The 72,089-nt window shown below is 44.8% G+C and overlaps 1 pseudogene; it reads left to right on the forward strand.

Moving 5' to 3' along the window:
- The first annotated feature begins 15,405 nt into the window (after positions 1-15,405).
- LOC137364428 (histone H2A-like) lies at positions 15,406-44,682 on the forward strand (annotated as a pseudogene).
- The last annotated feature ends 27,407 nt before the right edge of the window (positions 44,683-72,089 follow it).

Below are 72,089 nucleotides of genomic sequence, written 5' to 3' on the forward strand. Positions count from 1 at the left end.
GCGTCAAGTGTCTCATAGAATTGATCCTTGACATCTGGGGTGGAGGTGAGTGTCGGGACATAGATGCACATGAGATGAACTGGGCCCGCGCTTGTTGACAAGTGAAGAGTATGAAGTCTCTCTGAGCCTACTGTGGGTGGTTCACTCATCACAAGTAGCGTGTTTTTTACTGTGAAACCCACTCCATGCTCACGAGTTGCCTCTTGGGCTATCCCCTGCCAGAAGAAGGTGTCGTGTTTCTCTTTGAGGGATCCACTTTGAACGAGTCTATTTTCTTGCAGCACAGCAATGTCCACATTGAGCCTTGTGAGTTCTTTGTCGATCACAGCTGTCTTGTGTGTGTCATCAACCTGCAGAAGGTTGTCAGTAAGGCCAGGACACATGGTCCTCACATTCCAGCTTGTGATGCGAAGGACTGGTGTCTTCTTTGTTAAGTTTGTCTTGCCTGGTGCATAGATTATCGAACCGCCTGTTGAGAGATGACTCTCTGAGCTCCAAGCACCCATTGAAGCAAGTAGGTCGTGGCAGGACAGCAGTTAACTGAGTGGGTGGTCGCTATCCAATGAGACATGATGATCTCTCCCTCTGTCAGAAGTAACCCCTGGTGCTCATACTCTACACCAATTGAGTGAGAGCTTACAATCAGTAACTGTTTCTTCCCGTGTTGTGCTAATGTTTAAGCACAAAGCTGGAGTGTCCTCTCCAGGGCACATGCCTGGGCAAATAGTATGGAGACACTGAGCATCAGGACACCCTCTCAGCATTGCTAGTATTGTCCAAAGGAAAGGACAAAAACAGTACTGTTTGGTATTGCTCTGCTGTAGGAGTTGCTGGAAAACTACCTGATAAGTAACAGGTAACCGCCTATGGGACTCCACTCCGGATTTACTGTCCAGGTTTACTCCCTCAGCCTTCTTCTCTCTCAAGACATCCACAGGGAAGTGAGACTTTTTGCCCATAGCTGGGGCTCTGTTTCTTGGAATCAGGATGGAACCACACACCAGTGGGCCTGCATGACATGCACAAAGATATCACACACTGCCCCAACCCTGTGACAGCTCAGAGAGATACCCTGATGATAATACACCCCACAGGAACATCACAAACAGCCCCCTCCCAAGGACAGCACAGGGTCAGACACTGCACACACTGCAACAACAGTGACATTACTGTATTAGTTCCTCCATTCTGAAAAACAAGCATTCATCCTACTGTATGCTTTCTGTCCCTCAGCCAATTTTGTGTCTATGCTGCCACTGCCCCTTTAATCCCATCTGCTCCAATTTTGTTAACAAGTCTATTTTATGGTACTTTTTCAAACACAATTTTGAAGTCCAGACACACACCATCAACCTCACTTCCCTGGTCAACTCTCTGTGAAACTTTATCAAAGAAATTAATTAATTATTTCAGACACAATATTCTGTTAACCAATCTGTACTGGCTGTCATTTATTAGCCCATGTTCTACCAAGTGACAGTTATTTTTCTCCTGGATATTTGTCTCCAAAAGTTTCCCCACCACCGACATTAGACTAACTGGTCTGTAGTTCCTGGGTTTATCTCTCATTTTAAACAGGGCTGTAAAATTAGCAATCCTTGCAGACTTATCTTTTAATTCTGGAAAGTCTATTGTGGACAATCTCTTTGGGAATGACTTTAACCAATTAAAGCAACAGGAAACTTGATTAATAAGTCCAGAACTTTTATTGAGAGGAAAATAGTGCTTAATAATTGAAAGCAAAATTATCTCGAACAAACTTGGACTATATAACTTTACAGCTCTCGCAGGTGTGTGGACAGATCGAGCTTGGTCTCAGAGTGTCACGGTCCTCTTTGTCCAGCCTGGATCCCTCATCAGGTGGAGAACTTGGTTGATGATCTGAGCCTTTACCCCTGAGGTCTTCCAGTGTTCCTGCACACTGAAACCTTACAAGCTCCCTACTTTTAACCCCTGGATGGCCATCACACCACCTTGTAAAATAAGGTCCGAGCTGTTGCTAGGTACATTTAATAAGTTCTTAATGATGTCTTCCACGAACAGTCACCTGTCCTCAGAATCTCAGACATGAGCACAATGGAGTGGTTTCACACTGTCTCCCAATCTGATCTGAAACAAGTTTCCTATTCATTAAATCGAGACTGTTGAAGGTCACGATGTACCATACCATGGGTTTTATCAGGTGTCCTAGAAAGGTCCATTGTTTGAATACGTTTCGCTGAAACTGCCCTTTCCCACACAGACACAGAAACTCACAGTAATTAGATTGAACTAACTTTAAATGAAAACCCATTCTCTCTAAAATGATTATTGATTCATTATTTATAACTCAATCAAGGTTCATTACCTTTACAATCATCTGTTTCATGATGGGTAGCTACTCATTAATTATACAGGATATAAACGTTAGTACTGAACACAAAATGGCTCCTTCGGTCATGTGTTAATTATAAAATGGCTTCCTTGACCTTATTAGTTATTACAACAGATACATTATAAAAATGGTTAAGTTAAACTGAGATCGAACTACCTAAGCTTACCTGCATCCTCCAGTCCTCTGGCATCATTCCCATATTCAAGGAGGATTGAAAGATTGTGGTTCAAGTCTCCACTATTTCCACCCTTAATTCCCTCAGCAACCCAGGATGCAGCCCATCCAGACCGAGTGACTTTTCTACTATGAGCACTGCCAACCTTGTAAGTATCTCCTCTTTATCTATTTTCATCCCCTCCAATTTCTCCACATCCTCCTCCTTTACTGTGACATTTGCACAATCTGCTTGTTTTGTGACAGATGCAATGTACTTAATTAGTGCCTCAGGCACGCTCTCTGCCTCCACAGGATCTCTTAATTGACCCACCCTTTCATTGACTGTCCATATGTTGGTAAAAGACTTCAGTGTTCCCAGTTATGTGACCTGCTAATCTTTTCTCACACACTCTCTTGCTGATCTAATTTCCCTTTTCAGAGTTCTTTGTACTTTCTGTATTCTGCTTGTTTCTCTACTGCATATGAATCCTCACAAGATTTCTATATTAATGGTTTACGAACTATTTTGTTGAAGGATTGAGTTTTGTGCATTTCTCCCTCGCTCCCCTCATGGTCAGGCAGAAAGTTTAACTGCTGTGTTTTCAAACAGCAACAGCTTTATTTGAAAAGCCATTGTGACAGGATTCCGGGTTTTAATCCAGTCACAAATCTTGTTCTGATGTCTTGTGGCTCCAGCTGTCACATGACCTGTCAGAGGATGACCTCATAATTGACGCAGTCATGGAGCTGTGGGTTGATGTTTAAATTGTTTCAAAATAATTTTCCAGAAGGGCAATCAAAATGAATCGATATATAAAAGGTAGATTTTGTGAATTTGTGCTCCCAGTGGAAATTCCTGCAGAGTCTGCTGGTTTTCATATCCCCAATTCCCCACAGGAAGCTCTGTGCTCAGAGTCTGTATTCATTACATCAACATTATACAGAATCATTTCATGGCAGACCCCAGTGTGAATTGTTGACAGGTGGGTAAGTTTTAACTTTCAAAGTAACACAGAAGCAAAATACTGCAGTTACTGGAAATCTGAAATAAAAACAGAAAATGCTGGAAATACTCAGCAGGTCTGACAGCATCTGTGGAGAGAGAAACAGAGTTAACGTTTCTGGTCTGTGACCTTTCATCAGAACTGGGTTGAAATTGTCTGAGGGACTGAGATTGTGGAATCAATTTCAGAGTCAAAGACATTGTACTTGGTAAGGATAGGAAGATGGAGATTATTAAGTATAGTGCAAGAATATAGGTGCCTTTACATTATTTGAATCAACATTGATTTAACATTTGTGCTCACGAATCCTATCTTTTGATCAAAATGACACTGGTAACAATGGAAAAAGCAACACATGCATTTCACGACCACAGGACTTTGTAAAGCCTTTTACAGCCAATGAAGGACTTTCCAAGTGTAGTCACTGTACAGTACAATACAATACCCTACAATAAGGATATTTCACATTCGAGTCACACAAGTCCCATGCAATGACCATCTCAAACAAGAGAGAACCGAACCATCTCCCCTTGACGTTCAACAGCATTACGTTTGCTGAATCCCCCACTATCAACATCCTGGGGGTTACCATTGACCAGAAAATGAACTGCAGTAGCCATATAAATATCATGGCTACAAGAACAGGTCAGAGACGAGGAATCCTGCGGCGAGTAACTCACCTCCTGACTCCCCAAAGCCTGGCCACTATCTATAAGGCACAAGTCAGGAGTATGATGGAATACTCTCCACTTGCCTGGATAGTTTCAGCTCCAACAACACTTCAGAAGCTCAACGCCATCTAGGACAAAGCAGCCCACTTGATTGGCACCTCATTCACAATATTCACTCTCTCCATCACCGATGCACTGTGGCAGCAGTGTGCACCATCCACAAGATGCACTGCAGCAAGCCTCCTTCGACAGCACCTTCCAAACCCGTGACTTCTACTACCTATAAGGACAAGGGCAGCAGATGCATGGGAACACCACCACCTGCAAGTTCCCCTCTAAGCCAGACAACATCCTGAATTGGAAATATATCACTGTTCCCTCACTGTTGCTGGAACTCCCTTCCGAACAGCATCACATCGACTGCATTGGTTCAAGAAGGCAGCTCACCACCACCTTCTCCAGGGAATTAGGGATGGGCAATAAATGCAATAAATAAAAATAAAATAAATAAAAAAGACAATATCCTGTAATCCCCAAAAGTAGAAAATACATATGAAAATGAAAATATAATAAAGCACAGTCAGCATGGATTTCACAAAGAAAGTCTTGATTAATCTTATCTTTGAAGAATCAACAGCAAGAGTAATACAGCAGATGTAGAAGAGTTTAAGTTAACAAAGCCTCATCCTTTTATGTGCTCAAACCAACAAATTGTGGGTTAACAAACAAGCACACTAACTGACAGAGCTGGGTGATGTTCTTTCTAGATTACCCTAAAGCAGGGTGTTAATGAGTTAAATCTTCAAGTTGCTGCAACCATTGTGCACTATCAGTTTTACTGTTACAAATGAAGGGTCGAACATTCATTGTGAATCTATCGAAACAGTCTGGTCCTTCACACTGCAGACGCATCCATGTCATCACGAACCAACTCTCCTACAATTGATGCAGTTATTTGACTTTTCGCCATTAGCTCCATGGAAATAATTTTCAAAGCTTTAAATTCTAAGAAGTTTTGTTAATATTCAGCCCTTGAGAAGAAACCATTGCCTGGCCACAGTGGAGAAAGCATTGAATATAAAACAGTAGACTACCAGGTAACACAGAGAAAGCTTATCAGCTGATCTATAATTGCTTAGTTTTCTTACTTTTGCTCTTGCTATTTGGTTTTTCATCATTTTCAGCTCCTGACTGTGGATATTATTGTGATTAAATGTGAAAAGATGCACTGTGTCTCAGCCCCGGTATATTGGCTCTTTCTCTATACAGTGCTGTATACACTCAGATACAGACAGTGTCTCTCCCTCCCTCAACTTTCCAGCCCTGACGGTGCAGAAAGTGCTGCTCAAAGTTACACATTCTGACTGTTTGCAGTTGATTAGTGAGAGATTATTAACGTATCCTTCTGCAGCGCTGCCTCGGTTAATAACAGCAGATCGAAGTCACATTTCAGATACAGACACAGACGCATCAATTATTCACTCTTTCCCAGAGTGAGTGAGGCCGGGACAAGCAGCAACATTCCAGCCCCACACTCTGCAATTACCCAGCACCAGCGGAAAGCAGTGAATACAGATTCAATCAGTGGGTTAATGTCCATTACCGGGATGCAAGATTCCACAGCCCAGGACAAACATCCCCAACCACCGAGAACAAGCTCAGGAAAACCCGGGGGAGTTAATATCCCAGTCACTGAGCATTCCAGTAACATTGAACAAGTTCCTGAACTGAGTGAACCTTTCAAAGTACAGAAGTGATGACGAGGTCAAAAAGATCTGAACAGTTGAGGTGACTGAGCGGTTTCAGCTTCTCTGTTCAGGTTGCAGCTTTCACTGGAGGCATGTGTTTAAATCCCACTTCTGACAACTTGATTTTCAGTTACTTTGCAGAGCTTCCTTGAAGGTTTGAGGTAGAGTAAATACTGAGGAACTGTTTCTAACTGCTGAACGGTCAATAACGAAGGTTACAGATTTAAGGTGACTCACAAAACCAGAAGGAACATGAGGAAAAATTCCTTTCTGCAACGTGTGGTTAGGATTTCAGTTATGTGGATAGATTGGAGAAGCTGGGGTTGTTCTCCTTAGAGAGGAGATTTGATAGAGGTGCTCACAATCATGAGGGGCTGTGACAGACCGGATATAGAGAAACTGTTGGTAGAAGGATTGAGACTCAGGTAAAAGCTGTGGCTCAGTTGGTCACACTCACCTCGAAATCACAAGCTTCTGGGTTCAGATTTCATAGCTGACACTCCAGTACAGCACTGAGGGTGTTGAAGGTGCTGCCTGTCAGGTGTGATGTTAAACCAAGACCTGGTCTGCATGTTTGGGTGAATGTAAAAGATCCCATGCTGCAATTTCAAACAAGTGAAGAGCAATTCTCCCTGGTGTTGTGATCAATATTTGGCCCTCAATCAGATCAGTTGGTCATTATCACATTGCTGTTTGTGGGTATTAGCTGCTGCATTTCTGACATTACAACAGTGATTACACTTCAAATGTATTTCATTGTCTGCAAACTGCTTTGATATATCCAGTGGTCTTGAAAGGTGCGATATAAATACAAGTCTTTTCTTTCTTTATCACAACACATCGCTGTGTAAAAAATGCTTCCTCATGTCACCTCTGGTTCTTCTGCCAATCACCTGATATCTGTGTCCTCTGCTTACTGACCCTTTTACCACTGGATACAGTTTCGCCTTATTTAAAATGATTTTGAACAAATGTGTCAAATCTCTTCTGAACTTTCTCTGCTGCAAGGAGAACAACCCCAGCTTCTCCAATCTCTCCACATAACTGAAATCCCTCACCCAGCTACCATTGTGGCAAATCTCTTTTTTATTCTTTCATGGGATGTGGGCATTGCTGGCAAAGCCAGCATTTATTGCCCATCCCTAATTGCCATTGGGAAGGTGGTGGTGAGCCGCCTTTTTGAGCCGTTGCAATACGTACTGTTAGGAAGGGAGTTCCAGGATGTTGATCCAGTGACAGTGAAGGAATCATGATATAGTTCCAAGTCAGGATGGTGTGTAGTTTGGAGGGGAACTTGCAGATGGTGGTGTTGTCATTCATCCAATGTCCATATAGGTGGTCGAGGTCGTGGTGGATGGCGTGCTGATCAAGTGAGCTGTTTTGTCCTGGATGGTGTTGAGCTTCTTTGGTGTTGTTGGAGCTGCACTCATCCAGGCAAGTGAGGAGCCTTTCATCACACTCCTGACTTGTGTCTTGGAGATGGTGGACAGGACGTGAGTGATTCACAGTAGAATTCCCAGCCTCTGACCTGCTCTTGAAGCTATGGTATTTATATGGCTGTTCCAATTCAGTTTCTGTTCATTGGTAACCCCCAGGATGTTGATCGTGAGGGATTCAGCAATGACAATGCCATTGAATGTCAAGGGGAGATAGTTAGATTCTCTCTTGTTGGAGATGATAATTTTGGGAATTGATAGGAAGCTGCTTCATGGTTGGTGGAACAAACGCCCGCCCTTGGGGTGGAGCCAACAGCTGCATCCGTCCAATAACAGACAGAGTGGAAGTACTGTATCATGCCTTGTTAGTTCAGTTGGTAGAGCATGAGACTTTTAATCCCAGGGTCTTCGATTTGAGACCCTTGTTGTGTGGTTGTTCTTCCCTTTTTCAGACTTCGTCAGCAGAAAGTTCAAGGAGTGTGTCTGGTCCATTTCCCACACATCTGCCCTCCCCTCTTCCCATCCCTCCCAGAAACGCCACGGGTTTCCCCTTGTCCTTACTTTCCACCCCACCTGCCTCCACATCCAAAGGATTATCCTCCGCCATTTCCACCACCTCCAGCGTGATGCCACCACCAAATGCATCTTCCCCTCCCCTGTCAGCATTCCGAAAGGTTCGTTCCCTCTGCAACACTCTGGTCCACTCCTCCATTATCCCCAATACCTCGTCCCCTTCCCACGGCACCTTCCCATTCAATCGCAGGAAGTGTAATAGCTTCCCTTTTACCTCCTCTCTCCTCACTATCCAAGGCCCCAAACACCCCTTTCAGGTGAAGCAGCGATTTACATGTACTTCTTTCAATTTAGTGTCCTGTATTATCTGTTCACAATGCGGTCTTCTCTAAATTGGGGAGACCAAACGCAGATTAGCTGACCGCTTTGTAGAATACCTCCACTCAGTCCGAAAGCATGACCCTGAGCTTCTGGTTGCTTGCCATTTCAACTCTTCCCCCTGCTCTCATGTCAACATTTCTGTCTTTGGCCTGCTCCAGTGTTCCAGTGAACATCAACGCAAGCTCGAGGAACAGCACCTAATCTTTCGATTCGTCACTCCACAGCCTTGTGGACTGAACCTTGAGTTCAATAACCTCAGAACATGACTGGTGTCAGGCAAACCCAGCCAACCCACCTGCCAAGACTGAGGCACACATGATTTTGCCACATGAACATTAAAACTTAAAATTGCAAGCGCCTGACTGGAAAGAAATTTGCATAGTAACAAACAGTATTGAAACAAAGGGACGCAGTCTTTTGCTTCCCCAATACACAGCAGAAGTGGTCAGACCAGTTTTAGTCACATGACTAGTTGGCTGTTGGTTTTTTGAACTTGCCACAGATTTGAACTCAGAACAACATGTGCTCCCGGATGGGGCAGACGCTCTCCAGTCCTGCCTGCCTCCATCTCTTTCCCACAGAACTGAACCTTGTGAAAACATGTGAATCTCAAAGAGAGAAAAGTCTCCAACATGTACAAGGTTTAAGTAGAATACTGGGCCCTACGAAATGCAAGAAATACCTACAAAAGTTCCATACCGTGAGCTCGAAGCACATTAACAAGATAATGCCTCAAACTGTTCCACTTTATCTTTTATTTTTTCTGTCCCTAGCTGCATCTGTATATCACGTGTGCATGCTAGCATGGGTGCATCGTATATCTGTCGGCATGAACCGTATTAAAGTTTAAGCAAGTTTAATAAGTTGCACTTTTCTTCTTTAAACCAAAGAAAGCCTGTTTGTGTTCATTTCTTTGCATTATAATTGGAAAGCTGTGAACAAGGATTCACAAAAGGGGGAGCACAAAACACAGTGTGTTTAAAACCATGTGCTTGTTTTTCATGTAGTCAGAGCTGCTCATTATTCTGCTATTAACACTCTCTCTGGACAAATGCTTTGTCTTTGACCACAAGCATTAACGGACTCTTTGCCTTTGTCCCAGGATAACTTTGTTATTTAATCTTTTCTGCACTCTGCCCTATCAAAACCCTTCCCCTTTGTTCTCTCCCACAGGCACCTCTCCTTCACTTGTTTAAAACCTAATTCTTTTCTAACCTTTGGCAGTTCTGATGAAAGGTCACAGACTTGAAACTTTAACTCTGTTTCTCTCTCCACAGATGCTGCCAGACCTGCTGAGTATTTCAAGCACCTTTGTTTTTATTTCAGATTTCCAGCATATGCAGTATTTTGCTTTTACTATATCAGAAAGTCTCTCCTTGATTCAGGACTCTCGCGTCTCTCCAGCGTCTCGCTGCTAAAGATTGAACTTTATCTCATTTCACTCTCAGCTCTGGGTCAGTGTGGATCAGTGGGACTTCTGGCTGTCTCCCGCTTCACATTCCATCAGTGCTGAGAAAACAATGGGAAATATTACTCATGTTGTGTTCTGTAAATTTTGACAAACACTTGAATGTAAATATTGTCTTCCAAAGCAATGAGCGAAGGCTGGTTTTAGTGTGTGGCTGAAATAGATCAGCTGGATTTGTATTGCACTAAAAATCGCAGTTCTTGGTTCAATCCCAGGTTTTGGCACTTTCAACCTCTCCTGTGTCTTTTTCTTTGGCTCCAATTGTCAAGCTGCATGATTTACTCTGAAATTAGCACCAGAGGATCAAGGCACCAGCGAGCATGAGGAGCTGAAATTAGCACAGATCAAATACACTTAATATTTCTGACTGAAGATGGTTGCAAATGCTTCAGTTTTGCCTTTTGCACTGACGTGCTCAGCACCACCATCATTGAGGATGTGGGTGTTTTTGGAGCCTCCTCATCTTGTCAGTTATTAAATTATCCACCACCATTCACGACTGGATGTGGCAGGACTGTGGAGCTGTGATCTGATCCTGAGGGAGATAACCGTGCATGGAGTGGCAGGATGTATGGAGAGTGATCCTGAAGAGGGTGTCCGAGCCTGGAGTGGAAGCTTTCTGTGGAGGTGCAGGAGTAGGCCATTCAGCCCCAGTGTTTTATAAAGGTTTAGTGTAACTTATTTGCTTTTACTATATGCCTCTATGAATATAGCCAAGTGTCCTGTTTGCTTTTAGAAACATTTTCAAACCTTCTCAGATTGGTGCACATTGTCTCATTCTTCCTCCCAAACTTTATCACTTTACACTTCTCTGTGTAAAATTTTATCTGCCATGTGAAAGCCCATTTTGACATTTTTTTTTATCTTCTCCTGAAGTGTGTGACTGTCACTGGCATAAGACGAAATTCTCCAGCATTCTTTGATGCTATCTCCATGGAGAGAGCAATCTTACACGCTAGCTGAAATGTAGGATTTTGCGTGTTTAGTATCTTTTCTCATCCACCAATATAAGCACAAATCTGTCTCGTAATGTACCGTCTAAGAATGTGCCAAAGTTGCAATGTAGTGATAAATTCTTCAGTTCCACAATGTACTCACCAACTATTTCACTACTTTTCTGCTTTCTGGTTCCAAATTTCTAGCTTGCCGGATCTCCAGTGGCTTAGGGTTAAAATGTTCCTCCAACTTGGTGATGATTGTTTTGAATTCACATCTTTTGCCTTGATGGGAGCAGGAAGATTTGTTAGCATGTCATACACTTCCAGGATAATTTACATTCGCAAAATTACTTTCTTGCCCTCAAGAATTGCCTTATTCTAAGTCTCGACCTCTTCACTTTCACCTTCAAGTTTCAAAATGTTATTAGCTCTGAAAAACATGTCCATTCTTTCAATATATAAACTGAATGGTTCTCAAGCCCTCTCATAAGTTCCTCACCTTCCAATGTATCCCATATGTGTGCAGCCATATTGTCCCAAATAAGCAATTTGAATCAGATGCACAGGAAGACCCTGCGGAATCTCATTCAACTGAAGAGACATTCTGTGGCCCAGGCTTCACACAATCCACCTAAAATCTCCACCATCCGAGCAGGTAGGTCACCAGGAGCTAGATGATCCTGTTCACTGCAGTCCCTGCTGCTGTTTGCTGCCTATATTTACAGACTTTTATCTCATCCTCATCACCATTTTCTCGAATATATTCAGGGGGCATCAGCAGAGAAAATGGAGACCAAATGCGACAAGTGCAAAGAAATGTTTATTTGCAATATTACATCATAAACATAATATACAAAAACATCACATGTGTGAAACACGTCCCGATCAAGATGTGTCTGAATAAATGGATCCCCTCACAATAAAAACTGTCACCTTTCAATGTTTAGTGGACGAATGTGAGGGCCAGATGTGTGTGATTCCCACAGTAATGTGTTTGTTCAAAGTTCAGGAAAAGATGGAGATATGAATAATTTACAGGGAAATCCTTGAAGCATATCTCCATGTCTCCCACTCACAAAGATCTGCAACCTTGTGGATTCAGAAAGAACCCAGAGACAGATAGTCCTGCAATAACCTGTAACTCCAGGAAAGGATTTGTTTGAGATTTTGCCCTGTCGCTTAGTTGGTTAAAGCCTCTGTCCAATAAACAGCAGAACCTAACTTCAAACCCCAAAAAAGCCTCACTGCAGTGAAGAAACGGAAAGTTATGATTTAAAGATTACTCTGTCAATCATTCACATCTCTGTCTTCCCCAGAACTTCGAGTTCAAATTTGTTTGTGAAGTTGAGTGACACGTTAAGACAGCACAGTCTTTGTCTTTGTGAAAGAAGTGATTTGGGAATGGCTATTTGAAACTGTCCCTCCTTGCACAGAAATTCAGTGCAAATACTCAAATCACCCACAATTTCCACGAGAGAAATTTGTTCACAATTGCATTTGACGTGAAACCGCCTCAACATTAATCTCACTGAAGCAGAGTCTGACCATGTTGTATGTTTCAGAGTGTTGGTGCCATTATGTGTCGCTTTTAACCGAGACTGGGACACAACGTAAGGTTGATCCAAGGTTGGAATATATTATCATTCAGGAGCAATAAAAATCAAAAGGAACCGAATAAGAAAACCCAGTCTCCAGATTTGAGAATCTGTAGATCCGCTTTGGGAAAGTGAATCAGAGCATAATGAAGGGTGAACTGTCCGACTGCCCAGAAGAGATGAAGACACTACTCAGTCAGCACGTTCCCCTGGGTTATGATGCTGGAACATTCCTCTCACAGAAATGATTCAACCCAATGACAAACATTCTTACAGCTGATAATTTATGCTAATGATTGAAGGACTTTCTCATGTGGTTACCTAGTGGTAAGAAGATATTAAACTTAGTTTCAATCAATCCAGCTGCGATGAACTTTGAATTTTTCTGCCTTTTATAAACATTATTTGAAGGGTCTCAGTGACAATGTTCAGTGTTGATGAGAGTGGGGTCTGGGTGAGCAACTGCTGAGCGTGACAGGGTCAGGACTGGATGCAGGAAGTTCTCTGACAGTCTCTCACTCTCTCTCTCTCTCTGATGGTTTTGAGTTGGTTCACAACTGGCAGCTGTTGGTGTTTCGATAAATGAAGGAAGTTCCCTCTAACCATTTTATTTTGATTCACCGTGGAGGATAAGGATGTAAATGGTTAATGCTGAAGACAGTGGGATCAACCTCTCCCACTGTCAAAGTGATGATGTAACAGTCACATGGGATGAGGTTTGGGAGAAGAGAGAGCAGCACCAAGGATGCTAGCTGAGGAGGGTTGATGAGTGTGTATATAGTATTGCGTAAATTAGAAAAGAGTTCTTAGTTCTTTCAGCAGGAAATGTGTCCAGATAATATCAAGAAACTCACAATTTTATTATTCAGGAGTCGGAACACAGATATTAATTCCAAGTGACCGTTCTGGGTTCATTTAACAAAAAAAGGTAGAGAATAATATTACTCACTGATTGAAATCCCCCAGTGAGGAGACAGTTAAACAGGTGATCTGTTGGGGCATCCTTCGATCCAAAGTTTCGGCAGCATTTAATCTCCCTTTTTGGTGAAATTCTCTGTTATATGCAACTTTCTTTTTATCCAGCTTTGATGGGCAAGTGAAAAAACTGAAAAAACTGAACAGTTCCTTCCTTTCTTTTCTTCCTTCTTCCCTTCTTCCCATCAATTTCTCTTTTCTGTCCCAGATCAATATAATGATGAAAATCCCATATTTAATCTGCTGTTTCTGGTGTTTTATCCATTCCAATCAAAGTCAACGTTCCAATCAAATCTATTTGTTATTCCACAGTGTCTCTCCATGTCTTTTATTCTGTTGTATTCTCTCACAGTCTGTTTGATGATCAATGTTACATCTCACTCTCTGTTCTGGGGAAGATCAGAAGCAGTGATATCTGTTTGCACCACCCACCAAGTCGGCCTGAGGCTGTGCCTCGCCGATCATGTGGGGTTAGGAACATAGGAACATAGGAGCAGGAGTCGGCTATTCAGCCCATTGAGCCTGCCCCACCATTCAATATGATCATGGCTGATCATCCACTTCAATGCCCTTTTCCCCACACTTTCCTCATATTCCCTTTTGTCATTTGTATTTAGAAATCTGTCAATCTCTGCTTCAAACATACTCAACGACTGAGCTTCCACAGCCTTCTGGGGTACAGAATTCCAAAGATTTACAACCCCCCGAGTAAAGAAATGTCTCCTCATCTCTGTCCTAAGGAGCTTCCCCCGTATTTTGAAATTGAACCCCTGGTTCTCGACTCCCCAACCAGGGGAAACATCTTAGCTGCATCTACCCTGACTGTCCTTTAAGTATTTTGTAGGTTTCAATGAGATCACCTCTCATTCTTTGAAACTCTAGAGAATACAGTCCGAGTTTCCCAATCTCTCTTCAAAGAACAGTCCCACCATCCCAGGAACAAGTCTGATGAACCTTCGTTGAACTCCCTCCATGGCAATAATATCCTTCCTAAGGTAAGGAGACCAAAACTGCACACAGTACTCCAAATGCGGTCTAACCAAGGTTCTATACAATTGAAGCAAGAACTCACTACTCCTGTACTCAAATCCTCTTGTGATAAAGGCTAACATACTATTAGCCTTCCTAATTGCTTGCTGCACCTGCATGTTAGCTGTCAGTGACTTATTGACTTGGATACCAGGTCACCCTTATACTCTACACCTCGCCCAATATTGCGGTTAGGCTGACTGGCCTTTAATTAGTTGGTCGATCACTGGCTTCCTTTTTCAAGAATGGTGCAATGTTAGCAATAAAAAGAAAAAGTGCTGGACATACACAGCAGGTCTGGCAGCATCTGTGGAGAGAGAAACAAAGTTAACATTTCAGGTCAGTGACCTTTCATCAGAACAGAAACGTTAACTTTGCTTCTCTCTCCACAGTTGCTGCCAGATCTGCTGTGTATTTCCAATGCAACTAGTTTTTATTTCAGATTTCCAGCATCTGCAGAATTTGGCTTTTATTGCAACGTTACGAGACCTCCCATCCTCTGGCATCACACCTGTATCCAGTGAGAGATTGGAAACTGATGGTCAGACCTTCCACTATTTTCTCCCTGGCTCCTTTCAACAGCCTGTGGTACATTTCATCCGGCCCTGATGATTTATCCACTTTCAAGGATGCTAATCCCATTTATACTTCTTCTTTCCCTCAGTTTATCATGTCCAATACTTCACACTCCTTCTCCTTAATTACAATATCTGCATCACCCCCCTCATTTACGAAGAAAGTAAAATATTCATTAATGAACATACCAACATCTTCCACCCTGACACATAGGTTACATTTTTAGGTCTTTGATGGGCCCTACTCTTTCCTCAGTTGCCTCTGACTGCAATGTATTGATGAAACATCTTTGGATTTGTCTTGATTTTGCTTGTCAATATTCTTTCGTGATCTCTGTTTGTTCTTCATCGCTACTCCCAAATAGCTCTAGTCATGTCAAAACACAACTTATCAGAAGGGGAATTTGAACCCACCTCTGCAGAGAGAATTGTGATCTGAATGAACCGTCTCAGACTGCTCGACCATCCTGACTACCCCATGTGTATGTTTAATGCTGACGAAATTATCCATTCATTGTGAAAGTATTTGTGAGATTGTGGAAATGTTTGGAAGATGAAAGACCAGCGGGAAAGCTCGGTCCAAGGCCAAGTCTCGCTCCTCCCGGGCTGGACTACAGTTCCCGGTGGGCCGTGTTCACAGGCTCCTGACAAAGGGAAACTATGCTGAGCGTGTGGGTGCCGGAGCCCAGGTCTATCTGGCTGCTGTGCTCGAGGATCTGACCGCTGAAATCCTCGAGCTGGCCGGTAACGCGGCCCGGGACAACAAGAAGACCCGCATCATCCCCAGACACCTACAGCTGGCCGTCCTCAATGACGAGGAGCTCAACAAGCTGCTGGGAGGGGTGACCATCGCTCAGGGTAGGGTGCTGCCGAATATCCAGGCCGTGTTGCTGCCCAAGAAAACCAGCGCTCCGGGCACCAAAGCCAAATCAATCTGCCAGGATTTTTTCAAATACTCAAAGGCTCTTTTCAGAGCCACCCACAGTATCTGAAAGGGCTGATTACTGTCTGAAGTCTGCTGTACCCACAGCTCTGTCTATCACTCTTCATCTCGAACAACCAGCGTCATCTTCCATTCCTTTCACCATTATGTGTTTAACTAGCTTCTCCTTATAGTCAGTCCAATATCAATGTACTAATTAAATGATCTGTGTCAGTGCTGGCAATTTCCATAGAATCATAGAGAAATTAGGGCACGGAAGGAGCCCATTCAGCCCATCGCGTTTGCTCTGGCCGAAAAAACTAGCCACCCAATCTATTCCCACCTTCCAGCACCTGATCCGTAGACTTGCAGGTTACAGCGCTTCAGGTGCATGTTCAGGGATTTTTAAATGAGTTGAGGGTTTCTGCCTCCACCACCATTCCTGGCAGCGAATTCCAGACACCCACCACCCTCTGGGTAAAAACATTTCCCCTCATGTCCCCTCTAATCCGTCTCCCAATCACCTTAAATCTGTGCCCCCTGGTAACTGACCTCCCCACCAGGGGAAACAGGTCCTTCCTGTCCACTCTGTCTAGGCGCCTCATAATTTTGTACACCTCATTCAAGTCACCCCTCAGACTCCTCTGTTCTAAGGAAAACAACCCGAGCCGCTCCAATATTTGCTCATAGCTGCAACTTTCAAGCCCTGGCAACGTTCTTGTAAATCTCCTCTGTACTCTCTCCACAGCAATTATGTCCTTTCTGTAATGTATGCAAACTGTACCAGAACTGTATGCAACACTCCAGCTGTGGCCTAACCGCCGTTTTATACAGTTCTAGCACTACATCCCTGCTTTTCTATTCTATACCTTGGCCAATAAAGGAAAGCATTCTCTATGCCTTCTTCACCACTCTATCTACCTGTCCTGCCACTTTCAGGGACCTGTGGACATGTACTCCAAAGTCTCTCACTTCTTTTACCCCTCTCAATATCTTCCCGTTTATTGTGTATTCCCTTGCTTTGTTTGCCCTCCCCAAATGCATTCCCTCACACTTCTCCAGATTGAATTCCATTTGCCACTTTTCCGCCCACTCAACCAATCCATTCATCTCATTCTTAAGTCTACAGCTATCCTCCTCACTATCAATTGAACGGCCAATTTTTGTGTCATCAGCAAATTTCCCAATCATACCTCCCAAATTTAATTCCAAATCATTAATATATACCACAAACAGCAAGGGACCCAACACTGAGCCCTGTGGAATGCCACTGAAAGCTGCTTTCCATTCGCAAAAAACATCCGTCGATAACTATCCTTTGTTTCCTGTCACTGAGTCAATTTTGGATCCAACCTGCCACATTCCCCTGTATTCCATGGGCTTTCATTTTACTGACCAGTCTGCCATGTGGGTCCTTACTAAAATCCATGTAAACCACATCCACCACACTATCCTCATCAATGTTCCTTGTTACTTCCTCAAAAAACTCAATCAAGTTAGCGAGACATGACCTTCCCTTAACAAATCCATGCTGACTATCCCTGATTAATCTGTGCCTTTCTAAGTGGCAGTTTATCTTGTCCCTCAGAATTGATTTTAATAATTTACCCACCACCGAGGTCAGACTGACCGGCCTATAATTATTTGGCCAATCCCTCACATCCTTTTTAAATAATAGTACAACGTTCGCAGACCTCCAATCCTCCGGCACCTCCCCCATATCCAGTGAGGATTTTAAGATGATCCTCAGCGCATCCACTATTTACTCCTTGGCTTCCTTTGATAACCTCAGATGCAAACCATCTGGCCCTGGTGATTTATTCATTTTCAAGGATGTCAGACTCTCGAGTACGTCCACTCTCATTATGCTTATCGTATCTAATATTTCACACTCCTCTTCTTTGTCTGCATCATCCCTCTCCTTTGTGAAGGCAGAGACAAAAACTCATTAAGAACCCCACACACATCTTCTGCATCCACTCATACGTTCCCTTGTACATCTCTGATAGGCCGTACCCTTTCCTTAGTTATCCTCTTGCTCTTAATGTACTGATAGAACATCTTTGGGGTTTCCTTCAAGTAGTTGTATCCAGTCTACATCCACCAAGTCACCTCTCAGTTTTGTTAAATTTGCCTTCCCCCAATTTAGAATTTTTACTTCTGTTGTATCTTTGTCCTTTTACATGATTATGCCAAAACTAATTGCAGTATGGTCACTAGGGGTGGTGGTGGCGTAGTGGTCTTGTCAGTGGACTTGTCAGTGGATTCGTAACCCAGACACCTAGGGTATTGCTCAGGGGACGTGGGTTCAAATCCCACCATTGAAATTTAAATCCAAACAATAAATCTGCAATTAAAAAGCAAGTCTAATGATGGCCATGAAACCATTGTTGATGGTTGTAAAAACCCATCTGGTTCACTAATGCCCTTTAGGGAAGGAGATCTGCTGTTCTTGTCTGGCCTGCATGCGACCCCAGACCCACAGCAATGTGGTTGACTCTTACATGCCCTCTGAAATGGCCGAGCGAGCCACTCAGTTGAAACTAAACACTACGAAGTCCATAAAAAGGAATGAAAGCAGACGGACCACCCGGCGTCGACCGAGGCACCAGAAATGACAATGGCAAACCCAGCGCTGTCGACCCTGCAAAGTCCTCCTTAGTAACATCTGGTGGCTTGTGTTAAGTTGGGAGAGCAACAGCCTGACATAGTCATACTCACAGAATCATACCTAACAGGCAATGTCGCAGACACTGCCGTCACCATCCCTGGGTATGTCCTGTCCCACGGGCAGGACAGACTCACCAGAGGTGTCGGTACAGTAGAGAGGGAATTGCCCTGTAAGTCCTCAACATCGACTCTGGACCCCATGAGGTCTCATGGCATCAGATCAAGCAATGGACAAGGAAGCCTCCTGCTGATTACCACCTACTGCCCTCCCTCAGCTGATGAGTCAGTACTCCTCCATGTTGAACAGCATTTGGAGGAAGCACTGAGGGTGGCAAGAGCACAGAATGTCCTCTTGCTGCGGGATTTCAATGTCCATCACCAAGAGTGGCTCGGGAGCATCTCTACTGGCCGAATCCTGAAGGACATATCTGCTAGTGCTGCTTGATGGCAATGTTGATGACACCTTCCATCACTTTAGGCCCCATCAGTCTACTCTCAATCATAAGTAAAATGATGGAAGGTGCCATCAAGCGGCACTTGCTTAGCAATAACCTGCCTCAGTGACACTCAGTTTGGGTTCTGCCAGGGCCACTCAGCTCCTGGCCTCATGACAGCCTTGGTTCAAACATGGACAAAAGAGGTGAGGTGTGAGTGATTGCCTTTGACATCAAGGCAGTATTTGACCGAGTATGGCATCAAGGAGCCCGAGCAAAACTGAGGTCAATGGGAAAACCCTCCACTGGCTGGAGTCATACCTAGCGCAAAGGAAGATGGTTGTGGTTGTTGGAGGTCAATCATCTGAGCTCCAGGACATCACTGCAGGCGCTCCTCAGGGTAATGTCCTCGGCCCAACCATCTTCAGCTGCTTCATCAATGGCCTTCCTTCAATCATAAGGTCAGAAGTGGGGATGTTCGCTGATGATTGCACAATGTTCAGCACCATTCATGACTCCTCAGATACTGAAGCAGTCCGTGTAGAAATGCAGCAAGACATGGACAATATCCAGGCTTGGGCTGATAAGTGGCAAGTAACATTCGGGCCACACAAGTGCCATGACCATCACCAACAAGAGAGAATCGAACTATCTCCCATTGACATTCAATGGCATTACCATTGCTGAATCCCCCACTATCAACATCCTAGGGGCACCATTGACCAGAAGCTGAACTGGAGTAGCCTTATAAATACCGTGGCTACAGGAGCAGGTCAGAGGCTAGGAATCCTGAGGCGAGTAACTCACCTCCTGACTCCCCAAAGCCTGTCCACCATCTACAAGGCACAAGTCAGGAGTGTGTTGGAATAGTCTCCACTTGCCTGGATCGGTGCAGCTCCAACAACACTCAAGAAGCTCAACACCATCCAGGACAAAGCAGCCCACTTGATTGGCACCCCATCTACAAACATTCACTCCCTCCACCACCAACGCACAGTGGCAGCAGTGTGTACCATCTACAAGATGCACTGCAGCAATGCACCAAGGCTCCTTGAACAGCACCTTCCAAACCTGTGACCTCTACCAACTAGACGTACAAGGGCAGAAAATGCATGGGAACACCACCACCTGCAAGTTCCCCACCAGGACACACACCATCCTGACTTGGAACTATATCGCGGATCCTTCACTGTCACTGGGTCAAAATTCTGGAACTCCATTCTGAATAGCACTGTGGGTGCACCTACCCCAAATGGACTGCAGCGGTTCAAGAAGGCAGCTCACCACCACCTTGCCAAGGGCAATTAGGGATGGGTAATAAATGCTGACCTGGCCAGCGACGCCCAAAATCCCATGAATGAATAAAAAAATGCTATCTCCAAAATGGTCACCCACTGCTACTTGCCCAGCTTCATTACTGAAGACTCGCTCTAGAATTGTGCCCCCTCTCATTGGGCGTGTGACGTGCTGGCTATTACAGTTCTCTTGAATGGATTTCAAGAATGTTGTGCCCTCTGTGCCCTTCACACTGTTTCTATCCCAGTTGATATTGGGATAGTTGAAATCCACAACTATTATTTCCCTATAGTTTTGCACTCAGAAATTTGCCAACATATTTGTTCTTCTATCTCTCTCTCACTATTTGGGGGTCTACAGTACACTCCTAGTAGTGTGGCTGCCCCTTTTTTATTTCTGAGCTCCACCCATATGGCCTCATTTGATGATTCATTTAGCATTTAATCCCTCCTCAAAGCTGCATGCCTTCCTTAACTAATAATGCTACACTCCCACCTTTTTTATCCCTATGCCGCATGAAAACTCTATATCCAGAGATGTTGAGCTGCCATTCTTGCCCTCCTGAAGCCAAGTTTCCCTTATTGCAATGATATTGTGTTACCATGTGTGGGCACAATGGCGCAGTGGTTAGCACCACAGCTCCAGGAACCCGGGTTCGATTCTGGGTACTGCCTGTGTGGAGTTTGCAAGTTCTCCCTGTGGGTTTTCGCCGGGTGCTCTTGTTTCCTCCCACAGCCAAAGACTTGCAGGTTGATAGGTAAATTGGCCATTGTAAATTGCACCTAGGGTAAGTAGGTGGTAGGGAATATGGGATTACTGTAGGGTTAGTATAAATGGGTGGTTGTTGGTCAGCACAGACTCAGTGGGCCAAAGGGCCTGTTTCAGTGCTGTATCTCTAAATAAAAATAAAAAGTGTGATGTTACTTTATCAGCGCAGGCTTGGAGGGGCGAATGGCCTGTTCCTGTGCCGTATTGTTCTATGTGTCTATCTGTGCCCTCAGCTCATCAGCTTTATTCACCATATGAATATACATACAAGTATAAAAATTAGAAGCAGGAGTAGGCCATTCGACCCCTAGACCCTGCTTCCCCATTCAATAAGTTCACGGCTGAACTGATTACTCCACATTCCCGCCTACCCCCGATAACCTTTCACCCCTTTGCTGATCAAGAATCGATGTCCCTCTGCCTTAAAAATATTCAAAGTCTCTGCTTCCACCGCCTATTGAGGAAGAGAGTTCCAAAAACTCACCACCCTCTGAGGGAAAAAAATTCTCCTCATCTCTGTCTTAAATGGGTGACCCCTTATTTTTTAACAGTGACCCCTAATTCCAGATTCTCCCACAAGGGGAAACATCCTTTCCACATCCACCTTGTCAAGACTCCTTAGGATCTGATATGTTTCAATCAAGTTGCCTCTTTAAATAAATAAATATCCTTTAACACTGCCAAATTCCTCTGCTGCACACTTTTTAAACTTTGCTTCTTCTGTCTTTCAGAATCATTCGCTAATTTTCTGCCTCCTGTTCCCTGCCCTGAAATTGCCCTGTCTGAAACTCCCGTCAGGTTCCCATCAAGCTGCCAAATTAGTTTAAACAATCCCCAACAGCACCTGCAAGGATATTCATCCCAGTCCTGTTCAGGTGCAGACCGTTCGACTTATATAGGTCCTACCTTCCCCAGAACTGGTCCCAATGCCCCAGCAATCGGAAGCCCTCCTTCCTGCACCATCTCTCCAGCCATGCATTCATCTGGTGTATTCTCCTATTTCTATACTCACTAGCATGTGGCCTTGGGAGTAATTTGGAGATTACTACCTTTGAGGTCCTGCTTGCTAATCTCTTTCCTAACTCCCTAAACTCAGCCTGAAGGATCTCATCCCTCTTTCTTCCTATATCGTTGGTACCAATGTGGACCACGACCTCTGGCTGTGCATCCTTGCCCTCCAGAATGCTCTGTAGCCAGTGATATCCATGATCCTTGCACCAAGGAGGAAACCTGGTTTGCGAGCACTGAAATACCTATCTGTTCCCCTAACTATACAATCCCCTGCCAGTATTGCTCTCTTGTATGTTCTACTCCCTCCCGGCACAGCTGAGCCACCCATGGAGTTCTGGTCATGACTCTCACTGCACTCTCCAGAGGAACCCTCTCTCCCATCAGTACTCAGAACTGAATACCAGTTAGAAAGTGGGATGCCCTCCAGGGACTCCTGCACTACCTGCCTTGACCTTCTTGTCTGTCTGGCAAACTCCCAATCCCTCTCAGCCTGTGCTCTCTTCAGCGCCGAGGTGACAACCTGCTGAAAAGTCCTATCCACGTAGTTCTCTGCCTTGCGGATGCACAACACTGACTCCAGTTGCTGCTCGAGTTCTGAAACCTGGAGCTCACGCTTCTGCAGCTGGTGACACTTCCTGCAGATGTGTTTGTCAAGGACACATGGTGCATCCATGACTTCCCACATACCACAGGAGGCACATTCCACTTGGCCAAGCTGCCCTGCCATTACTTAGCTTTACAAACTAATTGTTGCTCGTGTAATAAGTGTAATAAGTAGAATTATTTACCAGTTACTCACCAATCAGCTTCTTCCCCTGTACCATGGAGGCTGAAAAGGCAGAAAAGAAAAGAAAGACCAAAGAGCACCTCCTTCCCCTAGTCAGTGAAGTCCCTCACACATCAACTCACAGCTTTACACTCTGTCCAAACAGCACTTTCTAATTAGTAATTATTATATATTACACTAACTAAAACATTAGCAACCTTACCGATTACAAGGTAGCTATTTGAGGGTTTTTAAACAAAGAGCTTTTTCCCCTATCCTGATTTCAGGTCCCACTCTGGACACTTGCTTTTGATTCCAGGACACTGAGGGCAGAGTGCTGCCGAATATCCAGGCCGTGTTGCTGCCCAAGAAATCCAGCGCTCAGGGCACTAAAACCAAGTCAATCTGCCAGGATTTTTATCAAATACCCAAAGGCTCTTTTCAGATCCACCCACAGTATCTGAAAGGGCTGATTATTGTCTGAAGTCTGCTGTACCCACACCTCTGTCTATCCCTCTTCATCTAGAACAACCAGCGTCATCTTCCATTCCTTTCACCATCATGTGTTTAACTCGCTTCTCCTTATAGACAGTCAGATATCAATGTAATAATGAAATGATCTGTGTCAGTGCTGGCCATTTCCCTGTCCTGATTTCAGACCCCACTCTGGACACTTGTTTCCCATTCCAGGACCTTCTTGTATTAATATTCAGCACCACCTGTCAGTCAGAAACTTGTCTCAATGAACCGATCCTTTTACTGAACTTCAAACTGCTGCTGTCTATTTCTCGAGGGAAAGAGCTGCTCACTGTGTAAAGATGTGAGGGGAATGTAACCCGGATGCTGGTGAGAAGGTCCCGTCTTCTCAATCAAAAGCCTTTTATTTTACTATAGTGATTCCCAGATTCCCAGCTGGTCTGTTGAGGATTTTGTTTTCAGAGAAATAACTTGTTAAATACAAATCTGATTCCAGCACATCAGTAACAGGACAGAATGGGAACCTTTTAAAAGGATGAAGCAACTATGTCAGTGGCTTCTCACTGTCCCCCTGAAGCCTGTGTGAAGGGGAATTACCAATAGTCTGCAATTTATTACTTCCACACCGAGTTTGAGTTATTTGTCGTGTGAAAGTTTGCTGAACGGAGTCTTTTACTGTCAGTTACGGATAAGAAGTTGACAAAAATTGGCAAAATAAAGCTGTTCATAAAATAGCACCAGCAATTTGAGTCGGTAAAAGCAAAATTGTGTTTTAAAAGTTTATTTAAACCGCTACGGGAAAATAGATTTTTATGTACTTTTCCAGTCGATCACTTCTTTTCCAGAGTGAAATTGGCGGCTTTCACAAATTCAAATATTGTGCCAGGTTGAGAGGTTCAACCAATGATTTGCTGTATTTTGTGCTTCGAGGTTCTCCGATTGGATCATTCATTTTATCTAATGGCCGTGTGGCCGAATGGATAAGGCGTTTAACTTCAGTGTATTCCATGAAGTTATCAGAAGATTGCAGGTTTAAGTCCTGTCGCGGTCATTTTGACCCAAAGGGGTTATGCAGGGCTTTGGGGATCGAGTCGGGGACTGAACAGATTGGAAACCCGACATGGACTTAATGGGGCGAATGGCCTCCTCATGTGCTGTAACTGACTTTATGAGAAGAGGGTGAACAATCAGAAGTGGGCTGGGGTTACAGCGGGCTCAAACTGCAGGAATTCCAGGTCCCTGAATGACTGAGCTGAAACTGATCAGATTCACAAACCCTGTCAGTTTCACTGCAGGAAACACCATCTCGGGGGAAATAACATCACAAATAATTCCATTTGACTAATTATTCAATTATAAAACAATGGGCAGATGTGAAGGTGCGATGTTACTTTTCACTGTGAGGGGAGAATCCGCCATCTGGGTCAATCAGCAAATTTATAACATCGTCTGTACGTTTGGAAAAGAAACGATGAAAACTCTCCCCAAAACCCTGGTGCGGTGGAAAGGCTCAATTCAGAGATTGGAATATAACGAGAGCACAACATAAATCATTAACTGATATTTCCGGCATAAAACACACCCCAGCTCCCGTTCCCATGTCACTGCTGTCCCTATGAGGCGGTGGGTGACTCTGAAAAGAGACTTTGTTTTGTGTTTCTGCAGGAAAACCACAAAGATCCTCCCACCAGTGAAACTCATCTTCCCAGAATCTCCATACCAGATTGAAACAGAAAACACAAAGACAGTGAGAAAGTTCCAGAGAGTTACTGAGCAGTAAAACCAGTTATGGGTGGCACAGTGGCGCAGTGGTTAGCACTGCAACCTCACAGCTCCAGTGACCCGGGTTCAATTCTGGGTACTGCCTGTGTGGAGATTGCAAATTCTCCCTGTGTCTGCGTGGGTTTCCTCCGGGTGCTCCGGTTTCCTCCCACCTGCAAAAGACTTGCAGGTTGATAGGTAAATTGGTGATTGTAAATTGCTCCTAGTGTAGGTTGGAGAATAATGGGGATGTGGTAGAGAATATGGGGTTAGTGTAGGGTTAGTATAAATGGGTGGTTGTTGGTCGGCACAGACCCGGTGAGACGAAGGGCCTGTTTCAGTGCTGTATCTCTAAATAAATAATTAAATAAACCAATTCTGGAGAGATGTTGGTGCATCTTTTTCAGAGAAATTGTGGGTGGCTCTTAAAAGAGCCGTTGTGTTTTGAGTGTTTTCACTACATGGTGGAGTTTTACTTGGAGTTGATGTACTTGGTCACTCACTTTGTCCCTTCTCACATTCCGAGCGCTTTGTTGGGTGGAAATATTTAATCAGGCCGTTTCAGCAGCTCAGAGCCGACATTGAGTTGGAAACCAGAAATGGGAGTACGGGACACAGACAAGGAATTTACGCTGAACCTTTATAAATCTCACTGGTTATAGGCCTCAGCTAGAGCATTGTGTCTAATTCCATGCTCCACACTTTAGCAGGAATGTCAAGGCCTTAGAGAGGGTGCAGAGGAGATTTACTAGAATGTATCAGAGATGCAGGAATTCAGCTAATGTGGAAAGAATAGGGGTCTGGGGTGTGTGAAGCTGGGGTCCTTGTTCTTAGAGCAGAGATGTTAATGGGTCAGTTAATAGTTGTGTTCAACATTGTGAAGAGTTTTTATAAGAATAAAGAAGTTTGACTGCAATTAGACAGAGCCTTGGTGAGATCACACCTGGAGCACTGTGTACAGTTTTGGTCCCCTTATCTAAGGAAGGATATACTTGCCTTAAATGAAGTGTATCAAAGTGTCACTCGATTGCTTCCTGGGAAGAGGGGATTGTCATATGAGAAGAGATTGAGTCGACGAGGCCGATATTCCTCAGAATTTAGAAGAGTGAGAGGTAATCTTACTGGCACCTAAACATCTTAAGGGATTTAACAGGGTAAATGCTGGGAGGATGTTTCCTCTGGCTGGGGAATCTAGAACTAGGGATCACAGTCTCAGTATAAATGGCTCCATCATTTAGGACTGAGAAGAGGAGAATTTGTTTTCACTCAAAGCATTGTGAATCTTTGGAATTCTCTACGCACAGTGGTTAACACCGCAGCCTCACAGCTCCAGTGACCTCGGTTCCGTTCTAGGTATTGCCTGTGCGGAGTTTGCAAGTTCTCCCTGTGACCGCGTGGGTTTCCTCCGGGTGCTCCGGTTTCCTCCCACCTGCAAAAGACTTGCAGGTTGATAGGTAAATTGGTGATTGTAAATTGCTCCTAGTGTAGGTCGGAGAATAGTGGGGATGTGGTAGAGAATATGGGGTTAGTGTAGGGTTAGTATAAATGGGTGGTTGTTGGTCGGCACAGACCCGGTGAGACGAAGGGCCTGTTTCAGTGCTGTATCTCTAAATAAATAATTAAATAAACCAATTCTGGAGAGATGTTGGTGCATCTTTTTCAGAGAAATTGTGGGTGGCTCTTAAAAGAGCCGTTGTGTTTTGAGTGTTTTCACTACATGGTGGAGTTTTACTTGGAGTTGATGTACTTGGTCACTCACTTTGTCCCTTCTCACATTCCGAGCGCTTTGTTGGGTGGAAATATTTATTCAGGCAGTTTCAACAGCTCAGAGCCGACATTGAGTTGGAAACCAGAAATGGGAGTACGGGACACAGACAAGGAATTTACGCTGAACCTTTATAAATCTCACTGGTTATAGGCCTCAGCTAGAGCATTGTGTCTAATTCAATGCTCCACACTTTAGCAGGAATGTCAAGGCCTTAGAGAGGGTGCAGAGGAGATTTAGTGGAATGTATCAGAGATGCAGGAATTCAGCTAATGTGGAAAGAATAGGGGTCTGGGGTGTGTGAAGCTGGGGTCCTTGTTCTTAGAGCAGAGATGTTAATGGGTCAGTTAATAGTTGTGTTCAACATTGTGAAGAGTTTTTATAAGAATAAAGAAGTTTGACTGCAATTAGACAGAGCCTTGGTGAGATCACACCTGGAGCACTGTGTACAGTTTTGGTCCCCTTATCTAAGGAAGGATATACTTGCCTTAAAGGAAGTGTATCAAAGTGTCACTCGATTGCTTCCTGGGAAGAGGGGATTGTCCTATGAGAAGAGATTGAGTCGACGAGGCCGATATTCCTCAGAATTTAGAAGAGTGAGAGGTAATCTTACTGGCACCTAAACATCTTAAGGTATTTAACAGGGTAAATGCTGGGAGGATGTTTCCTCTGGCTGGGGAATCTAGAACTAGGGATCACAGTCTCAGTATAAATGGCTCCATCATTTAGGACTGAGAAGAGGAGAATTTGTTTTCACTCAAAGCATTGTGAATCTTTGGAATTCTCTACGCACAGTGGTTAACACCGCAGCCTCACAGCTCCAGTGACCTCGGTTCCGTTCTAGGTATTGCCTGTGCGGAGTTTGCAAGTTCTCCCTGTGACCGCGTGGGTTTCCGCCGGGTGCTCCAGTTTCCTCCCACAGCCAAAGACTTGCAGGTTGATAGGTAAATTGGCCATTGTAAATTGCCCCTAGTGTAGATAGGTGGTAGGAGAATGGTGGGAATAAGGTAGGGAATATGGGATGAATGTAGGATTAGTATAAATGGGTGGTTGTTGGTCGGCACAGACTCGGTGGGCCGAAGGGCCTGTTTCAGTGCTGTATCTCTCTATGACTCTCGAGCTGTGGATGCTCAATCATTGGGTATATCAAAGAGAGAGATCGATAGGTTTTTGGATACTCAGGGAATCAAGGGATCTGTGCTAGTGTGGTAAGATGGAGTTGATGCAGGAGATCAGCTGTGATCTTATTGAATGGCAGAGAAATACTGCTCACACTGGAAACCTGAATAATAACAGAAGATTCTGGAAACACTCAGCAGTTCCAGCAGTATCTGTGGAGAGAGGAAGGTAGGAGCAATGTTTCAGGTCTATAGAAGGGTCACAGAACTGGACCAGTAACCCGAGCTTCTCTTCTCCACAGTTGTTTCCGGACTGACTGAGTGTTTTCAGCATTTTAGGCTTTTTCTTTCTGTATTTCGTCCTTTTCCCATTTGACTATTTGCTGTGAAACTTTCAGCGTTGTGCTCAGTTCTTTGTGTCGTTGTGTTTTCTTTATTTGAAGTAATGTAAATAGTATCCTGAAATGAATTTGCCAAATGGTTGGGCAAATTGTTACAACCAGTTTTTGAGCAAGTTCTCCACATACACGGTGAAGGATTCCTTCACATTTGTGAAGACCATACAGGACTTGCATATCGATAGCAATGCCGTGTCCAGATGTTCATTTGACATTGCTCGCCCATTCACCAATGTACCACTTAAGGAAGCCATAGATATTTGCACTGCAGCGCTATATCATGGCAATCTGGACTCGTCACCATTGTTTATTTATTTATTTAGAGATACAGCACTGAAACAGGCCCTTCGGCCCACAGAGTCTGTGCCGACCATCAGCCACCCATTTATACTAATCCTACACTAATCCCATATTCCTACCACATCCCCACCTGTACCTATATTCCCCTACCACCTACCTATACTAGGGGCAATTTATAATGGCCAATTTACTTACCAACCTGCAAGTCTTTGGTTGTGGGAGGAAACCAGAGCACCTGGCGAAAACCACAGGGTCACAGGGAGAACTTGCAAAGTCCGCACAGGCAGTACCAAGAGTCGAACCCAGGTTGCTGGAGATGTGAGGCTGCAGTGCTAACCACTGCGCCAGTGAATCAGTATTCATTGAACTTATGAACTCGGCAACTTGCACAGTTGAGTTCAGTTTTATTGACACCATGGGATCCCCTCGAGGCCCAGCTCTCACAAACATCTTTGTTGGATTCCATGACAAACCTGTTTTTAAGGGAATGACACCTAACCTCATACCTCTTGCATATTTCCGATATGCAGATGATACGTTTGCTATATTTGAATCCGCAGCTGCATGAAATAATTTCCTTGCACGTCTTCATGGGCTCCATCCAACACTCAAATTCACCTGTGGAATGGAGCAGTCAAATGAGCTCCCTTTCCTTGATGTACTAGTTGAGAATTCTGCTAAGGGGTTTTCTACCACGGTCTGCCACAAACCTACCTTCACTGGTCAATACACGCGTTGGGATTCTTACAGTTCCACGCGCTAGAAGATTGGTCTTATCGGCAACCTCATAAATAGGGCTGAGCCGTTTGCTCACCATGCAAGCTTGATGCTGAAATAGGGCGAATCAAAGAATCCTGCATTACAATGGCTACACTGATCAGATCATTTCTATCTGTATATCGCACAAACTTATAAATGGGCTGAAGGACGTCAGTTTGAGCCCTGAAAAGTGCCCAGTCTCCTCAAATTACCCTGGAAAGGTAATATATCCCCAGTATTTCAGTAACAGGTGAAGCTCGCTGTTTCCTGCTGTTACTATGCAGGAGCAACAAGTGTGGTGTTCGCCACTAACAGGATGCTGCTGTCAAGCAAAAGAGACGTCCTGCCTATCACACAAATAAGTAACGTGATATATGAATTTCAATACCAGTGTGATGCTAGGTTTCTAGACCGTACATCCCAAAACTGGCGGATTGTATCAAATAAAATGTCCCTTCCGCTGTTCGCAATGGGCCCTACCCAACCAACCCGTGCTTGCAAAACTCAAAACACAGTATCCAACATGAGATGTGATTCCACAATAGGACAACATTTGCTAAATAATTCTCAGTGTGCTAAGAATCACACTGACAACCGATTTATGACTGTCAGTACGGCTCACAGTATGGTGCACTGGTGTGTACTGTAAGGTACATATATTAATACACAGGGCCCTGTTCTTTGCAGACAGAAAGAACATGCACACATATTGTGCCAATTTCAGCTAAACAAAATAAGTGACAGCCATTCACTGGCTCATTCCTCAGGGCAATGCCCTGACCAATCAGAGTCAAGCTGCCTGGTTTAAAATTCAAACAAAGCTGGGCAGTTACCATAAACTGGTGCATTCTGAATGGCAATGCCTCGACCAATCAGAGTTTACTTGCCAACCAATCAGCACTCTCTTCTCATCCAGAAGAAAGTTGTTGTTTTCCTTTAAATTGGTATTCTTGTGGATTGCCCTGCTGGGTGCTAGACGAAAACAACTGGCTACCAAAGTTTGGACAACATGTCACTATTTTCACGAAATGAATACTTTTATTTTCAATATAAAAATATAAAGCAAATTGAGTGTAACATTTACAGACAAATTCTATTACCTCACATTGCCTGATTCTTTCACACTGACAGACTATGTGAACTACTGCCCCGATTTTGCAGTTCTCACTTCCAGTTAGCAAATGTCAGCAATCTGTGATACAGTGCAGTTTACAGACCAGACCATCAATCACAACATGCAATAATTGTTCAGCTTCTGTTGGACTGGTGGGATTTAGAAATGCCAGGAATTGAGATGAGCTGTTATTGTATTTAATTATTTGTTTCATGGGATGTGGACGTCGCCAGCCAGGCCAACATTTATTGTCCATCCCTAATTGCCCATGAGAAGGTGGTGCTGAGCTTCCTTCTTGAACCACTGCAGTCCATGTGGGGTAGGTACACCCACAGTGCCATTAGGAAGGGAGTTCCAGGATTTTTACCCAGCGACAGTGAAGGAATGGCGATATAGTTCCAAGTCAGGATGATGTGCAGCTTGGAGGAGAACTTTCAGGTGGTGGTGTTCCCATGCATCTGCTGTCCTTCTCCTTCTTGGCAGTAGAGGATGCAGGTTTGGAAGGTGCTGCCTGAGTAGCCTTGGTGCATTGTTGCAGTGCATCTTGTAGATGGTACACACTGCTGCCACTGTACGTCAGTGGTGGAGGGAGTGAATGTTGTGGACGGGGTGCCAATCAAGCATGTTGCTTTGTCCTGGATGGTGTCGAGCTTCTTGAGTGTTGTTGGAGCTGCACCCATCCGGGCAAGTGGATAGTATTCCATCACACTCCAGACTTGTGCCTTGTAAATGGTGGACAGGCTTTGGGGAGTCAGGAGGTGAGTTACTCACCGCATGATTCCTACCCTCTGACCAGCTCATGTAGTCACACTATTTATAAGGCTACTCCAGTTCAGTTTCTGGTCAATGGGAACGCCCAGGAAGTTGCTCGTGGGGGATTCAGTGATCGTAATGCTGTTGAATGTCAATGGGAGATGGTTAGATTCTCTCTTGTTGGAGATGGTCATTGCCTGGTACTTGTGTGGCATGAATGTTACTTGCCACTTATCAGCCCAAGCCTGGATATTGTCCAAGTCTTGCTGCAGTTCTACACGGACTGCTTCAGTATCTGAGGAGTCGCGAATGGTGCTGAATTTTTCAATCATCAGCGAACATCCCCAGTTCTGACCTCATGATTGAAGGAAGGTCACTGATGAAGTAGTGAAGAAGGTTGAGCCGTGAGCCGAGGATAATACCCTGAGGAACTCCAGCAGTAATGTCCTGGAGCTGAGATGATTGACCTCCAACAATCACAACCATTTTCCTTTGTGCTTGGTATGATTCCAACCAGTGGAGAGTTTTCCTCTTGATTCCCATTGACTCCAGTTTTGCTCTGGCTCCTTGATGCCATACTCAGTCAAATGCTACCTTGATGTCAAGGGCAGACACTCTCACCTCACCTCTTGAGTTCAGCTCTTTTGTCCTTGTTTGAACCAAGGCTGTAATGACGTCAGGAGCTGAATGACCCTGGCAGAACCCAACTGCGTGTCACTGAGCAGGTTATTGTTAAGCAAGTGCTGCTTGATATCGCTGTCGATGACATCTTCCATCACTATACTGATGATTGAGAGTAGACTGATGCGGCAGCAATTGGCTGGGTTGGATTTGTCCTGCTGTTTGTGTACAAGACATACCTGGGCAATTTTCCACTTTGCCGAGTAGATGCCAGTGTTGTAGCTGTACTGGAACAGCTTGGCTAGAGGTGCAGCAAGTTCTGGAGCACAGGTCTTCAGTACCATTGCCGGAATATTGCCAGGGCCCGTAGCCGTTGCTGTATCCAATGCCTTCATTCGTTTCTTGATATCACCCGGAGTGAACAGAATTGGCTGAAGACTGTCATCTGTGATGCTGGGGACTTCAGAAGGAGGCCGAGATGGATAATCCACTCGGCACTTCTGGTTGAAGATTGTTGCAAATTCTTCATCCTTGTCTTTTGCACTGATGTGCTGGGCTCCCCCATCATTGAGGTTGGGGATATTTGTGGAGCCACCTCCTCCTGTTGGTTGTTTAATTGTCCACCACCATTCATCATTGGATGTGCCAGGGTGTAGATCTGATCCGTTGGTTGTGGGATCACTTAGCCCTGTCTATTACATGCTGCTTCTGCTGTTTGGCATGAAAGTCGTCCTGTGTTGTAGCTTCATCAGCCTGACGCCTCATTTCAAGGTATGCCTGGTGCTACTCCTGGCATGCCCTCCTGCACTCTTCATTGAATTAGGGTTGATCCCCAGCTTGTTGGTAATGTTAGAGTGGGGGAATATGCCGGGCCATGAGGTGACAGATTGTTGTTGAGTACAATTCTGCCGCTGCTAATGGTCCACAGCACCTCATGGATGCCCAGCTACGCATTGCTAGATCTGTTCAAAATCTATCCCATTTAGCACAGTGGTAGTGGCACACAACACAATGCAGGGTATCCTCAATGTGAAGACGGGACTTCATCTCCACAAGGAGTGTGCAGTGGTCACTCCTACCAATACTGTCATGGACAGATGCATCTGCGGCAGGCAGATTGGTGAGGATGAGGTCAAGTATGTTTTTCCCTCTTGTTAGTTCCCTCACCACCTACTGCAGACCCAATCGAGCAGCTATGTCCTTTCAGACTCTGCCAGCATGGTCAGTAGTGGTGCTACCGAGCCACTCATGGTGATGGACATTGACATCCCCCAGCCAGACTACATTCTGCGCCCTGTTCCACCTCAGTGCTCCCTCCAAGTGGTGATCAACATAGAGGAGTACTGGCTCATCAGCTGAGGGGCGGGGAGATGGGGGTGGTTGGGAAGGGGTGGTAGGTGGTAATCAGCAGGAGGTTTCCTTGCCCATGTTTGACCTGATGCCATGAGTTAGCCCAAACATTAGTTACACCGTTATGCCAAATCAGTCGGTCTGTTGCCCTGTACATGTCAGTGAGAATCATTCTCAGCGCTCAGAACTCCCAGAAAAAGTAAAGTGGAAAAATGTCATTTCATAACCCAAAGGCTCTTTTCAGAACCACCCACAGTCTCTGTGAAAGGATTAGTTACTGTCAGGAGGGAGTCAGAGATGGAGTTATTGTAACAGTGGATTGATCAGTTTCACATCTGATGAAAGGTCACTGACCTGAAACGTTAACTCTGCTTCTCTCTATACAGATGCTGCCAGACCTGCTGAGTATTTCCAGCATTTCTTGTTTTCATTATCGCACATAGTTCCCTTTTCAAAGTTACAGAATTAACCACAATAATGTACTCTGAGATTCAAGTTAAATATCAGCCCAATATTTACACACGTTATGAGTTTATAAGTTTCAGTATTAATTCCCATAGTGCATCCTGACATATACATTAGATATAACATAACAGAAGAAATAGGAGCAGGAGTAGGCCATTCGGCCCCTCAAGCCTGCCCTGCCATTCAGTAAGATCAGGGCTGATCTGCCCTAGACCTCAATTCCTCTTTCATGCCAGCTCTTCATAGCCCTCAACTCTCCAATATTTCAAAAATCTATCTACTTCCTCTTTAAATACTTTCAATGATCTCGTCTCCACACCTGTCTGGGGTAGATAATTCCAGACATTCACTACCCTTTGAGAGAAGAAATTCCTTTGCATCTCAGTTTTAAATGAGTGTCCCCTTGTTCTGTAACTATGTCGCCTAGTTTGAGATTCCCCCACTAGTGGAAACATCTTCTCAACATCGACCCTGTTAATAAAAACAAGAAATGCTGGAAATACTCAGCAGGTCTGGCAGCATCTGTGAAGATAGAAGCAGAGTTAATGTTTCAGGTCAGAGACCCTTCTTTACCCTGTTAAGCACCCTCAGAATCTTGTTCGTTTCAAAAAGATCACCCCTCATTCTTCTGAACTCGAATGAATAACCTGTTTAGCCATTCTTGATAAGTCAGCCCCTTGATCTCAGGAATCAGCTGAGTGAATCTCTTTTGAACTCCTCCAATGCCAGTACATCCTTTCTTTAGTCTAAATCTCAAGTGCGTCATCAGATTGAGAGAATCTGAAAGATAGCATAACCTAAGATACAAACTGAGATTTCAGTTTAAAACTCCCCCGGAGTGTGAAACGAAAAGATACAATAGCAATTTAATTTGCATAGACGTGCGTTGGATCACATTCCAGCCCTCATACAGTATCAGACTGGAAGATACTGTAGCAATTCCATTAGTGCAGACTCAGCTCTACATTACAGAGCAGGGAACATATTTAAACAACCGGGAACACTTTTACACAAGATGGATCATATTTACACAACTAAGAAGAGCTTTACCCAACAGGGAACCATTTTACACAATAACAGAGAACATCTTTACACAAAAGCGAATATAGTTACACAACAGGGAACATATTACACAGCAGGAAAAATATTTTAAAAACACAGGGGACATCTTTACACAATAGAGAACACGATTACATAAATCATCGGTCTCTCGCTGTCTCTGCCTGGTTTTCTGTGAGTCTTTCTCTGTCTGTTCCTTTCTGGGTCCTGATAATCTCTTCCTGGTTTTCTGTGTGTCTTTCTCTGCCTGCCTCATTGTCGGTGCAGTTACTCAGTGTCCTTGTGTCATTACGCAATGAGGGTGAGTCCGTCAGCACGTGTGTTGCTGAGTCTGGGATTCTTGAGCATTCAGACGACAATCCTATTTTGATAAAAACATTGGGGAAATGAACATATTTCACTAACAGGCAGCAAAAATTTAAATAAGTGGTTAGCAGAGTGGCGCAGCGGAAGCGTGCTGGGCCCATAACCCAGAGATCAATAGATCGAAACCATTCTCTGCTATTTATGTTCGTAGTAACACAAACAGTTCACTTTCGAAACATCAAGTGTTTACCCATCATAACAAAATGCTTCCTAAGTCACTCTTTTGCAATCAGCTTTTATCTTCCAGTGAACACATCAATCAGTAACAACTCACTTTTGCTCACACGAACACAAGCTGCACAAACTGCAAACATGGACCAGCCGAGTCTCGCCCATTTTGTCAACCCCTTCCTGCAGCGCCTCCTCTCCACCACCAGATGGTGATGTTGGCCACAATAAAACCAGGGCAAATGGTCACAGTGAGGGGACGGTCAGTAACAGAAAATAAAACAGTAACAGGGAAAACCTTTACACAGCAACAGGGGACATCTTTACACAACAGAAAACATATTTACACACCAGGAAATACCTTCAGATAACAGGGATAACACAATCATACAAATGCCTTGTTTCTCCATCTCAGTCTCGTTGTCTATATCTCTCTCTGTCCCTCACTTTTGCTTCCTCACAGTCTATTGGTTTTCTGTGTGTTATTCTCTCTGTTCCGTTGTCGATGGTGTTACTCAGCGTCCTTGTAACATTGTGTAGCCATGTTGAGCCTCCCAACACCTGTGTTGCTGTAAATAAAAACAGAAAATGCTGGAAATGCTCAGGAGGTCTGGCAGCATCTGTGCAGAGAGAAACAGTTAACAGTTCAGATCTGTTTCCTTAGCTCACATTAACTTTGTTTCTTTATCCACAGATGCTGCCAGACCTGCTGAGCATTTCAAGCATTTTCTGTTTATGTTTCAGATTTCCAGCATCCGCAGTATTTTGCTTTTGTACGTGTGTTGCAATGTCAGGGACTGTTTGAGTGCAATGCTATTGCTTTGCAAACAGCGTTGAAACAAACATTTATCTAGTTCACACACAGCACTAATACACAGCTGGATATAAACAGCAGCCTGCAGCAGAGGGCGCAGTGGAAGTTTATTAACACAAATAATTCACCAACACAATATTTACTGCTATCCTCAATCACACCGCACTTCATCTTAACACGTTTTACTCTTTATTCACATCAGCAGCACAGTGGTGCAGTGGTTAGCACTGCAGCCTCGCAGCTCCAGCGACCCGGGTTGAATTCCGGGTAATGCCTGTGTGGAGTTTGCAAGTTCTCCCTGTGTCTGCGTCGGTTTCCTCCCACATGCCAAAGCATTGCAGGTTGATAGGTAAATTGGCCCTTATAAAAATTGCCCCTAGTAGACGTAGGTGGTAGGGAAAATATAGGAACAGGAGGGCATGTGGTAGGAATATGGAATTAGTGTAGGATGAGTATAAATGGGTGGTTGATGGTCAGCATAGACTTGGTGGGCCGAAGAGCCTGTTTCAGTGCTGCATAACTAAACTAAACTTCTTGCTTCCAATAAACATATCAATTTGGAAAACAGCTTCCAAATCACCTTTATTCACAAACCCAAACACAAGCTGCAAATGCTGCAAACGCACACCAGCCCAGACTTTCCCCTTTCTGTCAACCCATTCCTGCATCACTGCCTCTCCACCAACAGTTGCTGCTAGAATCATACAATCATAGAATGGCTACAGCACAGAAGGAGGCCATTCGGCCTGTCGAACCCGTGCTGGCTCTCTGTTAGAGCAACTCACCTCATTTCAATCCCCAGCCAGTTCAATTTTGGTGGTGGGAAAACTTCTCGAAAGAATAAGTTGGGACAAAATTAATAGTCCCATGGACAAATGTGGGTTAATTCAAGAAAGCCAGCATAGATTTCTTCAGGGAAAATCATGTTTAACTGTCCTGCTGGAGTTTTTTGATGAGGTAACAGAGAGGGTTGATGAGGGCAATGCTGTTGATGTGGTCTACATGGACTTTCAAAAGGTCTGACGGCATCTGAACGGTCAAGGACCTGAAATGTTAACTCTGCTTCTCTCTCTACAGATGCTGCCAGACCTGCTGAGTATTTCCAGCACTTTTTATTTATATTTCAGATTTCCAGCATCTGCAGTATTTTGCTTTTATTGACTTTCAAAAGGAGTTTGATACAATGTAACACAACAGACTTGTGAGCAAAGTTATAACTCATGGTATAAAAGGGACAGTAGTAACATGGATATGGAATTGGCTGAGTGACAGGAAACAAAGAGTAGTGAGCAATGGATGTTCTTAGGGCGAGAGGAAGGTTTGTTGTGGAGTTCCCCAGGAGTCAGTGTTGGGACCCTTGCCTTTCCTGATATATATTAATCACCTAGACCTTGGTGTACAGGGCAGAATTTCAAAGTTTATGGATGATACGAAAATTGGAAGCATTGTGAACTGTAAGGATGATAGTGTAGAACTTCAAAAGGACATAGACAAGTTGGTGGAATGGGAGGACAGATGACAGGTGAAGTTCAATGCAGAGAAATGTGAATTGATTCATTTTGGTAGGAAAAACATGGAGAGACAATATAGAATAAAGGGTACAATTCTAAAGGGGGTGCAGGAGCAGAAGGACCTGGGGGTATAAGTCATTGGTTGAGAGAGTGGTTAATAAAGCATACAGTATCCTCGGCTTTAGTAATAGAGGCATAGAGTACAAGAACAAGGAGGTCATGTTGAACTTGTATAAGACACTAGCCTCAGCTGAAGTACTGAGTCCAGTTCTGGGTGCCACACTTTAGGAAAGATGTGAAGGCATTGGAGAGATTCTGGAAAAGATTCATGAGAATGGTTCCAGCGATGAGGAATTTCAGTTATGAAGATAGATTGGAGAAGTTAGGACTGTTTTCTTTGGAGAAAAGAAGGCTAAGAGGAGATTTCATAGTGGTATTCAAAATGATGAGGGGTGTGGACAGAGTGGATAGGGAGAAACTGTTCCCACTTGTGAAAGGATCGAGAACGAGAGGGCACAGATTTAAAGTCATTGGTAAAAGAAGCAAAAGCGACATGAGGAAAAGCTTTTTCACACAGCGAGTGGTTAAAGTATGAACTGCCTGAGAATGTGATGGAGGCAGGTTCAATTGAAGAATTCAAAGGGGAATTAGACTGTTATCTGAAAAGGAAGAATGTGCAGGATTATGGGGAGAAGACGGGGAAGTGACATGAGGTGAATTGCTCATTTGGAGAGTCAGTGCAGACACGATGGGCCAAATGGCCTCCTTCTGGGCAGTAACAATTCTGTGATTCTGTGATTCCAATATTCAAGTCATTTCTATATATGGTGGTCCTGACACTGACCCTTGTGGACATCACTGTTCACCATCTTCCATTCTGAAAAACAACCAAATACCACAACTCGCTTTTCTTGATATTTCATCCATTTTTTAATCCAAGCAGATACTGACCCTCCTATTCCAGGAACCTCAGTTTTGTTACCCAGCCTTTTATGTGGTAGTTTGTCAAACGCTTTCTTAAAATCCATATATACAACATCCATTACTTTCCCTTCATCAACCTTTTCTGTTACTTCATCAAAAGAATCAGTTATATTAGTGAAGAAGTGGAAAGGTGCTGAACCTCTCAGTTTTCGGTCGACCCAAACCAAGTTCAAGGCCAGAATAAGGAACCGATTGCCTCATTAGTTCTGTGAATAATACAATGATTTAATAGACAACGTTTTGAAACATTCCTGCCCATAAATCTTGATAACAGAGAGTGTGTGGATCTCCTGACTCAGAATCCGACAAGGAACCCCTGAACATCCACAGTAAAGACAGTGTGGATGAGGAAATGTAAGAGCTGGGAGCTGAAACTCAGGGACGGCCGAGCTCTCCTGTCATTGAGCTTGTGTGTCTGCTCTGCTCGCCGCACTTCCGGCTCTACTTTGTTTCCAATGAAAAGATGAAAAGGGCCGTTCGGTTTTCCTCTCACTGAGAGCGTGTTTCACTCGGGTTAATATAACCCGGGACTTTTGCTGCTGAAATGAATTCTGCAAGGTCCCAGCCAACACACCGGCTCCCTCCTTTCTCCCCTCTTTCGATCGGATTGTTTTACCAGGAGGGGCTCAATAATAACAAATCCCCTGCAGGGAATGACCGCATATTGAGCATCTAAATGGGGCAAGTGGGCAGCTTTCTGGGTTCTAGGTTCCCCCTACCCCGCCCCTCCCTCCAGTCCAAGCCCCTCTTCACTTTCTTTGGGACTTTGATGAGGGTGAAATGGGGAAAGTTCCCATTGATGTTTGAATGCTGAATTGCTGCAGAGATCTGCGCACCGGCGACGCAGCCCCGCCCCCAGTGAGACGTCACAATGAGGAGTGGAGCGCATGTGCAGCCTTTCCCCAACCCAGTCTGTGAGGCCATTCACTCAATCAGGGGAAGATGCTTTAAATCAGCTGCGAATGGAGACTTCCCGGGCCCGGGGGAAATGAACAAACAGCATCTGCTTCCAGCAGCCACTGCTTTGGGAGCGTGTCCGCAGATGTGCTCAGAGATTAGCGTTGAGTGGCGGTAAGTTGAGGGGGAGTCGGGGAGTGTTTGTAACAGACACTGTGGAGCAGGAGTTGCTCCCGGAACATGGAGTGAGCCGGGGACACGGGGAAGGGAGAGTTCATTCTCGGACAGTGTCTGTCCAGGCTCAGGGAGACACAATGGGAAGAAATCACTATTGAAAATCACTGACAATTTCACCACCCAAAGGAGAGGGAATTTTCCTGCTTTAGTTCCAGTCTCTCACTGTTTGTTGGATTGTGAACAGTGTGGGGGGGGGGGGGGGAATAGCCGCAAAATAACGATGTGGACAGTTAGACAAAGAGCATTTATTGTTAACACCAGGTGAGAAGTGTGAAAGGCACATTTTAAATAGTGGCTGCTTGTTTTCCGTTGAAATAGAAATGTGACTGTGTAAAGGTCACTGCTCTATCGGACAGTCCCAGCCATTGAGCATTGCAGGGTTTGTGTTGTTTCTGAATGTCACAAACCTGGTGTAAAACCACTGCAAACACCTGGCAAACAGAAGCTGAATACTGCAGTACTGCAGTGGAGTCAGACACTGACACTGTTTGTGTTCCTGGTTTTCATTTTGTGATTGTTCATAATGATTATTATTGGGGCGATTACATTGTTCGCTTTTGTATCTTCTACCTCACCATTTCTTTCATTCCTGCAGGAAAATACATGAAGGAACCTGAATGGATGTGGTGATTCTTGGACACAAAGAAAAGTGCAGCGAGCTCGTTCCAACACACAGTCGGTACAGGATCACTCCCAAAGCACAGAGATACTGCCAGCTCGTCAGTTCCACTGGAGCAAACAAAATAAGTAGTCAGACACTCATCCCAAAGTCAAGAGACACATTTTCAATCCAACAGTCAAACAACAGCAGGAGAGACAGAAGTTGTTTCTATTTCACTCCAATTCAGTACAGCTGACAGTTTGATACATCAATCACAGTCCAAAAACAAACCCACCATCAGATCTAAATAAACTCTGTCACCATGGTCACATTTTAAATATAAAATCTGAAATAGAACAGACAAAATTTACAGAATTGAAAGGTACAGAATGAATGGGTGGCACAGTGGTGCAGCGGTTAGCACCGCAGCCTCACAGCTCCAGGGACCTGGGTTCAATTCTGGGTACCTCCTGTGTGGAGTTTGCAAGTTCTCCCTGTGACCGCATGGGTTTTCGCCGGGTGCTCCAGTTTCCTCCCACTGCCAAAGACTTGCAGGTGATAGGTAAATTGGCCATTGTAAATTGCCCCTATTGTCTGTAGCTGGTAGGGAATATGGGATTACCATAAGGTTAGTATAAATGGGTGGTTGTTGGTCGGCACAGACTTGGTGGGCCAAAGGGCCCGTTTCAGTGCTGTATCTCGAAATAAAAAATAAATAGAATGCAAGGAGGCTTTAAGGGGATTTGGACAGGTTAAATGAATGGGCAGATGGAATATAATGTAAATAAGTGAGAAGTTCTCCACTTTGGTAGAATAAACAGAACGACAGAGTATTTCTTAAATGGTGAGAGGCTTGGAAGTGTCGATGTCCAAAGGGACCTGGGTGTCCTTGTTCATGAGACACTAAAAGCTAGTATGCAGGTGCAGCAAGCAATTAGGAAGGCAAATGGTATGTTGGCTTCATTGAAAGCGTATTTGAGTACATGAGTAAAGATGTATGAAGTCCAGATGAGACCGCACCTGGAGTATTCTGTCCAATTTTGGTTTCCTTATCTAAGGAAGGATAGACTTGTCATAGAGGGAGTGCAACAGAGATTCACCGGTCTCATCCCCTAGGATGGTGGGATTGTCTTATGATGAGAGACTGCAAAAACTGGGCCGAAATTCTCTAGAGTTTTGAAGAATGAGAGGTGATCTCATTGAAACAGACAAAGTTCTTACAGAGTGTCACAGGGTAGATATGGATAGGATGTTTCCTTTGTCTAGTGAGTGTAGAAAAAGGGGACACCGTCTCAGAAAAAGGGCAAGCCATTTGAGACTGAGATGAGCAGGAACTTCTTTACTCAGAGGGTGAGAAATCTGTGGAATTCTTTATCCCAGAGGGCTGTGGAAGATCAATCATTGAACATATTCAAGACAGAAATCGATAGATTTCTAAATACTAACAAGATCAAGGGATATGGAGATAGCAGGGAAAAATGGCGTCGAGGTAGATGATCAGTCACGATCTGTTTGAATGTTGGAGCAGGCTCGATGGGCTGAATGGCCTTATGCCCCTATTTCCTATGAGCCTATTCATCACAATAATGTACATCAGACGTGAGACCAAGTTAGGCATTACATACCAGTTCAAACATCCCACAGAGATTAAGACTGAAAGATACAGTATCAATTACATTACTACAAAGTGAAGGACTTGGAGCTTGCAGACCAGCCCATGTATAAGATTGAAAGTTATATTTTATTTCACAATCGTTTTCACAGAGCTAAATATTAAATACCAATCCACAACTTGTACAGAACTACCAAATAAAACCTACAACTGTAAAATGCAGTTAATCCATATTTTAAATTAAACACAAGGCAAACAAATATTGATACATTCAGAGAGCGGGAAACAGTGAGAGCAGAATGGAGCATAAAGAGCCCAGGAGAGGGAGCAAGAGTTCACTCGGAGAGCAGAGAACAGCGAGAGCAGGCCTCAAAAAAGGCAAAGGAATACACAATTAATGGGAGAACACTGAACGGTGTAGAGGAAGTGAGGGAATTTGAAGTGAATGTCCACAGATCCCTGAAGTAGCAGTACAGGTCAATAAGGTGGTTCAGCAGGTATATGGAATCCTTTCCTTTATTAACTGAGGTATAGAGTATAAGGGTGACCTGGTATCCATGTCAATAAGTCACTGACAGCTAACATGAAGGTGCAGCAAGCAATTAGGAAGGCTAATAGTATGTTAGCCTTTATCGCAAGAGGATTTGAGTACAGGAGTAGTGAATTCTTGCTTCAATTGTATAGAACCCTGGTTAGACTGCACTTGGAGTACTGTGTGCAGTTTTGGTTCCCTCCCCTAAGGAACGATATTATTGCCATAGATGGAGTGCAAAGAAGGTTCATCAGACTTGTTCCTGGGATGGTGGGACTGTCCTATGTCGAGAGATTGGGGAAACTGGGCCTGTATTCTCTGGAGTTTTGAAGAATGAGAGGTGAAATCATTGAAACCCACAAAATATTTAAAGGACAGTCAGGGTAGATGCAGCTAAGATGTTTCCCCTGGTTGGGGAGTCGAGAACCAGGGGACGCAATTTCAAAATAAGGGGCAAGCCACTTAGGACAGAGATGAGGAGAAATGCTGTTACTCAGAGGGTTGTGAATCTTTGGAATTCTGTAACCCAGAGGGCTGTGGAAGCTCAGTCATTGAGTATGTTTCAAGCAGCGATTGATAGATTTCTAAATACAAATGACATAAGGGAATATGAGGGAAGTGTGGGGAAAAGGGCATTGAAGTGGATGATCAGCCATGATCATATTGAATGGTGGGGTAGTCTCGATGGGCTGAATGGCCGACTCCTGCTCCTATGTTCCTATGTTCCTAACTCCACATTATCGATGAGACACAGACTCAGGCCGACTTGTCGGGTGTTGCAAACAGATAACACTGCTTCTGATCTTCACCAGAACAGAGAGTGAGATGTAACATTGATCATCAAACAGACTGTGAGAGAATACAACAGATTAAAACACATAGAGAGACACTGTGGAATAACAAATAGAGTTGATTGGAATGTTGAATTTTGATTGGAATGGATAAAACAGCAGAAACAGCAGATTAAATTGTGACAGAAAAGAGAAACTGATGGGAAGAAGGAAGAAAAGAAAGGACGGATCTGTTCACTTTTTTCAGTTTTTTCACTGGTCCATCAAAGCTGGATTAAAAAAAGATGCAAAAAACAGAGAATTTCACCAAAAAGGGAGATTAAATGCTGCCGAAACCTTGGATCGAAGGATGCCCCAACAGATCACCTGTTTAACTGTCTCCTCACTGGGGGATTTCAATCAATGAGCAATATAATTCTCTACTTTTCTTTTGTTAAATGAAACCACTACTGTCACTTGGAGTTAATATCCCTGTGTTACAACTCCTGAACAATAAAATTGTGAGTTTCGCGATATTTTCTGGACACATTTCCTGCTGAAAGAACTAAGAACTCTTTTCTAATTTACACAATACTATATACACACTCATCAAGCCTCCGAAACTAGCATCCTTGGTGATGCTCTCTCCTCCCAAACCTCATCTCATGTGACTGTTACATCATCACTCTGATTCTGGGAGGGGTTAATCCCACTGTCTTCAGCATTAACCCTTTACATCCTCATACTGCACTGTCTGTCCAAAAAAATCGGTGGAGGGAACTTGAATTATCAAAACAGCAACAGCTGCCAGTTGAAAATCAACTCAACCCATCAGAGAGAGACTGTCAGAGAACTTCCTGCATCCAGTCCTGACCCTGTCACATTAAGCAGTTGCTCACCCACTCTCATCAACACTGAACATTTTTACTGAGACCCTTCAAATAATGTTTAGAAAAGGCTGCAAAGATCAAAGTTCACATAGTTGTATTAAATGCAACAAAGTTTAATATCTTCTCACCGTTTATCGGTAACCACATGAGACATAGGTTTTCTTATTTGGTTCCTTTGATTTTTCTTGTTCCTGACTGACAAATATTCCAAACTTCAGATAAACCCTCCCACTTGCGTCATGTCCCAGTCTCGCTTAAAAGCAACACATAATGACACAAACACTCTGAAACAGAGAACACGGTCACACTTTCCTTCAGTGAGATTAATATCAAGCTGTTTTCCAGGTTGAATGTAACTGTGAACAAATTTATGTCAAAGAAGTTACCTTTGATGTATCAGCACTGAAATTCTGGACAAGGAAGAACATCCATTCCAAACTCATATCCTTCACAAAGGCTGTTTTTTTATGTGATTGAAATTCATCATATATTTTGAATTCAAGTTCACAAGACCCAGATGTCAATGTTGATAATGAAACTTTTCAAGCATGTTGCTACTGTGAAATAAGGCTCCAGTGGGAGTTAAATCCAGGACCTCCTGTTTATCAGCCAGGTGCTTTCACCAACTAAGCTACAGAGCCAGATCACAAATGTGCATACAATTGAAATCAGAGGAAGGCCTTGTAGATGGTGGGCAGGCTTTGGCAAGTCAAGAGTTGAGTTCGTCACGGCAGAGTTCCCAGCCTCTGACTCGCTCTTGTAGTTGTAGCTGTAGTTGTAATTGTAATAGGCAACCGTCCGTCTCGGAAGACGATGGGCTACACCCGGGGTGTACGTCACTTCTGTATTAAACATCGTTTGTTGTGGCTGCAGAGGACGACTCGTGAGTGACGATTCCTTTCGTAGCTGGTACAGATGAATATCATTGGCCCGAGGTCGACTGATAATTTTTCCTTCCTCTGAGCTCTCTTTCCCACCATCTGGTCATTTCTTTTGTCCTCTGCTTTTCCCATGGTCTACCTGAATGCCTTTCTCCAGGAACTCCAGTCAGCAGAAAGGACTTCCCAAGCATCGACTCCAATCCCAGTCAGCTTGAGATCTCGCTCTTCAGATGTCCTTGTATCACAGACGTGGGTGACCTGTTGGTGTCGTGCTGATAGCAAGCTCACCAAAGAGCATGCCTTTGGCAAAGCGACCGTCATCCATTCAGCACACATGACCCAGTCAACAGAGTCACCGCTGACTCAATAGGGCAAACATGCTGCGGATCCCTGCACGCTGGTGTACTACTGCATTCGGCTCTCTGTCCTGCCAGGAGATGTCCAATATCCATCTGAGACAGCGGAGGTGGAAGCTGTTCAGCTGCTTTTCTTGGCTTGCATAAGTTGTTGATGCTTCTCTACTATAAAGGAGGGTGCTGAGAACACAAGCCTGTTACACGCGTAGTTTTGAATTTTCGATCAGTTTGCTGTTGGTTCACACTCGTCTTCTCAACTTTGACATGACAGCTGGAGCATTGACAATCCTGGTGCTGATTTCAGTATCAAGGGACAGATTGCTGGTGATTGTTGATCCAAGGTATGTGAAGCCGTTGACAACTTCCAAAGTGAGGCTGTCGATGTTGATGGAAGGTGGAGTTTCTACGTCCTGGCCCATAACTTTGATCTTCCTGATGCTGATCGTCAGTCCAAACTCCTTGCAGGCCAGGGAGAACCGATATACAAGCTGCTGTTAATGTACTTCATTATGGGATGTTAGCACAGCGTCATCAGGAAACAGCAACTCACAGACCAAGAACTGACTCATTTTGGTCTTGGTGCGCAGTCTTGCCAAGATGAACAGCTTGTCATCAGCTCTGGTAAGCAGGTGGACACCCTCATCCGAGTCACTGAAAGTTTAAAATAGCAACATGGAGAAGAATATGCCAATTGTAAAGGATGTGAGCTGTGAGGAGGTTACAAGCAGGTTTCCAGGGGACTTGGACAGGATAAGTGAATGACATGACAGGTGGAAAATAATGTGAATAAGTGTGAAGTTATCCACTTTGGTAGAATAAACAGAAAGACAGAATATTTCTTAAATGGTGAGAGGTTGGGAAGTGTTGATGTCCAAAGGGACCTGGGTGTCCTTGTTCATGAGACACTAAAAGCTCGCATGCAGGTGCAGCAATCAATTAGGACGGCAAATGGTATGTTGGCCTTAACACGAGGGGTCATGAGTACAGGAATAAAGATGTCTTGCTGCAATTGTATCGAGCCTTGGTGAGATCGTGCTGGAGTATTGTGTACAGTTTTGGTTTCCTTATCTAAGGAAGGATATACTTGCCATAGAGGGAGTGCAACAGAGGGTCACCAGACTAATCCCTGGGATGGTGGGATTGTCTTATGAGGAAACTGGGCTTGTATTCCTTAAAGTTTCATTTAAAAGGCCATTTAAAACTGAGATAGGGTGGAATTTCTTCACTCAGAGGGTGGTGAATCTTTGGAATTCTCTACCTCAGGGGTTTGTGAAAGTTCAATCATTGAGCATGTTCAGGACAGAAATTGATAGAAATCTTGATACTCATGACATCAAGGGATATGGGGATAGCGCGGGAAAGTGGTGTTGAGGTAGATGATCAGCAAGGATGTAATTGAATGACAGATCAGGCTCGACAGGTTAAACTGCCTCCTCCTATGTTCCGAAGAGAGTTTGCACCAGGACACAGCCCTGTTTTACCCCACTGCTGATCGTGAAAGTGTCTGATGTTGCTCCATTGTAACTGACGGAACTGTGCATGTTCTCATGGAAAGAAGAGATGACGTCCAAGAGTTCAGGAGGGCAGCCTAGTTTCCACAGCAGTTTGAAGAGTCTGTCTCTGCTGACAAGATCGAAGGCCTTGGTGATGTCTATAAAGACAATGTAGATTGGTCTGGACTGTTCACAGTACTTCTCATGTAACTGCCGAAGTGAGAAAATCATGTCGACTGTCGATCTACCAGCTCTGAAGCTGCACAGATGTCAGGGTCTGCAATCTGGTCAGAGCAATGTGAGCAAAGACCTTCGCCACAATACTTAGCAAGGAGATGCCTCGGTAATTGCTGCAGTCACTGCGATTCCCCCTTATTTTTGCACAAGTTGACAATATTTGCATCACGCATGTTTAGAGGCACAGATCTCCCCTTCCAACAGAGACACAGAAGTTCATGGAGATGCTACAGCTGTGCTGCTATTCCACTTTTGATGATTCCAGGTGGAATACCATCATTTGCCAGGGCGTTACCACTGGCAAGACGGTCAATGGCGTTTTTGAGCTCTATGGTGGTGTCGCTGTCCAACTCCTCCATGACAGGGAAGTCTGGAATGGTGCTGAGAGCTACTTCAATTACAATGTTCTCCGTTATGTAGAGTTCAAGGTAATGCTCCACTCACCTTTCCATCTGCTTGTTAGGTTCAGTGATGATCGTCCCTGTCTTTGTCTTCAAAGGTGCTGATTTAGTTACTGCTGGGCCGGTTGCTTTCTTAATTTTTATTTTATTCATTCAAGTGATGTGGTCATCACTGATAAGCCAGCATTTATTGCCCATCCCTCATTTCCCTTGAGAAGGTGGTGGTGAGCTGCCTTCTTGAACCGCTGCAGTCTGTGTGAGGTAGGTACACCCACAGTGCTGTTAGGAAGGGAGTTCCAGGATTTTGACCCAGCAACAGTGAAGGAAAGGCGATATAGTTCCAAGTCACGATAGTGTGTGGCTTGGAGGGGAACTTGCAGGTGGTGGTGTTCCCATGAATTTGCTGCCTTGTCCTTCTAGTTGGTAGAGGTTGCGGGTATGGATGGTGCTGTCTAAGGAACCCTGGTGTGTTGAATTCCTTCATATGTCCCTCTAGCATCCCCCAGATTCAGCGGCAGATTGTATGCTGTTGCAGAGTTTTAACCTGTATTGATTGGTGCAGTGACGAGCAGTCTGCAGAGACTTGCTTCTGGCAGCTCTGAGAGCATCTCGAGTTTGTTTGCTCGGGACTTGTTTGTAGTTCATGAGGGCTCTCTTCTTAGTTGCAGTAACTGACTCCATTTCAGTCCAATAAGCCTCAAACCAGTCAGCATTCCTCCCATCTCTTTTCCCATACACAGCGAGTGCAGAGTTATAGATGGTGGTGTGCTGATGATTCCACTTTGACACCGCACTGAGGCCTTGCGTGTTTTCTGAAAGAGCCTGATCGAGGATGTTGAGGAACTCCTGGGTCCTTTCTGGGTCAGTGGTTCGGCTAGTGTTGATCCGAGAACGACCTTTCTTCTTGGATGGGTGAAGCTTCCTTGGCTGAAGCCTGACCTTGCTACACACCAGGGAGTGATCAGTGTCACAGTCAGCGCTGTGATAGCTGCGAGTGATGAGGACACTGCTGAGGGTGGTACGTCTGGTGATGATAAGTTCTAGCTGGTGCCAGTGGCGTGATCTCGGACGTCTCCAGGACACCTTGTGGCACAGCTTGACCTGGAAATAGCTGTTCGTCACACAGTGTCCATGGTGACAGCATAGCTCCAGAAACCTCTGTCCATTTTTGTTCATCTTGCTAATCCCCTGGTGCCCTCTGCTCATTGGCCAAGCTGTAGTCAGTACCCAAGCTTGCGTTGCTATCCCCGAGAAGATACAGTCCCTCAGTGCTGGGAAATCTACTCATGGCAGTGTCAAGTGTCTCATAGAATTGATCCTTGACATCTGGGGTGGAGGTGAGTGTCGGGACATAGATGCACATGAGATTATCTGGACCCGCGCTTGTTGACAAGTGAAGGGTAAGACGTCTCTCTGAGCCAACTGTGGGGGGTTCATTCATTGCAAGGAGCGTGTTTTTTACTGTGAAACCCACTCCATGCTCACGAGTTGCCTCTTGGGCTTTCCCCTGCGAGAAGAAGGTGTAGTGTTTCTCTCTGAGGGATCCAAATTGAATGAGTCCAAATTTCTTGCAGCACAGCAATGTCCACATTGAGCCTTGTCAGTTCCTTGTCAATCACAGCTGTCTTGTGTGTGCGATCAACCTGCAGAAGGTTGTCGGTAAGGCCAGGACACATAGTCCTTACATTCCAGCTTGTGATGCGAAGCACTGGTGTCTTCTTTGTTGAGTTTGTCTTGCCTGGTGCATAGATTATCAATCCGCCAGTTGAGAGATATTTCTCTAAGCTGCAAGCACCCATTGAAGCAAGTAGGTCGTGGCAGGACAGCACCTAACTGACTGGGGGCTGCACAGCTTGGAGTAGGTGGTAGTTATCCAATGAGACGCGATGATCTCTCCCACTGTCAAAAGTAACCCCTTGTGCTCATACCCTACACCAATTGAGTGAGAGCTTATAATCGGTAACTGTTTCTTCCCATGTTTTGCTAATGTTTAACCACGAAGCTGGAGTGTCCTCTCCAGGGCACAGGCCTGGGCAAATAGTATGGAGACACTGAGCATCAGGACCCCCTCTCAGCATTGCTAGTATTGTCCAAAGGATAGGAAAAAAGCAGCACTGTTTGGTACCAGCTCTGCTGTAGGAGTTGCTGGAAAACTACCTGATAAGTAACAGGTAACCGCCTACGGGACTCCACTCCAGATTTACTGTCCAGGTTTACTCCCTAAGCCTTCTTCTCTCTCAAGACACCCACAAGGAAGTGAGACTTTTTGCCCAGAGATGGGGCTCTGTTTCTTGGCATCAGGATGGAACCACACGCCAGTGGGCCTGCATGACATGCACAAGGATATCACACACTGCCCCATCCCTGGGACAGCTCAGAGAGATACCCTGATGATAATACACCCCACAGGAAAATCACAAACAGCCCCCTCCCTAGGACAGCTCAGAGTCAGACACTGCACACACTGCAACAACAGTGACATTACTGTATTAGTCCCTCCATTCTGAAAAACAAGCATTCACCCTACTTTTTGCTTTCCGTCTCTCAGCCAATTTTGTAACCACGCTGCCACTGCCTCTTTAATCCCATCTGCTCAAATTTTGTTAACAAGTCTATTTTATGGTACTTTTTCAAACCCAATTTTGAAGTGCAGACACACACCATCAACCTCACCACCCTGGTCAACTCTCTGTGAAACTTCATCAAAGAAATTAATTAATTATTTAATTCATGCACAATCTTCTGTTAACCAGTCTGTACTGGCTGTCATTTATTCGCCCATGTTCTACCAAGTGCCAGTTAATTTTCTCCTGGATAATTGTCTCTAAAAGTTTCCCCACCACTGACATTAGACGAACTGGTCTGTAATTCCTGGGTTTATCTCTCTTTTTAAACAGGGCTGTAAAATTAGCAATCCTTGCAGACTTATCTTTCAGTTCTGGAAAGTCTATTGTGGACAATCTCTTTGGGCATGACTTTAACCAATTAAATCAATAGGATACTTGATTAATAAGTCCAGAACTTTTATTGAGAGTAAAATAGTACTTAATAATTGGAAGGAAAATTATCTTGAACAAACTTGGGGAATATAACTTCACAGCTCTGGCAGGTGTGTGGACTGGTCGAGCTTGGTCACAGAGTGTCACGGTCCTCTTTGTCCACCCTAGATCCCTCATCAGGTGGAGAACTTGGTTGATGATCTGAGCCTTTACCCCTGAGATCTTCTAGTGTTCCTGCACACTGAAACCTTACAAGATCCCTACTTTTAACCCCTGGATGGCCATCACACCACCATGTAAAATAATAATTGGTCTGAGCTGTTGCTAGGTACATTTAATTAATGATCTCTTCCACTAACAGCCACCTGTCCTCAGAATCTCAGACATGAGTACAATGGAGTGGTTTCACACTGTCTCCCAATCTGATCGGAAACAAGTTTCCTATTCATTAAATCGAGACTCTTGAAAATGCTGGAAATACTCAGCAGGTCTGACAGCATCTGTGGAGAGAGAAACAGAGTTAACGTTTCAGATCTGTGATCTTTCATCAGAACTGGGCTGAAATTGTCTGAGGGACTGAGATTGTGGAATCAATTTCAGGACCAAAAACATTGTACTCTGCAAGGATGGGAAGATGGTGATTATTAAGTATAGTGCAAGAATATAGATGCTTTTACATTATTTGAATCAACATTGATTTAAACTTTGTGCTCACGAAACCTATCTTTTGATCAAAATGACACTGATAACAATGGTAAAAGCGACACATGCATTTCACGACCACAGGACTTTGAAAAGCCTTTTACAGCCAATGAAGGACTTTCCAAGTGTAGTCACTGTACAGTACAATACAATACCCTACAATAAGGATATTTCACATTCGAGTCACGCAAGTCCCAGGCAATGACCTTCTGAAACAAGAGAGAATCTAACCCTCTCCCCTTGACATTCAACAGCATTACGATTGCTGCATCCCCCACTATCAACATCCTGGGGGTTACCATTGACCAGAAACAGAACTGCAGTAGCCATATAAATATCATGGCTACAAGAGCAGGTCAGACACTAGGAATCCTGCGGCGAGTAACTCACCTCCTGACTCCCCAAAGCCTGTCCCCTATCTACAAGGCACAAGTCAGGATTGTGATGCAATACTCTACATTGCCTGGATAGGTTCAGCTCCAACAACACTTAAGAAGATCAACGTTATCCAGGACAAGGCAGCCCACTTGATTGGCAACTCATTCACTATATTCACTCTCTCCATCACCAACGCACAGCGTGTACCATGCACAAGATGGACTGCAGCAACGCAGCAAGCCTCCTTACACAGCACCTTCCAAACCCATGACTTCTATCACCTAGAAGGACAAGGGCAACAGATGCATGGGAACACCACCACCTGCAATTTCCCCTCTGAGCCACACACCATCCTGGAATTGAAACCATATCACCGTTCCTTCACTGTGGCTGGGTCAAATTCCTGGAACTCCCTTCCTAACAGCACCACATCGACTGCAGTGGTTCAAGAAGGCAGCTCACCACCACCTTCTCGAGGGAATTAGGGATGGGCAATAAATAAAATTAAAATCAATAAAAAATGACAATATCCTGTAATCCCCAAAAGTAGAAAATACATATGAAAATGAAAATATAATAAAGCACAGTCAGCATGGATTTCACAAAGAAAGACTTGATTAACCTTAACTTTGAAGAATCAACAGCAAGAGTAATACAGCAGATGTAGAAGAGTTTAAGTTAATAAAGCCTCATCCTTTTAAGTGCTTGAACCAACAAATTGTGGGTTAACAAACTATCACACTAACTGACAGAGCTGGGTGTTGTTCTTTCCAGATTACCCTAAAGCAGGGTGTCAATGAGTTAAATCTTCAGGTTGCTGCAACCAGTATAGCCATTGTCCACGATCAGTTTTACTGTTACAAATAAAGGGTGGAACATTCATTGTGAATCTATAGAAACAGTCTGGTCCTGCACACTGCAGACACATCCACATCATCACCAACCAGCTCTCCTATAATTGATGCAGTTATTTGACTTTTCCCCATTAGCTCCATGGAATTAATTTTGAAAGATTTTAAATTCCAAGAAGTTTTGTTAATATTCAGCCCTTGAGAAGAAATCATTCCCTGACCACAGTGGAGAGAGCATTGAATCTAAAACAGTAGACTACCAGGTAACACAGTGAAAGCTTATCAACTAATCTATAATTTTGCTCTTGTTATTTGGTTTTTCATCCTTTTCAGTTCCTGACTCCGGATATTATTGTGATTAAATGTGAAAAGATGCACTGTGTCACAGCCCCGGTATATTGGCTCTTTCTCTGTACAGTGCTGTATGCACTCAGATACTGACAGTGTCTCTCCCTCCCTCAATTTTCCAGCCCTGACATTGCAGAAAGCGCTGTTCAAAGTTACACATTCTGACTGTTTGCAGTTGATTAGTGAGAGATTATTAACGTATCTTTCTGCAGCGCTGCCTCGGTTAATAACAGCAGATCGAAGTCACATTTCAGATACAGAAACAGATGCATCAATTATTCACTCTTTCCTAGAGTGAGTGAGGCCGGGACAAGCAGCAACATTCCGGCCCCACACTCTGCAATTACCCAGCACCAGCGGAAAGCAGTGAATACAGATTCAATCAGTGGGTTAATGTCCATTACCGGGATGCAAGATTCCACGGCCCAGGACAAACATCCCCACACACCGAGAACAAGCTCAGGAAAACCCGGGGGAGTTAATATCTCAATCACTGATCATTCCAGCAACATTGAACAAGTTCCTGAACTGAGTGAACCTTTCAAAGTACAGAAGTGATGACGAGGTCAAAAAGGTCTGAACAGTTGAGGTGACTGAGCGGTTTCAGCTTCTCTGTTCAGGTTGCAGCTTTCACTGGAGGCATGTGTTTAAATCCCACTTCTGACAACTTGATTTTCAGTTACTTTGCAGAGCTTTCTTGAAGGTTTGAGGTGGAGTAAATACTGAGGAACTGTTTCTAACTGCTGAACGGTCAATAACTGAAGGTTACAGATTTAAAGAGACTCACAAAACCAGAAGGAACATGAGGAAAAATTCCTTTCTGCAACGTGTGGTTAGGATTTCAGTTATGTGGTTAGATTGGAGAAGCTGGGGTTGTTCTCCTTAGAGAGGAGATTTGATAGAGATGTTCACAATCATGAGGGGTCGTGACAGACCTGATAGAGAGAAACTGTTGGTAGAAGGATTGAGACGCAGGTAAAAGCTGTGGCTCAGTTGGTCACACTCACCTCGAAATCACAAGCTTCTGGGTTCAGATTTCACAGCTGGCACTCCAGTGCAGCACTGAGAGTGTTGAAGGTGCTGCCTTTCAGGTGTGATGTTAAACCAAGACCTGGTCTGCATGTTTGGGTGAATGTAAAAGATCCCATGCTGCAATTTCAAACAAGTGAAGAACAATTCTCCCTGGTGTTGTGATCAATATTTTCCTCTCAATCAGATCAGTTGGTCATTATCACATTGCTGTTTGTCGGTATTAGCTGCTGCATTTCTGACATTACAACAGTGATTACACTTCAAAAGTATTTCATTTTCTACAAAGTGCTTTGATATATCCAGTGGTCTTGAAATATGCTACATAACTGCAAGTCTTTTCTTTCTTTATCACAACACATTGCTGTGTAAAAAATGGTTCTTCATGTCACCTCTGGTTCTTCTGCCAATCACCTGATATCTGTGTCCTCTGCTTACTGACCCTTTTACCACTGGAAACAGTTTCTCCTTATTTAAACTATTGAAAACCTCCATGATTTTGAACAAATGTGTCAAATCTCTTCTGAATTTTCTCTGCTGCAAGGAGAACAACCCCAGCTTCTCCAATCTCTCCACATAACTGAAATCCCTCACCCTGCTACCATTGTGGTAAATCTCTTTTTTATTCTTTCATGGGATGTGGGCACTGCTGACACAATGTGATTCCTGTCAATGCAGCGGCCCGCTGACATCATCGGACTGTGCCAAGCTGTGCATAGGCACAGCTACATCTTGCCAGGATTAAGTGGCACATGCGCAGGATGATGTCATGGCGCAGCGACAACGTCATCGCATATCCGCGCCTGGTCCATCTTCGCTCATGTGCGCCACAGCGTCATCGGGTATCCAGCCCCTCACTCAGCTGGAGGAAGCGGCTGAATAGGAGACTTTGAGGCTGGAGCTCTCCCCCCTCGACAACTCGCTTCAGGCCTCGACGCTTCCTCCCCTCAGCCGCTCGCTCCACACCTCGATGCTCCCCTGGCTGTTCGTTCCCCGCTCGCGTCACATAGCTCTCTGGCTGCTCGCTCTCAACCCCCCAATTCCCGCTCCAGCTGCTAGCTCTAGGCCGTGCCACGTCCCTCCTCTAGGCCACTCACTCCTCGCTCCTATGTCACACTTTGCAGCCCACCTTACTTCTTCGGGCGGCGCGTGGAGATTCGACAAACGTGGGAGCAAGTGGCCGAGAGAAAGGAAGCAGCGCAGCATAGAGCTAGCGCCTGGAGGGGAGGGGGGGGGTGGGGAGTGACCATGCGACCAGAGAATGGGGTGACGCGATCGGGGGACAAACGTCCAGGGAAGTGCGGGGTGCAGTGAGGTCTGGAGTGAGCGACTGTGGAGGATGGAAGCGGCCGGTGCGAAGGAGGGGGAGAAAGCGAGTTGTGCCACCTAGTGGTTGTGTTGTCAGCAAACGCAGCCTTTATTGTCGATCCTTAATTGCCCTTGAGAAGAAGGTGGTGAGCAGCTTATTTGAGCCACTGCAGTCCATGTGTTGTACGTAAAACAACAGTGCTGTTGGGAAGGGAGTTCCAGGATTTTGATCAAGTGACAGTGAAGGAACGGTGATATAGTTCCAAGTCAAGATGGTGTGTAGCTTGGAGGGGAGCTTGCAGATGGTGGTGTTCCCATTCATTCAATGTCTTTCCAGGTTCTCAAGGGAGGGCGTTTGGAAGGTGTTGTCGAAGGAGGCTTGGTGAGTTGCTGCAGTGCATCTTGTAGATGGTACACACTGCTGCCACTGTTCACTGGTGGTGCAGGGAATGAATATTTAAAGTAGTGGATGGAGTGCTGATCAAGTGATCTGCTTTGTCCTGGATGGTGTTGAGTTTCTTTGGTGTTGTTGGAGCTCCACTCATCCAGGCAAGTGGGGAGTATTGCATCACACTCCTGGCTTGTGCCTTGTAGATGGTGGACAGGAGGTGAGTCAGTCACAGCAGAATTTCCAGCCTCTGACCTGCTCTTCGAGCTATGCTATTTATATGGCTGATCCAATTCAGTTTCTGCTCAATGGTACCCCCCAGAATGTTGATCGTGAAGGATTCAGCAATGGTAATGTCGTTGAATATCAAGGGAAGATGGTTAGATTCTCTCTTGTTGGAAACGGTCATTGCCTGGCATTTTTGTGGCGTGAATGTTACTTGCCACTTTAGTTTAGTTTGGAGATACAGCACTGAAACAGGCCCTTCGGCCCACCGAGTCTGTGCCGACCATCAACCACCCATTTTACACTAATCTACACTAATCCCATATTCCTACCACATCCCCACCTGTCCCTATATTTCCCTTCCACCGACCGATACCAGTGGCAATTTATAATGGCCAATTTACCTACCAACCTGCAAGTCTTTTGGTAGGAAACCGGAGCACCCGGAGAAAACCCACGCAGACACAGGGAGAACTTGCAAACTCGACACAGGCAGTACCTGGAATTGAACCCGGGTCACTGGAGCTGTGAGGCTGCGGTGCTAAGCACTGTGCCACTGTGCCACACAAAGCCCAATGTTGTCCAGGTCTTTCTACATGTGGACTTGGACTGCTTCAGTATCTGAGGAGATGTTCATGAGACAGAACATTCTGCAATCATCAGCGAACATCCCCACTTCTGACCTTGTTACGGAGGGAAGGTCATTGATGAAGCAGCTGAAGATGGTTGGGGCCTAGGACACTACCCTGAGGAAGTCTTGAGTGATGTTCCGGGACCGAGATGATTGGCCACCAACAAGCATCAACATATTCCTTTGCGCGATGTATGACTCCAACTAGTGGAGAGTTTTCCCCTGATTAAAATTGACTTCAATTTTGCAAGGGCTCCTTGATGCTCTTGGCAAGAGCAGTCACTGTCACCTCACCTCACCTCCTGAATTCAACTCTTCTGCCCATATTTGGGCCAAGGCCATAATGAGTTCCGGAACTAAGTGGCCCTGGCGGAACCCAAAATGAGCAATGAAGAGCAGGTTATTGCTGTGTAAGTGCTGCTTGATAGCACTGTCAACGACACCTTCCATCACTTTACTGATGATCAAGAGGAGGCTGACGGGGCAGTAATTGACCGGGTTGGATTTGTCCTGCTTTTTGTGTACAGAACATACCTGGGCAATATTCCACATTGCCGGGTAGATGCCAGTGTTGTAGCTGTACTGGAACAGCTTGGCTGGTGGCACGGCTAGTTCTGGAGCATAAGTATTCAGCACTACAGCCGGGATGTTGTCAGGATCCAGAGCCTTCAGCCATTTCTTGATTTTTTAAAAATTCATTCATGGGATATGGGCCACGCTGGCCAGGCCAGCATTTATTGCCCATCCCTAATTGCCCTTGAGAAGGTGGTGGTGAGCTGCCTTCTTGAACCACTGCAAATATCATGTGGAGTGAATTGGATTAGCTGAAGATTGGCATCTGTGATGCTGGGGACCACAGGAGGAGGCCGAGATGGATCATCAACTTGGCACGTCTGGCTGAAGGTGGTTGCAAATGATTCAACCTTGTATTTTGCACTGATATGCTGGTCTCCCCTATCATTAAGGATGGGAATATTTGTGGAGCCTTGACCTCCTGTGAATTGTTTAATTATCCCCCACCATTCAGGACTGGATGTGGCAGGACTGCACAGCTTTGATCTGATCTGTTGGTTGTGAGATCGCTTAGCTCTGTCTATTGCATGCTGCTTCCACTGTTTGACATGCAAGTAATCCTGTGTTGTAGCTTCACCAGGTTGACACCTCATTTTTGGGTCTGCTTGGTGCTGCTCCTGACATGCCCTCCTGCACACTTCATTGAACCACTATTGCTCCCTTGACTTGATGGTAATGGTAAAGTCAGGGATATGCCAGGCCATGAGGTAACATATTGTGTTTAAATACAATTCTGCTGCTGCTGATGTCCCACAGTGCCTCATGGATGCCCAGTTTTGAGTTGCCAGATCTGTTCATTTCTTCCATCAGATATAATTGGAAAACAAATTCCTAAGGAATGCATGAACTAAATAAAAAGTAGAGAGAAATAAATACTGACAAAATAGATTGCAGCATTTGGAAGGTAAAAAGATTTCAGTTTTATTATCGATGAGTGAGAGGAATATATCACACTTCGGGGCTTCTGTAAGTAGATTTACTGATAATCTGGGGAATTGATGGGAAGCTGCTTCATGGTTGGTGGAACAAACTCCCGCCCTTGGGGTGGAGCCAACAGCTGCATCCGTCCAATAACAGACAGAGTAGAAGTACTGTATCAGGCCTTGTTAGCTCAGTTGGTAGAGCATGAGACTTTTAATCTCAGGGTCTTGGATACGAGACCCTTGTTGTGTGGTTGTTCTTCCCTTTTTCAGACTTCATCGGCAGAGAGTTCAAGGAGTGTTTGAAATTAAATTCAACAACATCATCAGATTTCAACTACCCCCCCCCCCCGCCCCCTCCCAGTGTAGTTGACAGGACCCTCAACCTCTGCCCTCCGCCTTCCCCTCCCCCCCAGAACTGCGACAGGGTTCCCCTTGTCCTCACTTTCCACCCCACCTGCCTCCACATCCAAAGGATCATCCTCCACCATTTCCGCCACCTCCAGCGTGATGCCACCACCAAACGCATCCTCCCCTCCCCTGTCAGCATTCTGCTGGGATTGTTCCCTCCACGACACCCGGGTCCACTCCTCCATTACCCCAATACCTCGTCCCCTTCCCAAGGCACCTTCCCATGCAATCGCAGGAGATATAATACCTGCCCTTTTCCCTCCTCTCTGCTCATTATCCAAAGCCCGATACATCCTTTTCAGGTGAAGCAGCGATTTACTTGTACTTCTTTCAATTATGTATACTGTATTCACTGCTCACAATGCGGTCTCCTCTAAACTGGGGAGACCAAACGCAGGTTCGGTGGAACACCTCTGCTCAGTGCGAAAGCATGACCCTGAGCTTCTGGTTGCTTGCCATTTCAACACACCCCCCTGCTCTCATGTCAACATTTCTGTCTTTGGCCTGTTCCAGTGTTCCAGTGATTATCAACGCAAGCTCGAGGAGCAGCACCTGACCTTTTGATTCAGCACTCTACAGCCTTGTGGACTGAACATTGAGTTCAATAACTTCAGAGCATGACTGGTGTCAGGCAACCACAAGCATTAACGCACTCTTTGCCTTTGTCCCAGGACAGCTTTGTTATTTAATCTCTCCTGCCCTCTGCCCTATCAAACACCATCCCCTTTGTTCTCTCCCACACACCCCTCCCCTTCACTTGTTTAAAACCTAATTCTTTTTTAACCTTTGTCTGTTCTGATGAAAGGTCACAGACCAGAAACGTTAACTCTGTTTCTCTCACCACAAATGCTGCCAGAGCTATTGAGTATTTCCAGCACTTTTTGTTTTTATTTCAGATTTCCAGCATCTGCAGTATTTTGCTTTTATTGTGTCAGAAAGTCTTTCCTTGATTCAGGACTCTTACCTCTCTCCAGAATCTCTCTGCTGAAGATTGAACTTTATCTCATCTCACTCACAGCTCAGGGTCAGTGTGGCACAATGGGACTTCTGGCTGTCTCCCGCTTAACAATCCATCAGTACTGTGAAAACAATGGGGGATATTACTCACATGTTGTGTCCTGTAACTTTTTACAAACACTTAAATGTATATATTGTCTTCCAAAGCAGTGACAGAATGGTGGCTTTAGTGTGTTGTTGAAATAGCTTTGTTGAGTTCGTGTTGTACTAACAGTTAAACAGTTCTTGGTTCAATCCCAGGTTTTGGCACTTTCAACCTCTCCTGTGTCTTTTTCTTTGGCTCCAATTGTCAAGCTGCATGATTTACTCTGAAATTAGCACCAGAGAACCAAGGCACCAGCGAGCATGAGGAGCTGAAATTAGCACAGATCAAATCCACTTAATATTTCTGACTGAAGATGGTTGCAAATGCTTCAGCTTCATCTTTTGCACTGACGTGCTCAGCACCACCATCATTGAGGATGTGAATGTTTTTGGAGCCTCCTCATCTTGTTAGTTATTTCATTATCCACCACTATTCACGACTGGATGTGGCAGGACTGTGGAGCTGTGAACTGATCCTGAGGGAGATATCCGTGCGTGGAGTGGCGGGATGTATGGAGAGTGATCCTGACAAGGGTGTCCGAGACTGAAGTGGAAGCTTTCTGTGGAGGTGCAGGAGTAGGCCATTCAGCCCCAGTGTTTTATAAAGGTTTAGCATAACTTATTTGCTTTTACTCTCTGCCTGTATTAATAAAGCCAAGTGTCCTGTTTGCTCTTAGCAACCTTGTCAAACCTTGAACAGAAAAGATTGGTGTACATTGTCTCATTCTTCCTCCCAAACTGTATCACTTCACACTTCTCTGTGTAAAATTTTATCTGTTATGTGTAAGCCCATTTTACCAGTGTGTTTAATTTCCTCTGAAGTGTATTACTGTCACTGGCATAGGACGAAATTCCCGAGCATTCTTTGATGCTATCTCCATGTAAAGAGCAATCTTACACGCTTGCTCAAATGTGGGATTTTGTGCGTTTAGTATCTTTTCTCATCCGCCAAGATAGCACAAATCTGTCTCATAATGTACGATCTAAGAATGTGTCAAAGTTGCAATGTAGTGATAAATTCTTCAGTGCCACAATGTACTCACCAACTGTTTCACTACTTTTCTGCTTTCTCATTCCAAATTTGTAGATTTCCGTAATCTTGTGTGTCTTCGGGTTGAGCCTCACTTCAGCAAAGAAACAAGAAAATTATGATTCAGAGATTACACTGTCAGTTATTCACTTCTCTGTCTTCTCCTGAACTTCAAGTTCAGATTTGTTTGTGAAGTTGAGTCACACGTTAAGACAGCACAGTTTTTGTCTTTGTGAAGGAAGTGATTTGGGAATGGCTGTTTGAAACTGTCGCTTCTTGCACAGAAATTCAGTGCAAATACTCAATCACCCACAATTTCCTCGAAAGAAATTTGTTCACAATTGCATTCGACATGGAAACTGCTTCAGCATTAATCTCACTGAAGCAGAGTGTGACCATGTTGTATGTTTCAGTGTGTTGGTGCCGTTATGTGTCACTTTTAACCGAGACTGGGACACAACGCAAGGTTGATCCAAGGTTGGAATATATTATCATTCAGGAGCAAGAAAAATCGAAAGGAACTAAATAAGAAAACCCTGTCTCCAGATTTGCTCTTCCCTTCCGGGAACGGAGAGGAGATGAGCAGAGCAGACCTGTGGGGAGAACGCCGGGAGCGGAGCCAATAAATCGACCCTGAGGATCGAGGCCCAGTCTCATACCTTCCAAGAGCGGAGAGGCGAGGAGCAGAGCGGACCTGTGGGGGGAACACCGGGAGCGGAGCCTGTAAATCGACCCCGAGGATCGATGCCCAGTCTCTTACCTTCCGGGAGCGGAGAGCAGTCGAACCTCTTCCAATGCGCCGGAATATTGAACAAAAAAGGCAAACAGTGACATCAGAGGAGAGCTGCAAGCCGATTGCTTGGTAAGTAGCAGCTGTTTGAATATCTGAAAAAATAAGGGGAAAGTTGTTTTTTTTTGTTGGAAAAAAAATTCTCTCGTGATCAGGTGAGTACTACTAAAGTGTTTTTTTTTAAGGACTTCAGAATGAAGTGGGTGGAACAATTACCCTAGTATAATTAGTATTTTTTAATGAAGGTATTAACTAATTAACCTAAGGGTAAGACATGACAGGAGAGCTCAGCCCCGTGATATGCTCCTCCTGCGCTTTGAGGGAAATCAGGGACGCTTCCAGTGTCCCTGGTGAGCATGTCTGCAGGAAGTGTATCCAGCTGCAGCTAGTGGCTACCCGCATTACGGAACTGGAGCTGCAGATGGATTCACTGTGGAGCATCCGCGATGCTGAGGATGTTGTGGATAGCACGTTTAGTGAGGTGGTCACAATGCAGGTAATGGCTGCACAGGCAGAAAAGAGATGGGTGACCACCAGACGGAGTAGCAGGTAGTGCAGGAGTCCCCTGTGGCCATCCCCCTCTCAAACAGATATACCGCTTTGGATACTGTTGCGGGGGGATGACCTCCCAGGGGAAAGCAGCAACAGCCACGTTTGTGGCACCACGGAGGGCTCTGCTGCACAGCAGGGGAGGAAAAATGTTGCAAGAGCTATACTGATGGGGATTCTATAGTAATGGGTGCAGTTTGGCGTTTCTGTGGCCACAATCGAGACTCCAGGATGGTATGTTGCCACCCTGGTGCTAAGGTCAAGGATGTCTCGGAGCGGCTGCAGGACATCCTGAAAGGGGAAGGTGAGCAGCCAGAGATCGTGGTCCATATTGGTACTAACGACATAGGCATGAAGAGAGATGAGGTCCTGCAAAGTGAATATAGGGAGTTAGGCAGAAGGTTAAAAAGCAGGACCTCCAGGGTTGTAATCTCAGGATTATTCCACGTGATAGTGAGGGTAGGAATAGGAGGATTAGGCAAATGAATGCGTTGCTGAAGACTGGCGAAGGCGGGAGGGCTTCAGCTACTTGGATCATTGGGATCTCTTCTGGTGCAGAGGTGACCTGTACAAGAAGGATGGGTTGCATCTGAACTGGAGGGGGACCAATATCCTTGCAGGGAGGTTTGCTAGTACTACTCAGGAGGGTTTAAACTAGTCTTGCAGGGGGTGGGATCTAAAGTAGTAATCTCTCAGATGAGATGGTTGAGGCAAATGTAGAGGTTAAAGCAAGCAGGTCTAGTAGGCAGGCTGGGCAGGGGCAGGACAGGGAGCGTGGAAGGTCTGGTAGGCTAAACTGCATTTACTTTCATGAAAGAAGCCTTACAGGTAAGGCAGATGAACTCAAAGCATGGATCGGTACATGGGATTGTGATATTGTAGCTATTACGGAAACGTGGTAGAGGGATGGACAGGACTGGCAGCTCAATGTTCCGGGGTACCGAAGCTTTCGGCGTGACAGAGGTGGAGGTAAGAGAGGAGGGAGAGTTGCACTATTGATTAGGGAGGACATCACGGCAGTACTTAGAGAGGATATCCGGGGGGGAATGTCCAGCGAGGACCTGTGGGTAGAAGTTAGAAATAAGAAAAGGGTGATCACTTTGATGGGATTATACGATAGGCCCCCCAATAGTCAGAGGGAAGTGGAGGAGCATATATGTAGGGAAATCACCGATATGTGTAGGAATTATAGGGTTGTAATAGTGGGTGATTTTAACTTCCCTAATATTGACTGGGCTGCCTTCGTGCTAAGGGATCAGATGGGGAAGAATTTGTTAAATGTGTCCAGGATAGTTTTCTGAAGCAGTATATGGATGGCCCTTTTAGAGAAGGGGCTACATTCGACCTCCCCTTAGGAAATGAGGATGGGCAGGTGCTTGATGTGCCAGTGGGGGAGCACTTTGGGACCAGTGACCACAACTCTATTAGCTTCAAGATAGTTCTGGAAAAGGATAGTACTGGTCCTCAGGTTGAAGTCCTAAATTGGGGGAAGGCTAATTTCGATGGCATCAGACAGGAACTCTCAAACGTTGAATGGGAGAGACTGTTTACAGGTAAAGGGACGTCTGGCAAGTGGGAGGCTTTTAAAAGTGAGATAGGAAGAGTTCAGGACAGGCATGTTCCTGTTAGATGGAAGGGCAAGCTGACAAGTTTAGGGAACCTTGGTTGACGATTGATATTGAGGTCTGTTCAGGACAAAGAAGGAGGCATATGTCAGGTATAGGCAGCTGGGATCGAGCGACTCACTCGAGGAGCATAGAGGATCTAGGACTGCACTTAAGAAGGAAATTAGGAGGGCGAAAAGGGTCCATGGGATTTCCTTGGCACATAAGATACAGGAGAATCCTAAAAGATTCTATAAGTATATTAAGAGTAAAAGGGTAGCTAGGGAGAGAGTAGGTCCCCTTAAGGATCAGTGTGGCAATCTATGTGTGGAGCCACGGGGAATGGGCGAGGTCTTAAATGAATATTTCTCATCCGTATTTACCGTGGAGAAGGTCATGGAAGCTAGTGAGTTCAAGGGAAGGAGCACTGATATCCTGGAGCATATCAACATTACAAAGGAGGAGGTGTTGGAGGTTTTGAAGTGCATTAAGGTGGTTAAATCCCCAGGGCCTGACCAGGTGTATCCTAGGATGATATGGGAACCAAGGGAGGAGATTGCTGGGGCCCTGTAAGAGATTTTTGTGTCATCGTTAGCCGCGGGCGAGGTACCGGAAGACAGGAGGATAGCTAATGTTGTGCCTTTATTAAGAAGGGCAGAAGGGATAAGCTAGGAAACTACAGGCCGGTGAGTCTTACATCAGTGGTGGGAAGGTTATTGGAAGGGATTCTGAGAGACAGAATTTATATGCTTCTGGAAAGGCATGGTCTGATTAGCGATAGTCATCATGGCTTTGTGCGTGGGAAATCATGTCTCACGAATTTGATTGAGTTTTTCAAGGAAGTGACCAAGAGGATTGACGAGGGCAGGGCGATGGATGTTGTCTACATGGACTTTCGCAAGGCCTTTGACATGGTCCCGCTTGGTAGGCTGGTCCAGAAGGTTCGAACAAATGGGATCCAGGATGAGCTAGCAAATTGGATGCAAAATTGGCTTGGTGATAGGAGGCAGAGGGTGGTAGTGGACGGTTGTTTTTCAGATTGGAGGCCGGTGACCAGTGGTGTGCCGCAGGGATCGGTGCTGGACCCCCTGTTGTTTTTCATATATATTAATGACTTGGATGTGAATGTAAGGGGCATGATTAGTAAGTTTGCAGAAGACACCAAAATTGGTGGTATAGTGGACAGTGAAGAAGGTTGTCTAAGGTTACAACAGGATATAGATCAACTGGGAAAGTGGACAAGGGCTTGGCAAATGGAGTTTAATGCAGACAAGTGTGAAGTGATGCATTTTGTGAAGTTAAGCCAGGGCAGGACATATACAGTGAATGGCAGGGCTCTGGGGAGTGTTGTTGAGCAGAGAGACCTTGGTGTGCAAGTACATAGTTCCCTGAAAGTGGCAACACAGGTAGACAGGGTGGTGAAGAGGGCGTATGGCATGCTTGCCTTCATCAGCCGAGGCATTGAATACAAGAGTTAGGACGTCATGTTACAGTTATGCATAACGTTGGTTAGGCCATATTTGGAGTACTGTGTGCAGTTCTGGTTGCCGCATTACAGGAAAGATGTGATTCAGCTAGAAAGGGTGCAGAAAAGATTCACAAGGATGTTGCCTGGTTTGGAGGCCATGAGTTATCAAGAGAGATTGGACAGGCTGGGTCTGTTTTCCCTGGAGCGAAGGAGGCTGAGAGGAGACATGACAGAGGTATATAAAATTATGAGAGGCATAGATAGCATAGATAGCCAGAGTCTGTTTCCCATGGGAGCGGTGGCTAAAATTAGAGGGCATAGATTTAAGGTGAGAGGGAGGAGGTTTAAAGGGGATCAAAGGGGTAAATTTTTCACATAAAGAATCGTGGGTATCTGGAATGAGCTGCCTGAGGAGGTGGTGGAGGCAGGAACAGTAGTGACAATTAAGAGGCATCTGGACAGGTACTTGAATGAGCAAGGCATAGAGGGATATGGAATTAATGCAGGCAGGTGGGATTAGTATAGATAGGCATTATGGTCGACATGGATGCGGTGGGCTGAAGGACCTGTTTCTATGCTGTACGACTCTATGACTATTTGAGAATCTGAAGATCCGCTTGGGGAAAGCGAATCAGAGCAGAATGAAGGGTGAACTGTCCGACTGACCAGAAGAGATGAAGACACAGCTCAGTCAGCACGTTCCCCTGGTTTATGATGCTGGAATATTTCTCACACAGAAATTATTCAACCCAATGACAAACATTCTTACAGCTGATAATTTATGCTCCTGATTTAAGGACTGTCTCTCATGTGGTCACCGAGTGACGGTGAAAAGATATTAAACTTTGTTCTAGTCAGTCCAGCTGCGATGAACTTTGAATTGTTCCGACTTTTATAAACATTATTTGAAGGGTCTCGGTAACAGTATTCAGTGTTGATGAGAGTGGGGTCTGGGTGAGCAGCTGCTGAGTGTGACAGGGTCAGGACAGGATGCAGGAAGTTCTCTGACAGTCTCTCTCTCTCTCTCTCTCTGATGGGTTTGAGTTGATTTACAACTGGCAGCTGTTGGTGTTTCGATAAATGAAGGAAGTTCTCTAACCATTTTTTGGACAGACAGTGTAGCATAAGAATGTAAAGGGTTAATGCTGAAGACAGTGGGATCAACCTCTCCCACTGTCAGAGTGATGATGTAACAGTCACATGAGATGAGGTTTGGGAGAAGAGAGAGCAGCACCAAGGTTGCCAGCTTAGGAGGCTTGATGAGTGTGTGTATATAGTATTGTGTAAATTAGAAAAGAGTTCTTAGTTCTTTCAGCAGGAAATGTGTCCAGATAATATTGAGAAACTCACAATTTTATTATTCAGGAGTTGGAACACAGATATTAATTCCAAGTGACAGTTCTGGGTTCATTTCATAAACAAAGTAGTGAATAATATTGCTCACTGATTGAAATCCCCCAGTGAGGAGACAGTTAAACAGGTGATCTGTTGGGGCATCCTTCAATCCAAGGTTTCGGCAGCATTTAATCACCCTTTTTGGTGAAATTCTCTGTTATTTGCAACTTTTTTATCCAGCTTTGATGGGCGAGTGAAAAAACTGAAAAAAGTAAACAGATCCATCCTTTCTTTTCTTCCTTCTTCCCTTCTTTCTATCGGTTTCTCTTTTCTGTCCCAGATCAATATAATGATGAGAATCCCAATTTAATCTGTTGTTTCTGGTGTTTTATCCATTCCAATTAAAATTCAACATTCCAGGCAAATCTATTTGTTATTCCACAGTGTCTCTCCATGTGTTTTATTCTGTTGTATTCTCTCACAGTCTGTTTGATGATCAATGTTACATCTCACTCTCTGTTCTGGTGAAGATCAGAAGCAGTAATATCTGTTTACACCACCTGACAAGTCAGTCTGAGGCTGTGTCTCTCTGATCATGTGGAGTTAAAGCAATACTTCCAGTCAGTTCAGTTGTCATTTCATGAGAAATTAGAAGTCATCATGACTTCGTCAGTGACCTAATGGTTCAGGTGTCTGAGTGATATTAATCATGTTGTGAGCAAATGTTTGTATGTTCCAGTCTTTCCGTGGTGAGTTTTAACACTGAGTTGAAACGTGTTGGACATGGTCTGGAATGTTTCACACCGCTCCATTCCCAACAGGCCATGACCTGATGTGATGGAAATTTCATTTACTTACAGAAGCTGCATTTCCATCATTGCACATCTGGCTGCACAGTCAGGATCTGAGCTGAAGGTGACCATCACGCCAAAACAGTTGACAAGGTGGCGGTGAGGTTAACATGATGAATTGCTAATCCTTTGCGTGTGTGGGTTCAAATCCCATCCTTGTTGTTAGTTTATGAACTGCCTAGTGCATTGTTGTTTCCAGGGGGGAGAATTTTGTGTTAAGTCGGCCTGGAAACCTGTTCTTGTCAATCTCTTGGCGGCACAGTGGCGCAGTGGTTAGCACCGCAGCCTCACAGCTCCAGCGACCCGGGTCCAATTCTGGGGACTGCCTGTGTGGAGTTTGCAAGTTCTCCCTGTGTCTGCGTGGGTTTACTCCGGGTGCTCCGGTTTCTTCCCACATGCCAAAGACTTGCAAGTTGATAGGTTAATTGGCCATTATAAATTGCCCCTAGTATAGGTAGGTGGTCGGGACAGGTGGGGATGTGGTAGGAATATGGGATTGGTGTAGGATTAGTATGAATGGGTGGTTGATGGTCGGCATAGACACGGTGGGCTGAAGGGCCTGTTTCAGTGCTGTATCTCTAAACTAAACTAAACTAAATATCTAGAAGGTGATTCCAGAATTGTTTATACTTTATTAAAATTGAGACAGACAATTGGAATTCTTCACCAAATTGGACTGGAATGAAGATCAAATTGAGATCACGAAAAGGAGGAAGATTTTTCCCTCCCTCCCTTCCTTCCATCTTTACTTTCACCAAATGAAAGACTAACGGGAAAAGCAAACGGCGAGGGAGCAGAAGCAGAACATTATCCTTTGGCAAGAAATTTATTTTCAAATCTTCTTGATAGATTAAGTGAGTGAGCAATGCTTTGGCAGATGGAGTTTAAAATGAGGGGTCATCTAGGACCTACGAAAGATAGATCAGAGTGTTTTTTATAAGTGGTGAGATGTTAGAAACTGGAGAAGCAGAGACCCGAGTGCTGAATCACTAAAAGCTAGTGGACTGGTAGAAAATAATGTGAAAGGCTAATGGAATCTGAAGATTGGAACTCATGTTGCAGTTATATAAAGCTCTGTGCTCCTGAAGTAAATGTCCAAGCCTGAATTGTGGGGAATCTTTGGAGAGTGATTTGGTTTTTATTCATTCTTGGGCGCGAGTATTGCTGATAAGTCTAGCATTTATTACCCATTCCTAATTGCCCTTGAGAATGTAGTGGTGAGCTGCCTTCTTGAACCAATGCAGTCCATATGGTGTAGAAACACCCACAGTGCTATTGGGGAGGGAGTTCCAGGATTGTGACCCAACAATAGCGAAGAAATGGCGATATAGTTCCACGTCAGGATGGTGAGTGACTTGGAGGGGAAACTGCAGGTAGTGAGTTCCCATGCATCTGCTGCCCTTGTCCTTCGAGGTGGTAGTGGTCACGGTCTTGGAAGGTGCTGTTGAAGGATACTTGGCAAGTTACTGCAGTTCATATGGAGATGGTACACACTGCAGCCACTGTGTACTGGTGGTGGAGGAAGTGAATGTTTAAGGTGGTGGGTTAGGTTCTGATCAAGTGGGATGCTTTGTCCTGGATGGTGTTGAGCTTCTTGAGTGTTGTTGAGTGAGGTGTATTCCATCACAGTCCTGACTTGTGCCTTGTCGATAGTGGACAGGTTTTGGTGTATCAGGAGGTGAGATACTTGCTGCAGAATTCCCAATCTCTGACCTACGCTTATGGCCGCAGCATAGATGTGACTGTTCCAGTTTAGTTTCTGGTAAATGGTAACCCCCAAGACGTTTATGGTGAGGGATTCAGCGATGGTAATGCTGCTGAATATCAAAAGGTGGATGGTTTGATTTTCTCTCATTGGAGATGTTCACTGCTTAGCACTTGTGTGGCCAGAAGGTTGCTTGTCACTTATCAGCTGAAGCCTGAACGTTGTATAGGTCTTGCTGCTTGTGGGCACAGACTGCTTCAGTATCTGAGGAATTGTGAATCAGCAGGGAACATTCCCGCTTCTGACTCTTCTGAGTCAACAATGAAACAGCTGAGGATGTCTGGACCTAGGACACAACCCTGAGAAACACCTGAGGCAATGTCCTGGGATGAGATGATTGGCCTCCACTAACCACAACCATCTTGCTTTGTGCGAGGTACGACTCCACCAAGTGGAGAGTTTTCCACAGATTCCAATTGACTTCAATTTTGCTAGGGATCCTTGATGCCACACTCACTCAAGGGCAATCACTCTCACCTCTCCTCTGGAATTCCATTCATTCGTCTCTGTTTGAACTAATCTGCAATGAGGTTATAAGAACAGAAGAACAGAAGAAATAGTCGCAGGAGTAGGCCATTTTGCCCCTCGAGCCTGCTCCGCCATTCAATAGGATCATGGCTGACCTAGAACAACAAAGAACAAAGATAATTACAGCACAGGAACAGGCCCTTCGGCCCTCCAAGCCTGCGCCAATCCAGATCCTCTCTCGAAACATGTCGCCTATTTTCTAAGGTTCTGTATCTCTTTTCTTCCTGCCCATTCATGTATCTATCTAGATACATCTTAAAAGACGCCATCGTGCCCGCATCTACCACCTCCGCTGGCAATGCGTTCCAGGTGCCCACCACCCTCTGCGTAAAGAACTTTCCACGCATATCCCCCCTAAACTTTTCCCCTTTCACTTTGAACTCGTGTCCTCTAGTAATTGAAACCCCCACTCTGGGAAAAAGCCTCTTGCTATCCACCCTGTCTATACCTCTCATGATTTTGTACACCTCAATCAGGTCCCCCCTCAACCTCCGTCTTTCTAATGAAAATAATCCTAATCTACTCAACCTCTCTTCATAGCTAGCGCCCTCCATACCAGGCAACATCCTGGTGAACCTCCTCTGCACCCTCTCCAAAGCATCCACATCCTTTTGATAATGTGGCGACCAGAACTGTACGCAGTATTCCAAATGTGGCCGAACCAAAGTCCTATACAACTGTAACATGACCTGCCAACTCTTGTACTCAATGCCCCGTCCGATGAAGGAAAGCATGCCGTATGCCTTCTTGACCACTCTATTTACCTGCGTTGCCACCTTCAGGGAACAGTGGACCAGAACACCCAAATCTCTCTGGACATCAATTTTCCCCAGGACTTTTCCATTTCCTGCATAGTTCACTCTTGAATTGGATCTTCCAAAATGCATCACCTCGCATTTGCCCTGATTGAACTCCATCTGCCATTTCTCTGCCCAACTCTCCAATCTATCTATATTCTGCTGTATTCTCTGACAGTCCCCTTCACTATCTGCTACTCCACCAATCTTAGTGTCGTCTGCAAACTTGCTAATCAGTCCACCTATACTTTCCTCCAAATCATTAATGTATATCAGAAACAACAGTGGTCCCAGCACGGATCCCTGTGGAACACCACTGGTCACACGTCTCCATTTTGAGAAACTCCCTTCTACTGCTACTCTCTGTCTCCTGTTGCCCAGCCAGTTCTTTATCCATCTAGCTAGTACACCTTGGACCCCAAGCGCCTTCACTTTCTCCATCAGCCTGCCATGGGGAACCTTATCAAACGCCTTACTGAAGTCCATGTATATGACATCGACAGCCCTTCCCTCATCAATCAACTTTGTCACTTCCTCAAAGAATTCTATTAAGTTGGTAAGACATGACCTTCCCTGCACAAAACCATGTTGCCTATCACTGTTGACCCCATTTTCTTCCAAATGGGAATAGATCCTATCCCTCAGTATCTTCTCCAGCAGCTTCCCTACCACTGACGTCAGGCTCACCGGTCTATAATTACCTGGATTATCCCTGCTACCCTTCTTAAACAAGGGGACAACATTAGCAATTCTCCAGTCCTCCGGGACCTCACCCGTGTTTAAGGATGCTGCAAAGATATCTGTTAAGGCCCCAGCTATTTCCTCTCTCGCTTCCCTCAGTAACCTGGGATAGATCCCATCCGGACCTGGGGACTTGTCCTCCTTAATGCCCTTTAGAATACCCAACACTTCCTCTCTCCTTATGCCGACTTGACCTGGAGTAATCAAACATCTGTTCCTAACCTCAACATCCGTCATGTCCCTCTCCTCGGTGAATACCGATGCAAAGTACTCATTTAGAATCTCACCCATTTTCTCTGAGTCCAAGCATAACATTCCTCCTTTGTCCTTTCGTGGGCCAATCCTTTCTCTAGTTACCCTCTTTCTCCTTATATATGAATAAAAGGCTTTGGGATTTTCCTTAACCCTGTTTGCTAAAGATATTTCATGACCCCTTTTAGCCCTCTTAATTCCTCGTTTCAGATTGGTCCTACATTCCCGATATTCTTTCAAAGCTTCGTCTTTCATCAGCCGCCTGGACCTTATGTGTGCTTCGTTTTTCCTCTTAGCTAGTCTCACAATTTCACCTGTCATCCATGGTTCCCTAATCTTGCCATTTCTATCCCTCATTTTCACAGGAACATGTCTCTCCTGCACGCTAATCAACCTCTCTTTAAAAGCCTCCCACATATCACATGTGGATTTACCTTCAAACAGCTGCTCCCAATCTGCATTTCCCAGCTCCTGCCGAATTTTGGTATAGTTGGCCTTCCCCCAATTTAGCACTCTTCCTTTAGGACCACTCTCGTCTTTGTCCATGAGTATTTTAAAGCTTACGGAATTGTGATCACTATTCCCAAAGTAGTCCCCTACTGAAACTTCAACAACCTGGCCGGGCTCATTCCCCAACACCAGGTCCAGTATGGCCCCTTCCCGAGTTGGACGATTTACATACTGCTCTAGAAAACCCTCCTGGATGCTCCTTACAAATTCTGCTCCATCTGGACCTCTAACACTAAGCGAATCCCAGTCAATGTTGGGAAAATTAAAATCTCCTATCACCACCACCCTGTTGCTCCAACATCTTTCCATAATCTGTTTACATATTTGTATCTCTATCTCACGCTAGCTGTTGGGAGGCCTGTAGTACAGCCCCAACATTGTTACCGCACCCTTCCTATTTCTGAGTTCTGTCCATATTGCCTCACTGCTCGAGTCCTCCATAGTGCCCTCCTTCAGCACTGCTGTGATATCCTCTTTGACCAGCAATGCAACTCCTCCACCCCTTTTACCTCCCTCTCTATCCCGCCTGAAGCATCGATATCCTGGGATATTTAGTTGCCAATCATCCCCTTCCCTCAACCAAGT

This window comes from Heterodontus francisci, unplaced genomic scaffold, assembly GCF_036365525.1.
Source record: "Heterodontus francisci isolate sHetFra1 unplaced genomic scaffold, sHetFra1.hap1 HAP1_SCAFFOLD_222, whole genome shotgun sequence".
Classification (NCBI taxonomy): domain Eukaryota; kingdom Metazoa; phylum Chordata; class Chondrichthyes; order Heterodontiformes; family Heterodontidae; genus Heterodontus; species Heterodontus francisci.